General features: G+C 36.6%; 1 protein-coding gene across 1 annotated transcript; it reads left to right on the plus strand.

Annotated features, from left to right (window-relative positions):
- Window positions 1–14,028: 14,028 nt before the first annotated feature.
- Window positions 14,029–60,642, plus strand: LOC134539984 (uncharacterized). The gene is made up of 2 exons (XM_063382389.1): window positions 14,029–14,144; window positions 58,817–60,642. Exons 1-2 carry the CDS (start codon window positions 14,137–14,139, stop codon window positions 60,507–60,509), a joined length of 1,701 nt encoding a protein of 566 aa, XP_063238459.1. The 5' UTR covers window positions 14,029–14,136; the 3' UTR covers window positions 60,510–60,642.
- Window positions 60,643–68,129: the final 7,487 nt, after the last annotated feature.

A 68,129-nucleotide genomic window follows, 5' to 3' on the forward strand; every position in this document is an offset into this window, starting at 1 on the left:
ACGAAGTAGCATCCATACTTATAGAAATGAGGGAGGCTGGCTACATACAATAATGACTTGTTTAACGTTCAAGTGTATAATTAAAAAAAAATATATATATTTATATTTAAATAGTTAAATTTTTTTTGCTTCTAATCTGAATTATAACTAAGACTGAGATCTCGTAATATATCATCCTTTTTGTTGATTGTGATTCCAATTGTGCTTCCTTTTTGTCAAATGTGTTTCCGATTGTGCTTTCTTTTCGCTAATTGTGCTTCCAAATGTGCTGCCTTTTTCGTTGATAGTGCCTCCTTTTTAATGATTGTGCTTTTATTTTTGCTTCCTTTTCGTTGATTGTGCTTCCGATTGTGCTTCCTTTTCTTTGATTGTACTTCTAATGGTGCTTCCTTTTTTTGTTTTTTTATCGTTAAGCCTGTACTCAGGACATGATTGGTCTCATGGCTGGGAAATATTTGGTCTATACGACTGACATTGTTCATGGCCTGGTCTCGTGATTCTAAGACACTTGGCCTATATGTATAGCATTTTACATGACCTGGTCGGAATGTATTCTAAGTATCGAAAAATTATACTTCTTGTTAGGCAGCGCGAGAACATATTTAATTCGTTGGACATGTTTTTTGTCTAGCGTTTTTTTCTTTGAGTGAATGATTAATAAATTTCACGAAAGGTAATGGAAATCAGAATATAAAATTTATTTTAAGTTTTAGTTATCCTTATCACTGTCCAAGATAAAAAAGGGCGGAAATCTATCGCGCCAATCATTATATTAATAAGTGAATTTTTTGATGAATTTTGGAATTTTCCCGAATATATAGCTAAATAATTACGAATTTCCAAGATGGCACCCAAATGTCAAGATGGTGGGTGCCACAGTAATAATAAATGTTTACTGCATTGTAGCAGGTAAAAATTAAACTAACATGATGGTAACACACTCTAGCAGATGGCATGTGTGTTACATGATATTAGCGCTCTTTGTATCGATTACTGAAAACAAGATGTCGACAGCGCTCTCTAGCATGTGATGTGCGTTAACTAGCGCTGCTGGTAGCAAGTATTGATAATAAATATTGTGGCTCGGTCTCAAACAGGCAATGCTACTATTCCTTTGAATTAAAATATATTACAAGTTAGAATATGTATGTTAATTTTATATACATTATTTAATTCTTAGTCTGGTAACTGTTTCGATGGCCGTGTGTTCAAAGGCGTAGGTTGCCAACCTAGTGGTCATGGCTGCGTTGGTTCGAATCACAGTACTTCCAGTGTTTTTTGCATAAAAAATTAAATTTAAAATGTCGATTAGAACCCTAACAGCTCTGCTAGGTAATGGAGCATCTACCCTATGTGATAAGACGGAGTGACACTGGAATGATATAATAGCATAAACATAGACGTCGGTATCCAAGATGGCGGCCTCCAGCGGAACCAAAAATAACCAAATTGTTGGACAAGTCAAAATCCAAAAAATGACTGTGAAATAAAATCCACAATGTCGGACAAGTAATTAGAATTCAAGATGGCAGTTGTAACGAAAATTGCAATATTCTGTAGTCCAAGATTGCAGCTGTAACGAAAAATGCGTGGTGACATCATACACAACCAAGCTGGCGTGCATAACAAAATGAGCAGCATTAGTGAGTGGGGTGCCCGATTTAAATATGGCGGATCTAAAATGGTGGAAAGTTCGAGAAAACAAAATGGCAGATCCAAGAAGGCCGCCGGGGTCAAAAGGTCAAAGTCATTCAAGATGGCCGCTTTGACATCAGAGCAATCTGTCATTGTCCCTACCCTTAAACCTCAGCCTGAAGTCTGGCACAGGTGGAACTATTATAAACTACTAATATGTAAATTGTTAATAAAATGGCAAAATAGTATAAGGTTACAAAGTCGGATTTTTGAAACGGTTTCAAAAATCGTGTTACTTTGCATCAAAAATTTAATGATTCTTTCCTGAAACGAATTACTTATCCAACATTTTTAGTTACTATCACAAACACATATTAAGAATTTTTTTTTGTTTCACTTCATATAATACCTTAAGATTTGTTTGAATCTAGTATTTGTTTCTCAAAGGAAAGCATTTTTTTCTCAGAATTTTTAAAGATAAATTTATTAATATGTAGGTATATAATTAATTAATATTTATCAACCAATCGTGTTAAACCAAAAATTTTAAAGTATAGGTATTAAATTTATAATCTGTGCGAATAATTTTTCTTCAACAGGATCCACCTCATCCTTAGTCTAGAATGATTTAGAGAATTATGGAAAACAGAAATAATGTCGACAGGTCGAGAATTTCAAACTCGAATAATCAAACTGCATCGCTTCGTTCTGTTGGTGGTTATTTAATTAGTTATTATTTATTTATATGTTTCTGGTGTGTAAGCCACACCGCTGTCACTTAATATATAGAAAATACAAACAGAGAAGTACAATAAATACAACACTGTAATATCAAACAAAATATTATAAAACTAGACACAGAGACACAGTAAAAAGTCTTAAATATGTACATTTAAGTGAAAATATTTCATTAATAATTTAAGACAATCTTAAACTTCAAATTTTAAGACAATTACTTCACACACGCACACACGCATAAATATCTATCGTTCTAAATGGTTCAAATTGTACACTAGTATTTTTAGTGTTGTTACTACAGAAGCTTATTAGTTTCAAATTCTGTCTTGTTTTAAACAGATTTACTTCTCTCATTTGTGGTTTGGCAACTTCAGAAGTGTACCTATACTGTACAATTAATTTACATTTAAAAGATAAATTTTGGCATCTCAAGATTTACGTCTTAATTTTTAAGAACGGGTAGTATAGTCAATTGAAAAATTCATTGCACAGAGTCTTAGGAAACAGCTGGGCATATATTTAATGGGTGGCAGAAAATAGCAAAACAAGTGATTTTCGTTAAGGAAATAATGTTCCAAAACACAAACCTGCAAAACCGGCGTAAACACTAGCACGCAAATTGGAATTTAGCGCGCAACCAGGCAAGACTCCACTGGCTGAGAAGACGCGCGATCGCAGCGCCTTGAATGTGTGATGTTTCGTTAAATGCGCGTATTCAAATCTGTAGTATCTCTTGTGCCGGAAATTAGGCATTTCGACACTTTTTTTTCTATAATTTTATATAATTTTAAATTATTTTTGGAAATTTTATTTGCTCTATAATTTGGTTATTAATGGGCGATTTACACTTTGTTAGGCTGGTGTACTCCCCTTAGTTAAACTTTGTGCCAGTCGTCTGAAGCACCTTTCCCAGTGACGTATCTGATATTTTGCAGATCTAATACTTTGCTGGCAGCCAGTTTAAAATTTCCCTCGCTTCCAGGCATGTCCCAGTCCGGTAACGTTACTTCACTTCACCACTAAAACCGCCTACAGCAGCTCTGGACGAGCTGTTACCATTTCTCAGAGACGAGCTGACCATAGCTTTTACTGTCACGAATACGTATTAGGTTCTCCCCTCGAAAAGCACGTCATGGACGCTTGTTCTCAGCGTCGTTGCACTTTTGTTCACCCCCCTCCTCTCTCGGTTCTAAGAATTCGCCTAAGGCCAATGACAGGTCAGAAACCCCAGCAGACAGCGACCGTCTCCAAGGACGCCTTGCATAAAAAATGTGTGTGCCAAGATGGACCGCACACGATACCTAGCGGCAAACTCGCTAACCGGCCAGGCAACTTACCCTGTACGCCGCCAGAGCGCAGCACTAGACTGTGCCCTTTATTCCCTTGGTAAAGCAGACGCCTTGGGCGAGTCGATTCTTTTTTATTTCAGACGCCTCTCAACAGGTATTACTAAAGTCGGCCAGTGCTACCAACTTCGAGACATCAGTCAGAGTTTTTTTATGATTCCCACTCGGGGAACTTCGGAACCTTTCGGTCCGGACTCCCAGTCACCCCCTCCACTTTTGATAGAAGACTTACTTTTAATTACGAGACGCGGTTCTCCGCGGGACACTTCGCGTCGCGACTGCAGACGGACCATTTTGCAATTATCGGCGAGTCGACGAGACACAGCAAGACTTCCATCCGGCCGCAACCGACTATGTAGTCGCCTAAATAAGGGATGCTATCCTTATAATCTTTTTCAAGTAGTTTAGTCCGTCTGCGTAGTACTAAATGTAATAGTTATTTTTCTTTTAAATTTATTTCTTTTGAAATGAAGAAATCAACCGTAATCGCGGGATCCAGTTTCTGGCTGGCGATGCATCTGTAAACAGAAGCCAACTCCCCTGTCTGGTGAGTGAAGATCCGCGACTTTCCCCAACCTCCCCTTAACTTTTCCGGGCATTTTCTGCCCCGTATACTGTCTGTGTACAAGTTCTGATCAGTTTTTATTCGGACTGTTCCAGACAGGGTCCGAGAGCCGGACGCCAAATTGGCATTTTAATCTCCCTGCCACTACAGGACACAAGCGCCCTGGCATCATGTTCCCGCGTGATCTCCGGGAAACGAAGCCCCGACCTCCGGTGCTTCTGTATCTTTTGACCCTTTTCTGAACTTTCTTTAAATTACATCGTCAGATGCAGTTAATTAGATAAACATAATTTATGGACTTTAAGTATATTTCTTGGGATCGTTTAGACATATTTTTATTTTTTAAATTGGTTATGTATTTTTTAGTAAATAAAACTTTTGATAATTCCATGTACGGCCGGCCACCAATATTTTTTTTGAATATACCTGAGAGCTTTTTAAGAATGTAATTAATATTGTACGTTAATATTATCTTGTATCTGTTATAAGTTTCCTCAGTATGGAGTAATTATATTTCAGACGGAATCACACCTTGTTTTTGTTCATTTCTAGTAAACTGGTGAAACCTAAAGATCCACCCAGCAAGGCAAAGGTGGTAATCAGACCGTGGTTTGCTGCTACAAAAATAATAGCAGTTAGCATGGTTTGAACCTTGTTACACTCTGAATGTTTACATGTCTTTGTCATGTTAAATCATTTTTCAGGTATTCTTGGTCTTCTTGTAAGCGTAAAACATGATACATTGATTTAATTGAACATAATTAGATGACGACGAAGAAAGTCTCTAGGTTCTGAAATGACGGGTCTATATGTCTGACATTGTTCATGAGCCGGTCGCGCGGTCGGAAGATGTTTGGACTATATGAATGTATGGCTTTGTACATGCGTGTTTTAGAGGTTATTCTAAGTATAGAAAATCTAGACTTTCCTGTTAAGCTTATCGACAACATATTTAATTCGTCGGACAGGTATATTGTCTTAAATTGTTTTTTCGTAGAGTGAATGATAAATAAACTCCGTGAAAGCTAATGGAAAACAGAATATAAAATATATTTAATATTTTGCTACACTTGTTACTGGTCAAGAATCAAACCTAGTATCTACAGTAATCAATAAATACAACATATAAATTAATAAGTGATTTTTTCGGTGAATTTTAGAATTTTTCTCGAATTTATACCTAAATAATTTCGGATTTCCAAGATGGCGGTCAGAACGACTTATAGGATGGTAGCTGGCTATGAAATAAAGTTTATTTTAGGACTTTCCACCATATTTATTAAAATTAGTATTTTTACATAAAATTAAATTTTTATTCATCACCCTGGGATCGAACCAAGGACAGGAACTGATCGAGTCAATCAGTATAGGTATTGATTGAATTTTTTTTTTATGAATTTCGGAGTTTTTCGCGAATTTCTAGCTAAATAATTAAAGGGTTTCAAAATGGCACCCAAATGTCAAGATGGCAAGTGCCACAGTAATAATAAATGATTGCTGCACTATAGTGGGCAAAAATTAGACTAACATGGCATCAGCGCTTTCTAGCAGATGAAAAAAAGATGGCGGCCATGAGATCATACCAGCTGATGATTTATACAATGGTATTGGTGGTGGGAGGTCAGTCTGCAGGTGGCTTCCATGGAATAAGTATCTATCGACATTTTTTCCACATTTTTGCTCTTACCGGGTTCGAACCGAGGACTCCATGACATAAGTGAGTTTTTAAATAGTATTTTTGTAAAATATAATAAATAAAAATTTATTTTAAGTTTTAATTTTTTTTCCAATTTTCTAGCGAAAAAATATGGCTTTTCAATATAATGGCTGTAACGAAAAGTTTAACGATGACATCATATTAAACCAAGATGGCGGGCGTAACGAAGCATGCAACATTTATAGAATCCAAGATGACAGCCATAACGTTATGTGTAACTGTGTTTTTTCAAAGATTTTTATTAAAACTTAATAAATATTTTTTTTATAAAGTTCAGATTTTTTTCTTTAAAATTGGATAATAAATACAGTTTTTCAATATGGCTCTCGTAACGAAAAGTGCAACGGTTATGTCATAATCCTAGATGATGTTAGAGGCTTATCGGAGGCTGTATACACGGAAGCTTAATCCTCTTTTAGGATTTTGTGTTTATTCTAAGGCGAAAGTCTTTTAAGATTTTTCGAAATCATTTTTTTTTTAATTTTGTGGAAGAAAACAAGAATTTTTCACGCGAAAAAGATATTTTTTTTTTTAGTTTTTTGGCGAAATTTTTTTCCAAGAAACTGGAAATTTTGGGCGAATCGTTGCGAATTTTTACAAAATTTGAAGGTCAAGGTCATCCAAGATGGCCGCCATGACGTCAGAATCCAAGATGGCATCGAAAATCTTCAAATCCTCCGCCTGGCGCCTGTATACTACTCCTATTAAATACGGTTTTTGAACACTGTTAATTTTATATATAGTTGTTTCAACTCGTAACTTATTGATCTGGAAATGTTCAGCAATTGTTATAGCACAGTTATCGTTAGGTTACGTAAATTAATCTTTTCAGTAAGTGCATGTATGTAAGCAAAGACAAAATTTTATAGTGCAAAAGCAGGTCAATTTCTTAACAATATGTTGTAAGACAGATAGTAGTTTTTCTTAAGCATCGTCTAGTATACATAAATTTTCAATAATTTAAAATCCTATTTAGTTACATTTCTTTGTGATTTATGAAGAAAAATAAGTACAAAACGTACTTTTTACTTATAATACGTTAAAAAATAAAAACTATAGATATATTGATAACTATATGAAATGTGATGTGTTAAGCTAAACATCCAAAAAAAATTTAAAAATGTGTATAACTGGTAGGTCAGTGAAACACTGGTGTAACCAGTATTTAAAATGATTTTATGTCCCTCTTTGACCACAGAAAGCATACGCACACGTTTCACAACGTTACGAACGCCTAATATCAAGTTGGTCTGGCTCGAAGCTTTCTTTTTTTTTTCTCGCCCCCCTTTCTTTGAAAACTCTTCTCATGACGAGGCGTCCAGCCCGCCATTCTTGCTGGCCACCTACCTCCCACCTCCCGCGGCATTCTGGACGCCTGATACAGAGTTTCTCCGAGAGCTAATTTATTTGAAAGATTAGCTTAGCTAATATGAGAACAAATGAATTTGCTCGTTACAGAGGTTATATTATTACAAATCTCTGGCGAATACTGAAAGACTTGCTCACTTTAAAAAAAAAAAAAAAAAAAAAAAAAAAAACTTTTGACCAGCCAATGGAGGAGTGTTTACCATACATAGCCAACGACAAGAGTAAGTGACGATCCAGTAGGCTTTGATAACGGTGGAAAAGGAAGGGGGGGGGGGGGGAGCATAAGGGCTCGTGATCAGGGCAGTTCACTCCACAATTTGGTTCCTAACTTTTGCGATAGCGGCATTTTGTGAAAGGGCCGGCAGTAAGTCGACATTCCTGTTTAACTGCCGGCATTGCATTTCCGTTGGAGCCTTCCTTCGTCGCGTCTTTGTGCAGTTCATTTCGGTTATTTATAGTCGACCTATAAATAGATATGGAAATTCTCTGGTATTTAGCAGGCGAGCAGGTGGTCGTATGAAAAATAACTTCAAACGAAAGTTGTAAATAATATTTATAGGTTTCACAATAAATAAAAACGAATTTAATATCGTTTATGGTACGGAAATTGTGATATTTTATTGTCCAGTTTTTTCAACTCCTGGGAGGAGTCGTATTAAAAAATGGTTTCAGACAAAAAAAATTTAGATACAAATTATAAGACAAACAATCTGAACGAATTCGATTATGTGCCTATTAAGGGCGTTATAAATCGTTTTGTCCTCAACCCCCCCCCCCCTTTTTTTTCCACCCCTTTGCAGGTATAGTTGGTAGTATCAAATTTTGTTTCAGACAAACGTTTTATGTGATATTTATACAGTTTACAAACAATTTGAACATATTTAATAATGTGCATATTAGGAGGTTTATATATATTTTGTCATTCCTTTTTTTTTACTAATGGTTGTTTGTATAAAACATTATTAAGCACGAAATATGTAGATAATATGTTAAGAATCTATACTAATATTATAAAGCTGAAGAGTTTGTTTGTTTGTTTGAACACGATAATCTCAGGAACCACTTGTCCGATTTGAAAAATTCTTTCAGTGTTGGATAGTACATTTATCTAGGAAAGCTATATGCTATATTATATTATCAATAACATTAGGGATCCTTACTAAAAGTCCAATTTAGAATCAAATGCGTTGGAGGGGGTTAGATACAACATGCAATACACATACGAAGTGTGTGTTGACAATGCCGCAGGCGTTAGAAGTTTATTTCCTATTGCCTATTAACATTGTTGCCACGCACTAGATGCCTTATCATTCTTAATTTTTCCATACAAGTAGAAAACACCCGGTTGATATTAACAACGAAGCAATCAGTACTCTCATAAGAGTTCAATTAGTATTTAAATACTTTTTATAACTTTAAATCGCAAACCTAAACTATTGTTTTTTTTTCCTCTCTCTGTGTTCAATTTGTTTTTTATTGCCCTTTTTTTCAAGTATATATATTTTACAGACTTGAAACTTCACAGTAATGTTCCTTATGTTACGCAGGATGACAAATTCCCGAAAATTAGATCCCATGGGTGGTTAAACCAAGGCAATAGTGGGTACTTTGTCTGCATGAGAACAGGATTTTGCATTGTTCATGCCTTCTGCGTCTCCATGGTAACGGGCATCGCGCGGCAGTGGCGTACCCACAAGGAGGGGCATGTATAATGAGCGGCGCAAGAGTGATCTGCCTGTAGACTGCCGTAGCGAAGTACGGGTACATTAGTTGTACGTTGCGTGCACGAGTCGGGAAACCATCTGTGCTATTCATTTTCTCTACGGTACATTATATAGCATTGTAATAGATTTCACTGAATTTTTTTTATTTACCATTATACTGTAAATGGGAGATGTGGCTTAATTTTTTTCCATTAGTATAGCTGTGCGAAGCCGGGTCGGGCAGCTAGTTAAGAATAAATAATAACGGATTCAATAGTGTACATGGTACGAAAATTATGAATGTTTTTTTTCATTTCCACCCCTATTTTTTTTACCTCTTGAAACAATGGTTCGTCATTTCAATAATTGTTTCAGACAAAAATTTTAGATAAAAATTATGATATTTACAAACAATTCAAACGGATTATATTGTGTGCCAACAAAGGGCGTTATTAAATTTTTTGTCTCGCAACCCTTTTTTTTTTTTCATCCCTTGCAGTTATGTTTGATCGTATTAAAAATATATATTTAGCCAAAAATTGTTGGTATTACTCCTACAAGTTATAATACGTTCAAACGGAAGTTACATTCGTCGTATTATTGGAGTTATAACGATTTTTGTTTTTCAAAAAACCTCTATTTAACCTTTTTCGTAGGATTTAGCCCAATAACGAACTTGACCGAGTTTTTCAATAACTATTTTTTATGTATTAGTTTGAAAGTGATTTTTGAACATATACGGCAGTTATCATGTTCGTATATATGCATACATTTATACACGTTTAAGTAGAATATGGTTTTGGCGTCTATGATCCATGAAACGAATATCTATATAAACATTTCTTCGGAAGCTTCACGATGGTAATGGCTACAATAGTATAATAATAAGTATTTCTTCGAAATCTCCCTAAAACTGTATTTAATTAATTGGGCTTTTCTTTCAGACCTCTTTTCCCAACCGTCACAATAAATTGGTTTTGCCGTTTTGACCCTTACGATTTTTTAATCAAACTCTTTTACTATGTCCCCATTCTCTTTCTATGCTTATAATAAGGAAAATAAAGTAATTTACAGAATACCTTTTAACAAACATTAGTATTGAATTTATTATAAACCAATATTTTTGAACTTAAAATTCCATATAGGCCTACATATTATGTAAATAGTACAACTAAATTTTTAATCAGGGTGGGTAACGTTTCTTCAACATGAGGTCATAAGAGACGGAAACATCAAAATCAATCAGGAATGTTGCAAAAAATTTCGTCCTTGGCCTGCAAGTAAAAAAATACAAGCATATTCCTATGAATTTAGAGAAACATGGAGAACATAAATCAGTACGACTGGTTCGTAATTCTAAACCAGATTTATAATACTGTCACTTCGCTTAATTTTTTGCGATACATATTAGTTATTTGAACCAGTTTGACACTTCAAAACATAAAAATAATCCTAAATATACAAAAAAAAATGAAAATAAAATACAAAAACTACAGAAAAACAGCATAAAAAAACACGCAAATAATTACGTAAAAAAATATTTCACTAAAATTAAAAATATTTAATCTATATTCTTCTTAAAGCAATCATTTGAGATATTAATTGTTCAGTTTGAAAGGATTGACTTTGTCACAAATATATTTGTCATTACCACTACAACAGATTATTAATTTTCCAGTTCTTAGTGTTAGGTTATACTTCTACATTTGTGGTTTGGAATCTTTAGGGATGTATGTTCGATTATTTTTCAATAGTAAAGCAAAGAGAGAAAATTTTAAAAAGGAATCATATATATCAATCTTAGCGCCTATATATTAAATATTGTGTGTTATGGTAAAGTCATTGATTAAATAAATTTGAAAACTAATAATTTTTACAAAATATTTCAAAAATTTATGAAACAATGTTTAATTCTTTTAGTTTATATATTTCCTAAACCTTTTCAGCTTTTATTCTTAATGGAATTGTAAACCAAAGATCAGAATCCTAATTTTAAATGTAACTAATTCACAGAATAAACAATGTAGTAAGCTTTATACGCATTTTTGGTGATAATAGAGATATTAATTTGGATGTATGAGATATTTATTAATTAATTAAAATATATAATTAAAATAAACCTTGTTATCAAATAGAAGAATGATATAAAATAGTTACAAAATATCAAAGTTTTAATAAGCTGACAAAAAACTTCGGACGAAGTAAAATTGTGGGGAATAAGTACGTTTATAACTGTATAATCTCGTAACGTAACTACTACCTCTTAGTTTTCACCTAGTTTTAGCGCTGGTAGAGTCTGTGTACATTCAAAACAGTTTCATGTAAAAACCAAGTACATAAGCAAATATACATTTTACTAGTGAACGAAAACTAATAAATTGGTATAAAAAATGTGAATTACACAAAAGTATTTTTTAACACATCATAAATTTTTAAGTGTAATGCCATGGATATTATTTTAATTACAATAAATTTATCATTTCTAAAGCAATATACGTATATTAAATGCTTTGATACTTGCTCCTAAGAAATAATATCTCTATTCAAATTATTGGGAGAAAAAAAATCTCATATAAGTACCTATAGAATGTCATTTAGTAAAACTAAAATTAAAAAAATTCAGTCGTTATGTGTTGTGTTAAATACACAAAAAAAAAAATAATCTCGAGAAATGTTGATAAACGACGGGAGAGTGAATTGCTGGCTAACCAGTATCATACGTTTTTTTAAACATATCAATGCATTTGTGATGCCTCAGAAAGCTTTCCCTCACCTCCCACAAAAAATGAGCGCCTAATACCCGGGTCGCCTGAGCGCTCCCGAGTCCTTGCCACCGCGTGCGAGGTCCTCCTCACCCCTCACGGAGCTACTTGTTCCCGTGACGTAGCTAGCCACTGCCAATGGGAACCGTGGGGCGGCCAATGCTGGCAGGCGGTCTCGTGGAGGGAGGTGAAAGCAGCGCAGGGGAAGTGGCGACGTCTGTCGAGGTCGTAGAGTTGTCCAACCCTGCCATCAAGTTAAAACCATTAAAAATATAATTTATTCATGCATTTATTATTATTTTTAACTGTAACATGCGTTTACTGCTAGATTAGCATTTTGTTGTGAATACCAGCTCTTGATGTCTGGCGACTTGTTCGCGTTTCCGGTTGGCTATTCTGATTTCCACCTGTTTCCGTGTTTTCATTGATAATTTTCTAATAATGCAACTAGCAGAAATCAAAAAATGTTCGTTGTTTAAAAAAAACGCTACAATATAACTTGACTAACTTTAGAACAAAATGGCTCTTTAGTAAACTTTATTTAATTTGTCTTTTACTGAATAATTTTTTTTATCAAAACATGAAAAACTTTTAATGGCGGCCAAAATATGATGTAGCTTTTCATGACAGTTTTGATGCAGCCTACTTGCTCCGGTGAAGTGTGACTCTGTCCTTCTGTAACCTTATCCAACATTGTATTGAGATATTTGTTTAAAGGGGTAAGAGACTAATAGTACATTACTGCGAGTAAAAAAAAAATTTTTCACTTGCTTGCTGCGAATCAGGGGTAACCAACCTGTTGCTCGAACGTCACAAATTCACTCTTTGTTAAGTGAAATCAACAAGGTAATCTTTCTTGTAAAATTTTAAATCCTTTTTTGAGAGCTGTGAATATACTAAAAAATGCTCAGTTGGTTGTAGTGATGTACTATTAATCACTTAAATTTCATAACTAACTTTTTTACATAACTGTCTATACAGAATATAATTCAGATCACAAGATCCTAGGCGAAAATCTGCAGGATTTCCAGGGGGAGGGGGGATAAACTTTATCACATCTATTTCACAGTTATGTTTATGTAAGCGCAAGTGGGCCCCATCAGTAAAAGGCTTTTTGATTAAAGGTGGCCCGCTCCTCCCTGCCCACCACCCACGGGTTCCATACACTTGCACTAGTTTATTTAATTTTAATTGTTAATTTTTACGATATACCATAACAAAAATTAATAAATGAATGCCTTATTAACTGAAAACTTCCAGCAATAATTTTAAAAGTGATTTTTACTAAATATAGAAGATGATCCATTTTTGAGGAAGCTGTACATACAAAAAATAGGACTGGTAGATAGTAAAAAATTTCATTAATAAGTTTTATGCCATACAAGAAAGAATAATTAAACGTCTGTTAACTGAAAACAAACATTTATCAACGATTAGAAAATGTTCAGTTTATGTAATTTACATCTAACACCTTATACATTTTCCCAGACCATGCCATTTTGATTTTTGATAAAGGCAAACTACAAGCAGATGTGTAGTATGCCATCTTTATTCCAAACCAATTTAAACTATAATGTGTAATTTAGTTTCTTCTTTAATTTAGCAGTCTATATGTAATTTCCTGTTTGTGTGCCGTGCTACGACCTAAACTTTGGCCGACCATAGGTTGGTCATTACTGGCTTACGCAAAATTAGGCATTTTTTTCAACTATGAATCGTAAGGATTGTTTATAATAATTATTATAGCGGTTATTCATACATTTGAAAACTCAAAACCATGGGCACACCAAATTATAGTAGTAACTTATAAATCATTTCGTGGATATGTAGCTATGTAAATAAAACAGAAACTTTTACAACACATTTGGTTTAAGGATATTCCATAATAGTGTTGTTTATTTTACTTCACACATGGCAATGCTAAAATAGAAGGGACTTTTAAAAAAATGCAGGGTTTTCGGTCATCTATATAGCACTCGTGTCAAATATAATAAAATTAGGTATGTGAAATACGACGGTAACTATCTTATTGCTACTTTCTGTTAGACCTGAAAAACAACCTAGCTTTATTTTATCATCTAGAGGATTCAATGAATTTCTTGGAAACTGATAAGCGTGCACATGCATGATGATAACAGCACTATTTTGACTGCAGAAGCTTTGTGTGTTATCATTCTGCGTGTTTGCGATATCTGGGAGGCTACGCCAATGCCAGACGTGCTCCATGTTGCCCCGTGTGAAGGAATCAAGCCGCTGATGAAATGTGGATGGGGGAAGGCAAATCTTAATTAGGAGCACTGTGATGTCAATGTAAGTTATACCTTAACGCTTGTGCATACTGCCAACACTGAAAATATAATTTCGTCCCGTCCCATTGCGGGACGTCAAGTTTGTTAATATAACTGTCAAAACTCACATTATCAATTTTACGTCATATTTCAGGACATTAATTTTAAAGTGTTCATATTAAAACCAAATTAGTGTCCATGAAAAAAAAATAGTTAACTGCTCTGTATTTCCAAAGTATAATTTTGTTTAATGTTTGCTTCTGATAATTAAAAAAACAAGCAAACTGACGATTTCCGTTTATCCAGAGTAACATTAAACAAGGTCACTGAATTATACTCTACACAATCAAAACTTTCCCGGATATCTCAAAGGTATTACAAACGTAAGCTGAAATAAATTATAAAAAAGGTTTACAAAAATATGTGGCCTAATTTGAATAGAAAAAAAAATAACGCAACAATATTCACATTCTGAACTACTTCGACAATTATACTGGCAGTTCAGTAGTTAAAGTCTCATACATGCATGCGCATAAGACTAAAACATTCCTTCCTTACCCTAAGCTTAAGAGAAGAACCTGTCTCAAGGGCCATGATTTTCAAAAGGTACTCGCCAAAATTTTTTTAAGTTGTTGATGTTATACTTCTTAAGGCGCGTTATGAAAAAAATTATGATGAAAGTAAAATGTACATTGAGCGCGCACCATGCAACGAAATTTTCAGAGAAATATAGTTACTTCAGTAAATATTAGGGGACATACCAAACGCATAGGTGTGCCAAATGATATTTTAGTTCGTGAAACTACCCTGGAATTAGTGTTTGGGAAGTCTGGACAGTCTCAAAGTCATTCTCATTTCACACCATTTAACGTTTATGTACATTCTACTTTCTCTTAAAATGTTATACACAGGGAAAAATGCAACGTTTCTTAAAATGTAATATGAAAGCAGGTCCATCAGCATGATTATTTGGGGGCGACGGAAGACTACCATACTGGAAATGTACCATAATATAATGGTAGTATTTCGCCTGGCTTCGAAAAAGGCGGAAAAGTACCATAACGGAAAACTGCCATAAGTTCAAAGGGCGAGGCGGAATTTTACCATATTTTCTTATACACTCCATGGAATAAGTACAGCTGCTTTGCTCTCGAAGTAGTGTATAGAATACGTCGCTAGGTAGCGCTGTTTACCCCCTAGCTGTTTCTTAGGTTAACTTAAAAGGCTACAGATAGCGCTTCTGACGGTTACTTTCTGAGTTCCAGTCATAAATCAACTCAACAGATCGCCCACTAATAGAAACAAATGTCTCCAAAAAAGGGTTATAGGAAGCAGCACTGTATATTTGTAACTGCGATCTGTAAAAATACAAATATGGTAGTTTTCCATTAGACACATTTCCTCCAGTTTGACGGGGGGCGACGGAATACTATCATACGTAAGACTGCCATACTGGAAGACTGCCATACTGGAAGACTACCATAATGGATTAATTCCGCCGGGGGGCAACGGAAAGTGCCATAATGGATAACTACCATAAATTAAAACGTGACCATACAGTCCTAATACTCGAACGACATGAGTACATTATGTCTATTATCTTAGAACTAATTTGTACAAATATCTACCATACAATGTCTTGTGATTCTAATTAATGTTTTAACTCCATGTCACTAGTTGAAATGAAATGCAATCTAGTGACCGAAAATCACCATTACCTGACAACCGACGGTTAAGTAAATAAAATATTGCATGATTTATATCATATGTTTAAAATGCCACGGCAGATTATCACCATCAGGTGTATAGTCATCTACTGTACTGAGGTGGCAATTCAATTGAGTTTATTTTGCACCATGTCCATCAACTTAACTTAAGCATAAATTATTTTACCAAAAAAAAAGTTTACGTTACTGCATCTTTAATAATAACCACATTATGTTTCTGATGGGCTGTTGAGGTTCACTTTTCGTGGGCTGACTTCACTACGAACTTACTTCTTAATGGCTGTGGTGTTGTTTTTGTCATCTTGAGGCTGTTGCAGGATATTGTGATACCAAAATTATGTTTTAAGCATGTGATGTGAAAACCATTAGAAGAATATTTGAACATATATATGTACAGAAAAAAACTGCTATTAAGAATAGATAAAAACAATCACAACTGCGAATACGGAATAGTGAGAGCGATTCATGTTTGATGTTTAAATTTTTTCGATTAAGTATTTGTGACATTAGGCCTATATTTTAACTGCGTCAATGACTACGAAATCATTTCAGAATATTAATTTATGAAAGACTTGAAATCATTTTTATGTTTTTTCACCAGGGGAATAGTCTATTTCGGCTATTTTTTTCTTCTTATTCTGAAATGCTTGCTTGTCCGTAAACATATTAATAATAGCGAGGTCAATGCAGACGGCAAAACACGACGCCACAATGGAGCAACAATGTGAAAGGAATTATCCATGACCTACAGTAAGGAACCATCCTAAAAATATTCTAGAAAAAATCGGTGGAGCTGTATCGAGACTCACTGCCTTTGGTTTCACGTGAAACTTCTATGTCAGCGAGTCGCTTTTAGTATAATGGTTTAAAATAAAAACAATAAAAACGGGACATTGACTACGTACTAAATATTTTAATTAAAAAAAGACACTTAATGGTAACTTACTATTCATTTCAATTAATATTTGACGAAAATGTTTAACACTGGCCTGTGATATGATAAATGAGATTCCGAAGGCATAATATCAAAATTAATGTTTTTTGGTGAACGTGCAATCTGTGTTGCCCAGTGTTGTCGGTTCTCTATACACAAACACACGAATCACCGCACTATCACGTCTGAGTCGTAGGCTTCGCTGAACATAATTTTTTTTCCTAACCTAAATTAAAACTAAGTTTATTTGGGAGGTTTATGTATTAAAGACTCTTAAATGCGTCTCAGGCCGAAGCCTATGTAGTTATGAAAATGTTCAAGAAAGATGATACAGACCTTTTCGTTTGTTCTGTTACCCATATGTTTCGCTGTGATTTTTAAGACGCTTCACGTCAAACCGATATGACAATGGCCAGCCGGGATTTGAACCAGTGTTCTCTGGGATACGAATCTAGTGTCTTACGACTCGGTCCATAAACTTCGATAATGTATCTTTTCTCATCTTCAGATTGCCTTGTAGTGATGCCACATGCTACAGGCGTGAGTGTACGATCATTGCATAACATTACAAATACATAGTTTCATACTTTAGTACTCCATCTAGGCTATCCTCACATGTATTGAAAAATTATTGACATATTATATTATAAGTGCAACTACACTATCAAAAATTACAGTCACAAAAAATTTTAATTCACGTCTTTTGAGTATATCGTGTACTAGTGCGTGTAACTACATGTGATTTTGTTTACACATTTACCATGGGTGTAGACAGTATTTGTGGAAGGGGAGGTAACAAGCCAGTCCCTCCTCCGGAAACTCTTTTCCAAAGAAAATGCTTGAAAATATATTTTTTAGGCTATTTGACTATACCTTACGTACTGTTTGAAACTCCTGCATTGTAATATTTGTAAAATAAAATTTTTATGTCTAAAAAAATCTGGCAACCCTACTTCGTTCTTGACACTTATTGTTACAGAAACAGTTTCCTCTTTTGAGTAAGCTTTTCTGCACTTATACATGTGCCTTGTTTAGAAGTAGGTACACACAAAGAAATATATACATAAAACAAAACAAAAAAGAATAAATCTGTTCAAAGAAAGTTAATATATAAGTGAATTTCATTGAATAAAATTTCAACCGACAAACAACATCCTACTAATATTATAAACGCGAAAGTTTGTAAGTATGGATGGATGTTTGTTACTCTTTCACGTAAAAACTACTGAATTGATTTGAATTAAATTTGGTCTACATCTAGCTTATAACCTGGATAAACACATCGACCCCATATTAATATGAAATTCCATTCCTAAGGGAGTAAAAAAGTGATAATTTCATTTTATAACAGAAAAAATCATAGGTCATAGACATACAAATAGTGAGTGAGTGTCATTTCTCTATGTCTGACACACGATCATACACATAGTAAGGTCTGGCAAATTAATATTTTTCTCCTTGGTGACACCAGTCTGCTTAGTGGAGCTCGCAGCGGCTATCAAAATAAAGGCGCTAATAACAGTTTTGTTCTTAACTTCGTCAATAGATAGAGTTGCCTTGAATTTTAAACGCACCATCGTTTGATGTGTTTGTCATGTCTTTAATTTTCGTTTGTTGGTGCCGTACGCGTTCCTATACCATTCATCCGATTGCAATGAAATTTTGGTGATTTGTTATGCGCATGCCCATGAAGGTTAAGACGGTATAACTATTTTTCAATAGTTGGAGCACGAATCGTGTCAAAAATGTGTTTATTTTATTTTATATAGCGGCACTTCGTCTGTTTTTGTTGTATAAGTGCACACGCATGACACAATTTATTTAAATATAAAAGATAGACAGAATTAGAGCGATATATATATATATATATATAGAGTGAGATAGAGACGGAGAGATAAGTTGAGATAGAGCGAGGTATAGAGAATGAAATGGGTTAGATAAAGAGATATAGGTACTTATAGATGTATAGAGCTATGTAGAGACATATATAGAAGACTAGATGACCCGGTGATCTTCGTACTGCCTAAAATTTATTTGATTGTAACTCTTCAAAAGATATTATTAATTTTTATCACCCTTCCAACTCCAATTCATTGAGATCGACAATATAAGTCGCATCGTGTACGGCTTGAGTTTTGATTGGTTATTAAAAGTAACTCGTTTGTAATTCAAATGAATGCAATGTTTTTATTTTACATGAAAGATAAATGCAGTTAAATTCAATGCAAAGCTTTCTGGTAAACTACGTTTTTCATTTTGTTTTCCGGCGCGTAAATAAACAAAGATGTTGGCTTTCCGACACACGAACACGCAACATAAGTTGTCCATGCGCGAAACACGGAAATTCCATGTTAATTCCGCAAACTTCCAACAACTGGCCTTGAGATTTGTTTATGGTCATCGCAAAGGCCAGACGCACGGGGAATTGAAGTCGTTTAAAGTCGAATGGCATGTCCCTTGGAATCATCGGGATGCGCGGAATCAAAACATCCTCTTCTTTGTACTTTCCTGTGATAATAGTCGCCTCGATGACGTTGTTCATAAGCTTTTTAACAGTCAGTCTCGTTCCATTGCATAGTCGAGGTTGATTGATGTTACGTAACATGATGATAGTAGTATATAATAGGGGCTCCGGAAACAGGCGGCAGGCGGTGGTGTGTGTGTCGGAGCCACAAGATCTGATTCTGACGTAACGGCGGCCATCTTGGACGAGCGTAACGGGACACAGCGTAACGGGACACAGCGTAACGGGACATAACGTAACGGGACAAGTATATCACGGCAGCCATCTTGGATCCGACATCTTGGATCCGCCATTTTGGATTACGTCATTATGTTCTCGAAAATTCCGGCATTGTTTTGTCCGCCATATTGGATGATGACGTCACCGTTGCAATTTCCGTTACGGCCGCCATCATTAACTTTTTTATGTAGTATCCGATTTTAATGAAATTTTTTTTAAAAGTTATAAAAAAATTAAATAATAAAATTTTAATATATTTTTTTTAAAAAACGTACTTTTTAGACACGGAGCTCGAAGTCCTCGGTTCGAACCCGACGAGTGCAAAAAAATAAAAATGGCGACCTATCCTTCCCTCACAGTGGTCGCTGGCATACCGACTCCCACCACTTTTTTCAAAGCATATATATCGTCACCTAGTATGACGTCATGTACGCCATCTTGAAAGTTGGACGCCATCTTGAAAATCTTTATTTATTATCCGATTTTAATGAAAAAAATTCCAAAATTCATCAAAAAATTAACGTATTTGAATTCTGTTTGATTATATCGATGTACGTCCTTGGTTCGATTCCCGGCAAGAGTAAACGGTCGATCCTTCCTCCATGAAAGCTACCTAGACTGATCTACCACCAACAATACCAAGGTATATATCGTCAACTGGTATGACATCATGTCCGCCATCTTGTCTTCATCCGCTGGAGTCCACCATCTTGTTTTCGTCTGCTAGAGTGTGCCGATAACATGAAGTATAATTATCTGGTCACCATACTTTTGTCCTCAACTGTTGACATTGAACATTTACCTTGGCCTTTGACCTTGACCTTGAACTTTGACCTTGACTTTGAAATTTGACCTGGACCTTGAAATTTGACCTTGACCTTGAAATTTGACCTTTACCTTGAAATTTGACCTTGACCTTGAAATTTGACTTTATCCTTGTCGACCATCACGGACCCGACATTTTATGTTCAGTAGATGCTACCAGGAGCTACCACCTGCTGGAGTATGCCATCTTGTGTGTGTACTCGTATTATAGAGTACATTTCCATCTGGATAATTTTATTCTAACCCGCTACAGTGCAGTAATCATTTATTACTGTGACACACGCCATCTTGAAATTTGGACGTCATCTTGAAAATCCGTAATTTTAATGCTAGAGATTCGGGAAAAAGTTCAAAATTCATTAAATAATTCACTCATTAAAGTAATGATTGATTAGATCGATTCCCGTCCTTGGTTCGACCCCTGAACGATACCAAACAGCTTTAATTTTAAAAAATACCACAAAAGCGACAGGTTTGAGATAATAAAAGCACAGCAAGTTCTTTTAAAAAATACTTTTATTACATACATACTACACTACTACAAGTACATAATAAACACAGACAAAGAACCAAAGTCTTGTGGATTCCTCGATTCAAACAGTCTTCTTATTGTACGGACTAAGCCTTTTACATGACTTTAAATGTCTATCCGATCCGTTCATCACCGCAGCCAGAGACGAACTGAAGTTCATATCACCAGGGTCCCACTTATATATTCTCATTTGCTGGTACAACACACGAGTAAAAACAATAACCATGTTCATTATACTTCTCAGAGCATTTTTTATAATGAAGATGTAAGCTATCACGACGTGAAATTAGTTTTTTGCACTTATTGCACTGAAATTGTATTCTTTTAACATTATTAGAACAACTGCTTCTTTCATGTCTGCGAGCATTTGAGGTAATAGTAAATGATGCGTCACAGTATTTGCACCGACGCAATGTACGCTTTTCATTAGTGGAAGAATCCATTGCTGACGATGAAACTTCGGATGATGGTGGTATCACATCTGTTGAAATCTCCTCCAATGTTGACGTCGTCGTTGCCAACGGGATCTGCACCTTCTCCATCGTAGCTGTCGTCAAGGTTCCCGTAGACGATGGTACAACCTCCGAGTTCGACGTTAAAGACAGTAAAGATGCCAGCGAGGTCTCAAGACGGTAAAGATGCCATCAAGGTATCAAGAACAGCTAATTGACACGACTTATGCACCAGAAGAAACAAACTAGGTGATCCTTACACCGCCGACGCCAGTAACAAAATGAGCGTCCTGCTGTCTAGGACTCGCTTATATACATGCACCGTATGGAATAATACGCTAGTCAAATCAAGAACCATTTTCAATAATACTGGAGTCAAATCTACAAATTAAATAGAGGATCATTTGATCGAAAAAAAAAATTAGATCTCTCCAATATACGCCAGACTCCAAGAGCTACAATTCACGACATCAGATCCATCTACATTTTGCTCCTATGCTTCAATTGACCATTAGCTGCAAGTGCTCCAACAGCTCCATCAGCTCCAACACGTAATGTACGCAATGTACGCACAATACATGCAATTTACATGCAATAAATGTAATGATCACTCTGTACACACAGGAAACGGAACGTACACATAGTACACACAGGAAACGGATCGTTCACACAGTACACACAGGAAACGGATCGTACACACAGTACACACAGGAAACGAAATGTACACACAGTACACACAGGAAACGAAACATACACACAGTACACACAGGAAACGGAACGTATTAACACAGTACACACAGGAAACGGAACGTACACACAGTACACACAGGAATCAAAACGTACACCCAGTACACACAGGAAACGGAACGTACACACAGTACACACAGGAAACGAAACGTACACACAGTACACACAGGAAACGGAACGTACACACAGTACACACAGGAAACGGAACGTACACACAGTACACACAGGAAACAGAACGTACACACAGGAATCGAAACGTACACACAGTACACACAGGAAACGGAACGTACACACAGTACACACAGGAAACGAAACGTACACACAGTACACACAGGAAACGAAACGTATACACACAGTACACAAAAAAAAAAAGTTCGCCCTTCCTGCTAGTGCTTCTCAGATTTCTCACGGTCCGCCATCTTGGATTGTGACGTAACGGCGGCCATCTTTGATGGGTGTGACCTTGTCCTTTGACCGAAACCACAGGAATGATCGCAAGCACACGGATTAACCATCAAAATATTGATAAAAATAATCAGGAGCACACAGAGAAAACCATCATAATATTGGCAAGAATAATCAGGAGCACACGGAGAAAACCGCCACTGGTTTTCTTTGATATCATAAAAATAAAAATAAAAAAAAATTAAAAATTAAAAAAAAAAATTCAAACATTCTGCTAGCTTGTGAACTTCTCATTGTTGAGCAAAGATAGAGTTCTAGTACAAGCCAGAATGTTTGAAATTTTTTTTTTTTAATTTTTAATTTATTTTTTTTTAGTATTTTTATGATATCAAAGAAAACTTGTGGCGGTTTTCTCCATGTGCTCCTGATTATTCTTGCCAATATTATGATGGTTTTCTCCGTGTGCTCCTGATTATTCTTATCAATATTTTGATGGTTAATCCGTGTGCTTGCGATCATTCCTGTGGTTTCGGTCAAAGGACAAGGTCACACCCATCCAAGATGGCCGCCGTGACGTCACAATCCAAGATGGCGGACCGTGAGAAGTCTGAAAAGCACTAGCAGGAAGGGCGAACTTTTTTTCTTCTTGGATACTATCGAAGCCAACCTCTCTTTGCGATCGATAGTGACCGTTCCGCATCTCACATTAATGAAATAGATATTATTTACCTGCAAGCAACACGTGGCGACATCTGTTGACGACAGCCAGAACTACTTGCATCAATTTGCTTTGCATTAGATAACTTAACTCTCGCTGATGAAATATTTCAAAAACTCTATTTAAGAAATGTTTCCAATTGGAGAAAACTGACAGTTTGTATCTAACATTAGTCACAGAAGCTACCATGGATCGTGGTTTGTTATCTGCAGCTGAATCGGAAGGAAGCCGCTGTAGATACTGTGGCAAGGATTTTGCCATGAGAAGGAAAGCTAGACGTCATGAGAAGAATGATTGTGTTAGAAACTGTACCCCTTTCTCTGGGTACCGTTTTACAAGGAAATTAAAAGGAAGTTTATATTATAGTTTTCCTTTAGTATAGTTTATTTGAGTATTGGTGTTATTCGTACGGCGGTATTTTTGAAATATTGGTAACGTTTTTCAGCGCTAGTTTCGCCCGGGAGCACCTGGTAACAGTTAGTGAGAATATCATTAAATAATTGTGTTTATTAGTTATATTTATAATGTAGTTACATTTGCATGTGTATAAAACTATTTTAATTATTAATGCGACATAGCAAAGTTGGACAAGTGGTGATCGGGGTAAAATGAAACAAATCACGAGCACAGCGCGCATGCGCGCGAGGGAGACAGACTTTTTCCCCTCCCTTTTTTGAAGAAGGGGAGGGGAGGCAGGCGATCAGCTGTTCTGGACGACGGGCCGGAGTGTGAGGTGGTCCGCGCAAGCGGCCTCGCAAAAAAATGACTTTTGCGAGTGTGGGGCCGGCTTGGGCAGCAAAATAACTCGTTGGTATCTGTGTGCAAGAGTAGCTGTAAAGCTCGTCAAGAAGCTGGTCGCGGTACTATCGCGGCGGAACGAGGCTCCTTCCGGCTAGTATAGCCATCAGCACCGACTGGCCTGAGGACCAGTGGGGTTTAGCGAGGATTCGCTAATCCAACGGAGACGACGAGCCGATACGTGAGTGACTTCCCTTGTGATTCCCCTTGTGCAACGGGGTTATGCTGCAAGAGATTGGTGGCAGAAATAATTACGTCAAGCCTGAGAGTGTTATTTTACGTCGGAGGTCTGTTTTTCCCCAGCTACATTTAACAACTTTATGATATGGACACGTGAAGTAAATAATTGAAACTTATGATGAAATTCAAATGGTAGAGACTCGCGTTGAATGTTTTAAGGGTACCCGTCCCCCGAACACTTGAGCACGTCGCGTAACAAGGAAGGCGTTAACTAGCTTGAACTTGGTTTATCAGAGATTTTAAATCACTATAAGGTGTCTATTGTAACTGATGTTAAGTTTAGGGTATTTGTATATTTCCTTATCATGTGCTGGGTATGAATATATATATATATATAGTTTATAGCATCGGGCCCGATTTAGTTAATATGTACCGGCGAATGCTTATATTCTTTTAATGCTTGTAATAGTTTGATTTCAGAGGTTCAGATTAATAAATAATGTTTTGTCGTACTTGCCGCAAAAGTTGTGCTTTCTCAAGCAAATTCCTTTCTTTCGCTGTTTAATTTAAGCCCTGATTTTTTTATACCCGTGTTGAATGCCGAGAGGTTTGGTGAACTGTGTGCCGTAACCTATTTTTCTGATATGTCGGATGGCGATACACTATACCAGGTAATTCCCGGCAGTTGTTCGCGGTTTGCGACGCTCCCTTGGGGCTTACAGGGGCGTCAAATGCGCCACTCTGCTTCTGGGATTTGCTTGTGGCTAAGCATAGCGGTTGTGGTTGGTATTGGCGTAATTTCAATGATGCCTGTTAGCTGGATCTATAAGCTGACTAAGCCCGAGTTACTAAGTAACGTTCAGGCTGCGGGTTTGGCTGTAACTGACGATGTGCACCCCGACGAGCTTCGCAAATTATTTTTTGAATATTTAAAGACTGAGGGATGGGTATCGGGTAGTCGCCCGGCCGAAAGGGCGATACGTGAATTTCAGGAGAAAAGTAATCCGGAAGGCCAAGTTGAAAATAAAGTTATCATGGAAGGTATTAAAGGGGTGCCGGGGTTACACGAGTCCGCCATTTCGGAGTGGGTTCACCAATTGACGAAAGAAAATGTGGTTAGTAATTTGGAAAGTCTTGGGGTAGTGGTAGATGAGAAGGATGATTGGCCTATGTTGCAATTGCAATTGCTAGCTGAAATGTTAAAAGAAGGTAAGGAATCGCATAAACAAATTCCGCGACGTGTCGACAGAGAATTGGAAAATAAGCTGGAAAAAATGTCATGGTTGGAGAATATTAAGGCGGTTCCCAACTTGCAATGGGGGGAAATCGAAGATTGGATTTTATTTTGTAGGGAAGTGGAAAAATTCCTGGAATTAAATTATAAGGTGAATCAGGAAATTTTGATGAAAAGTCTCTCAAGTAAATGTTCGGGTGTAGCCCACACCGTTATTACCGACGGCATAAAACGCGAGAAAAATTGGAGCGAGGTGAAAGAAAATTTGTGGAGTAGTTTGTGCCCGCGTAAAAGAAAATTGGGATTAATGCAGCAATATATATTTAGGTTTCAAAAATTTGATGAAAAAACTGTGGAATATGTAAATGATATTAAGTTGTATTTGAAGGTTTTTGGATTGAAGCTGAGTGAAAGGGCGGTAGTCGATATAATCATCGAAAATATGAATCCTGATATCAGAAGGGAATGCAGTTTTGTCAAATATCCGGGGAATTTAGTGGAATTGAATTCTTGGGCTGTTGAGGTCGATAATGTTATGTTCATGCGTCGTGAGTACGATAAAAGGCGAGTGGATAATAAGACTGATGTAGTAAGTGTGGGTAGCAGTAGGGTAGGAGAGGAGGATAAGGAGGTTGAGAGTGAAGTTGTGGAGCGGGATAGAGTAATGAGTAGGAGAGGGCAAGAAAAATGTGAGTGTAGTTATTGTGGGCGGGCCGGGCATTTAGCCCGTTTTTGTTTTAAAAGAAAAAAAGTCCAATACGTCGCTGAGGTTAAGGGATTAAGGGCTTGTTATGGTTGCGGAGTGAGGGGTCACGTGTTGAAGGAGTGCAAAAAGAATAAAGCAAAAGATGTGGTATGTGGTTTTTGCGGTAAACGGGGGCATTGGGCACGGAGGTGTGGCATGAAAGCCGAGCTACGTAGACTTAGGTTCGGAAATAAACATTTTTTAGCGGTGAGGAGGAGTTCAAACACTTTCAATATTGGCATTGAAATAGAGGGAAAGGCGGTTAAAGCACTCGTGGATACGGGTGCAAATAAAAGTTTTATAAACAGAAATTATTTGGTGGAATGCCAGCGAGAAAATAAAAAATTTAAAGGGAAGAAAATTGTTCAAGAAGAAGTGATTAAGGTGCAATTAGCGGACGGGAAAGTGTATGAGTGCGCTGAACGGGTAAGGTTGCATGTAAAAATTTATAAGTTTTCCTGGGACAGGGAGTTTTTTGTCATGCCGAATTTAGTCAGCGAACTGATTTTAGGGATGGATTTCCTCACGGATACCCAGGCAGTTATTAATTGTAAAAGAAAAGAAGTGAGGTTTGGGTTTGAACCAAGTGTGAAAGTACCGTTTGGAAAAGGGAAGAAAGGTAGGGTTATTTGTGGTGGTATTGAGGGTGTGAAGGAGCGTTTAAATACGGAAGAGGTGAAGCAAATAGAGAGGATCATAGAGGATTTTAATGACGTGATATGTAAAAAGGTGGGTAAATGCGAGTTGGCTCCCTATAAAATTGAGCTGACCGATAACACCCCGGTTAATTGTGTGCCATACCAATGTGCCCCTCCCAAATTGAAAGCTTTTCGGCAAATAATTAAGGAACTTGAGAAACAAGAGATCATTGCTCCTTCCAACTCAAATTATGCTTCTCCGGCCTTTTTAGTAAAAAAGAAAAAGCCGGGAGAATACCGTTTAGTTTTGGATAATCGTTTGCTCAACCAGAAAATTAGGCTGGATCCTTTCCCATTACCAAAAATCGAAATTATTTTTCAATATTTAAGCAAAGCTAAATATTTTACGGTGTTAGATTTAAATGCTGCTTTTCACCAGTGCGTCCTGGAAAAAACCAGTCAAAAGTTTACAGGATTTGTTACACCCTGGGGGCAGTATGAATGGAAGAGGGTACCATTTGGGGTCAATTTTTGAGCGCAATGTTTATCTCGTATCTTAGGAAATATTTTGCAGGATTTTCAATATAAGTTTGTTTTAAGTTTTTTAGATGATATTTGTGTATTTTCCGAGAGTTTTGAGCAACATCTTTAGCATTTGAGAAAGGTCTTGGAAAAATTAAGAGATGCCGGATTTACAGTAAACCCTGAAAAAGTGTGTTGGGCGCAAAGTAAGATTAAGTTCCTGGGTTTTGAAGTAGGGGAGGGTGTATTACAAATGGACCGCGAAAAAATTGCCCCAATTGTTAATTTCCCTGCGCCAAAAAACGTTAAAGGAGTTATGAGGTTTTTGGGAATGATAGGTTTTTTTAGTAAATTTATCCCTGAGTATGCCGATATTTGTGTTCCCCTAAATCAGTTAAAAAAGAAAGGGCAAATTTATGTATGGGGAGATGAGCAAGAACAAGCCTTTTTGAAACTGAAAAAAGCGATCTCTGAACCCCCCATATTAATGTTACCGGACTTTGAAAAAAGATTCGTAGTGCAAGTAGACGCCTCTAGCAAAGCGTTAGGGAGTTTTGCTTCAAGAAGGTAAAGACGGGTTTCACCCAATTATGTATGTAAGTAGAACATTGAATAGGCATGAACAAAAATATGGCGTATGTGTGAAGGAGGCGTTGGCGTGTATTTATGCTATTGAGCGATTTGAAAATTTTCTAGAGCACGCGGAATTCGATCTGTGGACTGATAATGAAGCATTAACTTGGTTATTCTCCCATCCCCGCCAATTGGGAAAAATAGGAAGATGGGTTATGAGGTTAACTCGTTTTTAGGTTTAAAATTCACCATCTTAAGGGACGTGAAAACGTCATTGCCGATGCCCTCTCTCGAATGTATGATTCACAGAATTTTTGTAGCGAGCCAGACGAGGAAGAGGTAGGGAGTTGGCAGGGAGATGATAAAGGCGAAGGAAGTGAAAATGAGCACAGTGATAGTAAGGAAGAAGGCGAGAATGGCGAACCAATGGAAAATGAAGTTTGTAATGTGCTGTGGGGTTTTCCGGAAAGTTTTGAAAATATTAAAGAATATCAGGATAAGGATCAAGAAATACAAAATATTAAGACTCGTATGCGAGGATCGAAAGATGATGAATTTCAGATATTTAAAGACCAAATTTATAGAGTGCAAGGTGGAAAGAGAAGGCTGGTAATCCCTGTTTTGATGAGGCCCATGATTCTACGTTATTTTCACGACTCTGTAATAGGGGGACATGGTGGAAAACAGAAAACCCTCGATAAAATTTCTGAACATTTTTATTGGGAAAGTTTAAAAAAGGATGTGGAAGAGTATGTAAAGGGGTGCGAAGCCTGTAAATTAGCTAAGCAGCCGGTGAATAGTAAGGTCGGTTTTTATTCAGTGGAAAGCCTTTCCAGGCCCTGGGAAAGGGCCTATGTTGACGTGTTTGGGCCCCTGCCCCGATCATTGAAAGGGAACAATTGTGTTTTAATTTTATTAGATGGTTTCAGTAAATTTTGTGTACTATTACCTATGCGGGACATGAAAAGCGCCAGGGTGATTTCCGCCTTAGTTGAGAGAGTCTGGAAGCTTTTTGGGGGACCCGAGCAATTGGTTTCAGATAATGCGAGTTATTTTAATAGTCACAGTTTCCAGCAGATGTGTTTTAGCTGGGGTATTAAACACGTAAACACTAGTCCACACTATCCGCAACCGAATTTAGTGGAAAGATTGAATAAGGGGGTGAAAGCAGTGTTAACGATTTTTCACCATGAACAGCATAGGAAGTGGTATGAGTCACTGGAATTTTTAAATCTTGGATTAAATATGACGCAACATGGAAGCACAGGTTACACCCCTGCTAGTGTATTTTTGGGACGAGAACTATGTCATCCCTTGTTGAACATATGGGGAATTGAGCCAACTAACTTTACGGTGTCTAGCCCCCGCCTTCTGGAGAAGGTTTGGACCGAGGTGTCAAAAAATCTGGGTAAAGCTCGCTCAAAGTTAGCCCAGAAATATAATAAGGGGAGAATGGCAAACCCTTATAGGGAAGGTCAAGAGGTGTTATGCCGCCAATTTTTAGCCAGTGATAAGGGAAAATACCTTAGTGCTAAATTGCAATTTGTGTTTGCCGGGCCTTTTATAATTAGGAAGTTTTTAGGTCCAGTTACGGTGCTTCTAGAAGATGTGGAAAAAGGGAAGTTTGTGAAAAAAGCACATGTTAGCAACCTTTAAACCTTATTCTAGGAAATCTTAAATATGGTAATTTATAGTTTTCTAAGTTATTAGGGTTTAGTCTTGTTGGTAATTACGTTTTAGAGATTGTAAAGAGTGCTCATATAGTGGTATGGTTGTATGGTATACGCCGTACGTTTTTGTTATTAATAAGTTTTTGGTAATTTTTTTTTAGTGCATTAATTTTGGGGTAGGTTTAGTTTAGCTTTCGAAGTGAGGTTCCACTCTTTTCAGTCTGTGTTCTATCATGTCGCTTGACTCGTGTTTTTGAGAAATTTTCCGCAATCTGTTTGTGATTCTAAGGCTGTGATTTATTTCCTTCTATAAGTGTTTAAATGTTTTATTCTATGTTTTTATTGGTACCTGCCCAAAGAAATTGTTATTACCTTAGTTTTATTTTTCAATTTTTTTTTGGGGGGATATTGTACCCCTTTCTCGGGGTACCGTTTTACAAGGAAATTAAAAGGAAGTTTATATTATAGTTTTCCTTTAGTATAGTCTATTTGAGTATTGGTGTTATCCGTACGGCGGTATTTTTGAAATATTGGTAACGTTTTTCAGCGCTAGTGTCGCCCGGGAGCACCTGGTAACAGTTAGTGAGAATATCATTAAATAATTGTGTTTATTAGTTATATTTATAATGTAGTTACATTTGCATGTATATAAAACTATTTTAATTATTAATGCGACATAGCAAAGTTGGACAAGTGGTGATCGGGGTAAAATGAAACAAATCACGAGCACAGCGCGCATGCGCGCGAGGGAGACAGACTTTTTCCCCTCCCTTTTTTGAAGAAGGGGAGGGGAGGCAGGCGATCAGCTGTTCTGGACGACGGGCCGGAGTGTGAGGTGGTCCGCGCAAGCGGCCTCGCAAAAAAATGACTTTTGCGAGTGTGGGGCCGGCTTGGGCAGCAAAATAACTCGTTGGTATCTGTGTGCAAGAGTAGCTGTAAAGCTCGTCAAGAAGCTGGTCGCGGTACTATCGCGGCGGAACGAGGCTCCTTCCGGCTAGTATAGCCATCAGCACCGACTGGCCTGAGGACCAGTGGGGTTTAGCGAGGATTCGCTAATCCAACGGAGACGACGAGCCGATACGTGAGTGACTTCCCTTGTGATTCCCCTTGTGCAACTGGGTTATGCTGCAAGAGATTGGTGGCAGAAATAATTACGTCAAGCCTGAGAGTGTTATTTTACGTCGGAGGTCTGTTTTTCCCCAGCTACATTTAACAACTTTATGATATGGACACGTGAAGTAAATAATTGAAACTTATGATGAAATTCAAATGGTAGAGACTCGCGTTGAATGTTTTAAGGGTACCCGTCCCCCGAACACTTGAGCACGTCGCGTAACAAGGAAGGCGTTAACTAGCTTGAACTTGGTTTATCAGAGATTTTAAATCACTATAAGGTGTCTATTGTAACTGATGTTAAGTTTAGGGTATTTGTATATTTCCTTATCATGTGCTGGGTATGAATATATATATATATATATATATATATATATATATATATAGTTTATAGCATCGGGCCCGATTTAGTTAATATGTACCGGTGAATGCTTATATTCTTTTAATGCTTGTAATAGTTTGATTTCAGAGGTTCAGATTAATAAATAATGTTTTGTCGTACTTGCCGCAAAAGTTGTGCTTTCTCAAGCAAATTCCTTTCTTTCGCTGTTTAATTTAAGTCCTGATTTTTTTATACCCGTGTTGAATGCCGAGAGGTTTGGTGAACTGTGTGCCGTAACCTATTTTTCTGATATGTCGGATGGCGATACACTATACCAGGTAATTCCCGGCAGTTGTTCGCGGTTTGCGACGCTCCCTTGGGGCTTACGGGGGCGTCAAAACCCACTACGCAACATGTTAAGCTGTAATCGTTGTAGCAGGTTGTTAACACGAATTGACAGCTTAAAAAGCCATGGTAGAACATGTAAAGTCAAGACTACTTACGGCATAGAGGACACCGATGGATCCACTAGACTAAAGAAGAGTGATCTGCATTACGAGAATAATTTTCCTTGTCCTGAGCGTGATGTAATTAGCTCACCCGATCGTGAGGAAGAACATAAATGGAAGGATGCTAATGGCTTCGGGAAGACTGAAACTAATGGAAGTATCAACACCGTGAAAAGTGAGAATACATTCAAACCTATATTCAGTAGATCCTCCATTCTTTGCAAAAATGATGGACTCCTAAATAGGAAGCATGAAGACGATGAAGAAACTTCGACATCAACGATAGCGAATTCATACGGTAATCTGGGTGAAGAGGATGTCTTCTACAGTGATTGTTACAGTGACTCTGAGGCTGTTGACAAAGGCATAGACTGTGATGAAGCACCTAGAGCTGACAAGATCGAAGAATGTGGCGATGTCCTGATACCGAAACGATGGAAACGTCGTGTTATAATAAATAAATCTGATAATGCTTATTATGATCACTGGGACGATTGTGATATTAACAGTATTTATAATAAACAAGCAATTAAGATGGTGGTAGAAGAGATTGATTACACATCATGGAAAGATCCAAACATATTGGTTGACCGGCTAAGACTTCTACATGACTCGCTTTGTGCAGGAAACTATTCGTGCATCAAAGAAATATCCTTTATACTCAAAGAACTGAGGAAAGCTGGCTACATACAATAATGGCTTATTTTATTTGTATTTGTGTAATGTTGAGAAGTAATTAAATATTGAAAGTAAAAATTTAATGTTTTTATTTCTTGTATTCTGATTTCCAACTAAGCCTGTGTGTTTCCGCTAATGTATGTGTGATCATTCCGTTACCTGTGTGTATTGTGTGTATACGTTTCCTTTCCTGTGTGTACTGTGTGTACGTTTGGTTTCCTGTGTGTGCGTTCTGTTTCCTGTGTGTACTGTGTGTACGTTCCGTTTTCTGTGTGTACTGTGTGTATACGTTTCGTTTCCTGTGTGTACTGTGTGTACGTTTCGTTTCCTGTGTGTACTGTGTGTACGTTCCGTTTCCTGTGTGTACTGTGTGTACATTTCGATTCCTGTGTGTACGTTCTGTTTCCTGTGTGTACTGTGTGTACGTTCCGTTTTCTGTGTGTACTGTGTGTACGTTCCGTTTCCTGTATATACTGTGTGTACGTTTCGTTTCCTGTGTGTACTGTGTGTACAATCCGTTTCCTGTGTGTACTGTGTGTACGTTTCGATTCCTGTGTGTACTGTGTGTACGTTCCGTTTCCTGGGTGTACTGTGTGTATACGTTCCGTTTCCTGTGTGTATTGTGTGTACGTTTCGTTTCTTGTGTGTACTGTGTGTACGTTTCGTTTCCTGTGTGTACTGTGTGTACGATCCGTTTCCTGTGTGTACTGTTTGTACGTTCCGTTTCCTGTGTGTACAGAGTGATCATTACATTTATTGCATGTAAATTGCATGTATTGTGCGTACATTGCGTACATTACGTGTTGGAGCTGATGGAGCTGTTGGAGCACTTGCAGCTAATGGTCAATTGAAGCATAGGAGCAAAATGTAGATGGATCTGATGTCGTGAATTGTAGCTCTTGGAGCCTGGCGTATATTGGAGAGATCGAATTTTTTTTTCTCGATCAAATGATCCTCTTTTTTAATTTGTAGATTTGACTCTAGTATTATTGAAAATGGTTCTTGATTTGACTAGCGTATTATTCCATACGGTGCATGTATATAAGCGAGTCCTAGACAGCAGGACGCTCATTTTGTTACTGGCGTCGGCGGTGTAAGGATCACCTAGTTTGTTTCTTCTGGTGCATAAGTCGTGTCAATTAGCTGTTCTTGATACCTTGATGGCATCTTTACCGTCTCGAGACCTCGATGGCATCTTTACCGTCTTTAACGTCGAACTCGGAGGTTGTACCATCGTCTACGGGAACCTTGACGACAGCTACGATGGAGAAGGTGCGGATCCCGTTGGCAACGACGACGTCAACATTGGAGGAGATTTCAACAGATGTGATACCACCATCATCCGAAGTTTCATCGTCAGCAATGGATTCTTCCACTAATGAAAAGCGTACATTGCGTCGGTGCAAATACTGTGACGCATCATTTACTATTACCTCAAATGCTCGCAGACATGAAAGAAGCAGTTGTTCTAATAATGTTAAAAGAATACAATTTCAGTGCAATAAGTGCAAAAAACTAATTTCACGTCGTGATAGCTTACATCTTCATTATAAAAAATGCTCTGAGAAGTATAATGAACATGGTTATTGTTTTTACTCGTGTGTTGTACCAGCAAATGAGAATATATAAGTGGGACCCTGGTGATATGAACTTCAGTTCGTCTCTGGCTGCGGTGATGAACGGATCGGATAGACATTTAAAGTCATGTAAAAGGCTTAGTCCGTACAATAAGAAGACTGTTTGAATCGAGGAATCCACAAGACTTTGGTTCTTTGTCTGTGTTTATTATGTACTTGTAGTAGTGTAGTATGTATGTAATAAAAGTATTTTTTAAAAGAACTTGCTGTGCTTTTATTATCTCAAACCTGTCGCTTTTGTGGTATTTTTTAAAATTAAAGCTGTTTGGTATCGTTCAGGGGTCGAACCAAGGACGGGAATCGATCTAATCAATCATTACTTTAATGAGTGAATTATTTAATGAATTTTGAACTTTTTCCCGAATCTCTAGCATTAAAATTACGGATTTTCAAGATGACGTCCAAATTTCAAGATGGCGTGTGTCACAGTAATAAATGATTACTGCACTGTAGCGGGTTAGAATAAAATTATCCAGATGGAAATGTACTCTATAATACGAGTACACACACAAGATGGCATACTCCAGCAGGTGGTAGCTCCTGGTAGCATCTACTGAACATAAAATGTCGGGTCCGTGATGGTCGACAAGGATAAAGTCAAATTTCAAGGTCAAGGTCAAATTTCAAGGTAAAGGTCAAATTTCAAGGTCAAGGTCAAATTTCAAGGTCCAGGTCAAATTTCAAAGTCAAGGTCAAAGTTCAAGGTCAAGGTCAAAGGCCAAGGTAAATGTTCAATGTCAACAGTTGAGGACAAAAGTATGGTGACCAGATAATTATACTTCATGTTATCGGCACACTCTAGCAGACGAAAACAAGATGGTGGACTCCAGCGGATGAAGACAAGATGGCGGACATGATGTCATACCAGTTGACGATATATACCTTGGTATTGTTGGTGGTAGATCAGTCTAGGTAGCTTTCATGGAGGAAGGATCGACCGTTTACTCTTGCCGGGAATCGAACCAAGGACGTACATCGATATAATCAAACAGAATTCAAATACGTTAATTTTTTGATGAATTTTGGAATTTTTTTCATTAAAATCGGATAATAAATAAAGATTTTCAAGATGGCGTCCAACTTTCAAGATGGCGTACATGACGTCATACTAGGTGACGATATATATGCTTTGAAAAAAGTGGTGGAAGTCGGTATGCCAGCGACCACTGTGAGGGAAGGATAGGTCGCCATTTTTATTTTTTTTGCACTCGTCGGGTTCGAACCGAGGACTTCGAGCTCCGTGTCTAAAAAGTACGTTTTTTAAAAAAAATATATTAAAATTTTATTATTTAATTTTTTTATAACTTTTAAAAAAAATTTCATTAAAATCGGATACTACATAAAAAAGTTAATGATGGCGGCCGTAACGGAAATTGCAACGGTGACGTCATCATCCAATATGGCGGAAAAAACAATGCCGGAATTTTCGAGAACATAATGACGTAATCCAAAATGGCGGATCCAAGATGTCGGATCCAAGATGGCTGCCGTGATATACTTGTCCCGTTACGTTATGTCCCGTTAAGCTGTGTCCCGTTACGCTGTGTCCCGTTACGATGTGTCCCGTTACGCTCGTCCAAGATGGCCGCCGTGACGTCAGAATCAGATCTTGTGGCTCCGACACACACACCACCGCCTGCCGCCTGTTTCCGGAGCCCCTATTATATACTACTGATGATGACCGAGCCTACTTTTAACTGCAAATTGTGAGGTGGTAATCCAGGAAATTCTAGGGAATTCAAAAATTCTGTCGGATAGTTGACTATCTCATCCTGGTTGATATCTGTGTCAACCGATTTGAAGGAAAACAACTGTCCCGGGATGAAATTTTGAATGGACGAATTAAGATCATAGACATCTTTGTTTTTCGCTGCCAATATGGCTCGTTCGCGCAGCAAATTATGGTTTTTGAAGTTCTGTGCTACGTTCGGAAATACACGCCGAATGAGCTCCTCCTTCGATTTGGTCAACTGACAGAAATCAGTAGGAAATGTGACTAACCCAGTCGAGATGTCAACTGCAATTTTCCCATTACCAATGTCCAACAATTGTTTCGAAAACACATCTGTATTTCGATCTTGTTGCAAAAACACTCGCATGTTAGTCGTCAATCGGAGTGTCTTCACGTGCCGCCACAAATTTGATGATTTTAAGCACGTGTTTAGTTCGTCAGCTACAGTTGACCGTGGAATAACTGGAAGAGTCTGACGAAAATCACCGGACAACAGAATCATGGCTCCACCAAAAATGTTTTGATTGTCACGAAGATCTTTCAACGTTCTGTCCAGCACTTCCAGTGACCTCTTGTGGGCTATCGTGCATTCGTCTCCCAAATGATTAATTTGCATATCTGTAGAATCTTCGCCATTGCGCTGTTTTTGGCGAGGTTGCAAGCTGGTGTCTCGTTGATTTGCATGTTCAGCGACAATTTCAAGGCAGAATGTGCAGTTCGTCCACCTTCTAACAAAGTCACTGCTATTCCAGATGAAGCCAATGCTAGGACAACTTCATTCTGCGATCGAATCCTTGCCAAAAGCAATGAAATTAAGAACGTTTTCCCAGTCCCTCCGGGAACATCCAGGAAGTAAATTCCACCAGTTTCATTGTTCACAGCTTCTATCAAAGAGTCTTATACAATCTTTTGTTGTTCATTCAATTGCGAAACATTTGTACGAACCAGGCGCGGCTCCAGAGGGGGGGCTCAGGGGGCGATAGCCCCCCCCCCCCCCCGAGACCCGAGACATTATTTTTGTTTAAGAGTGTTTACTTTTATTCCCTTTCATTATAACTTTCTCAATATATTAAAACAAACCAATCTAGAAGTTGGTCTTGGAAATTTGAATTACCCTAGTAAATATAGGGTACCACTTCACTGTCAGCGTGTAGGCTAGCAAGCCTAGTAGGTAGCAGGTAGCAGGAAGTCTCAACCCACGCGGTCGCAGAGGGCACAAAGAGCCCCTGAAATGTGACAGAAAGCTGAAAATGCAGTGGAATTTTGGTCTGGAGTGGGAAGGCATTTACTACTTTGGGGGGGGGGGGGGGTCCATAAATGGCCTGAAGCTGACAGTTTTATTGCACCCGCATGGGAAGGGCCAAACCTTCGTGAAGGGGAAGTAGGGGCACTCGCTACAGTGGCACACTTTGTTCAGTTGTTGCCAGAACTTCTCAGTACTCAGTATTGTCCAAGCTGTGCCTTGCTGTGCTGCGGACCGTGACAAACTATCTAGTTTTTTTACAGAACTGGTGTGCTTGTGGTCGATCAAGAACTAACAACAATGAATTTCTCTCACTTAATCATTTGATATTTTCTACGAAATGGTGAGTACTTATTTATATATCTGCTATAAAACATTGCTGTGTTAAATTTCAGGACTATGTTTGGTGGCATCTTGTAAATGTTAAAAATCAAATATTGCCAGCAACAGCATTTGGCTTCAGTGTTAAGAGTTCAAGGATTTTGAGTGTGATCAAATGACATGCCTCTTACCCTAAATATTTAAATTTGGTTGCCACAAGGTTAAACACGTATTTTCTCAAGTTTGAAAGGTTCACATTGCCGTAAGCCAACGAGTTTTCTCGAGTTACTCCTATTTTATCACTTCTCCATCCAATCGTACTTGGTTGCCGTAATCGTTAAAGTTCACACTTATGTGGTGATGGTCATGGGATCGATTCCAACCCCCGAAATGTGTCAATTTATGAGTAAAATTTTGGCAGCCAAGTCGTGAAGACTCTCTGCATAGCTGTGCGACGTAAGTCTCTTCATTCTCATCGCTTCACACCTCATTCTTGCTTCGTGTTTTGACAATTTGACAAGTACTTTTAAATTGACTCTCATAAGACAACTTTGTCCTTTACTGCGAAGTAACGCTATACAGTTGTAAGTATTATAATCCAAAGTCAACATGAGGTGGTTAGTGTATTTTATTGTAAGCGAATTACACATGAACACAAGTAAAAAAAAAATTATTTTATTATTATTATTCGCACCATGGTAACGGCTACAAGAGGTAGTCTGTCTTCGAAATCTACCTAAAATCGTGTTATCTATTAAAGTTTACTGTTATATTTTCGTAGAATTCACTGTTTCAAACGGAAACTCTTTTTCCAGTTTGTAATACCGTTGAAAACAAAATTTATATTTGCAATTATTATGAGGTGAATATAAAGCGCAAAACAAGGTCATAAATAATAAATAAAAATATAGGTTTAAAAAAGAGTTTTTGAAACACTGAATGATTTTTTTGCTTTTTTCCCCCCACATATTAAATTCAAATTTTGCTAAATATATTCTATAAAGACTGAGAATTGTTTGAGATAAGCTCAGAAGCTGCCTTTTTTCCTTCTTTTTACATGCAAGTCTGACGAAAATGTACAACCAAAACAAGCAAGACGACAAAGATAATTTCGAGAAAATAATTTAATGGCATGATATGGATTTTAAATATTTGGTAAAAAAAATTAAAAACTCAAATAATCAAATGTAAGACGATTCACAGTTTCCTGACATTTGTGTCATTTGTATGTATGCTGAGGGACTCACAAATATTTTCCTAATTTAAGATAAGTTTTCCCACCGTGGTGTGAAAATGTTGTTTTAATATCTGACTTGATAAATTTTGGAAAAGGAAAAATTCTATTTATTAGTAGCTACCAAATTACTTGAATTGTAAAGCTTTTCTTTAGTGAAATATATAATCAATAAAATATTAGATAAAAGTAACAATTTAGACTACTTTTATTGTGTGTGGTTATAAAGCCGGCACATAAGAGAAGATCAGGAAAGAGATTGTGTTTTTTGCCATTTTAATTTCTCAAGCATTAATAACTGTGGTCTATTTAATGTAAATAAGTCCTAGTTTTAGTAGCTGTAATTTATCGTAAGTTTTTTCAAAGCCAAACCTAAATAACCAATGATTACCAGGTCTTTAGAACTATAAATAGTGATAAGAAAATAATAACGTCCAAACTGTATCGACCATGAAAGTCGTCTTTCAAATTTTATTATAAATGAGTTGTTTTATTCCTCTTGAAACTGGAAGGATCGTGACATTAATTAGCCCCTTCCCTCTCTGAGCAATTGCATTTTTATATATTTGAAAATTATATTTTCCGACTCAGACATTTGTTATTTATTGCTCTTAAAAATTGGTCATACTTATATCCATCATCACTTTTAGGAAAACACTATTGTTATTTCTTTTCTTAAGAATTAATTATATAATTTACTTATAAAAGGTAGCAAATATTTAATGACAGATCGTAAATTAAACCAAAAAAATGAAGTAGGTGGATACCCCTTAATAAACCAAAATAACTGATTACATCGTTTGTTTATAAATACTTTTAGTGACAGTCCGGCCAACTGCCGAGTTGCGACTGTGGCGCGAAGACTGTCTGCTCGAGAACATTTTAACGCACAGCACGAACATCAACTTACAGAATAAATCGAATCGTCAAAGGCATTATGTTATGCATGGTCGGGCACAAGGCACAAACGTAAAACTTAGCGCCGCTCTTAGAGTAGTAACAATAGGACCCCTTGGACGATAAAACACGTGAAAATAGCCATATTGTCACCCCTCAAAGCTCCCCTTAGAGAAAAATAAGAGTAATATATTAATTAAGAAACTACAAAAATTGGTGTATCTATTTCGAGTTCACAACTGCCATAAAACCTCAATTTTAGAAAATTTATATATTTTTTGAAAACTTATATAGCGTGTTCGGTTTATGCAGGGCACAAATTTAATGTACGTTAGGGTATGCCAAAACAAGCAGTTTTTGTTAAGTAATGTAGTAGGTTTAAACATTCGGCTTTGGGCGAAGAGCGCAGTTTTGACTGTTAGTGAATACGGTGTTGCGCTTACATATTCGGGTAACAGTAATAACATGGCGAACTTTCATTCACAGAGGTGGCTGATAATGCTAATGGGCTAGAGGTATGTAGAGGCGAAAAAAAAATATTGCAGCGCATTTACAAAGAGCGTTTTCACAAAAGAAGTATTCCGAATAGGAATACGGCTTCATTAGCGACTGTCCACACCACGAAGAGTGACCGCTGATTGCTAGTACACATGTCTAACTAACTCTAAACGTCTGCACTCCGCTTGTCGTGTGCTTCCCGCAGAGCGTGTGACGTCACTGCGCTGCGTCTGCGCTCCCTCTCAGCCAATGATGTAGATGTAGTGCCCATATTCGTATGAAAATCAAGTTTGCATTCTACTATTCGCGCTTAAAAAATTGTAAAGTTGCATTTCCTTTTTTATTCTTCTTTGAAAATTTACTTGTATTTCCATTCCCTGCTACCCATTAAATTTCTGTCCCGCAATAATTAGCAAATGTTCTGTATTTAACATGTTTTAACTTTCTTTTGAAAGCATAAAATATTTAAATTAATTTATACATTTTTTTCACAGGCATAAGTACCAAAAAGGCCTAAGCTTGGCTCATTGGGCTTTACCAAAAATATTGAGTCATATTTTTCTAGAGCCTCATCTTCAACGAGTCAACAACCACAAGAATTTTCAACACAAGCAGCAGCTAATTCAGGAAGTGAGCAAAGAGATGCCATGGATGCTCAAGAGCAACAAGGAGCCATTGCACGATTCAATGGGTCTTCAGTGGATTGTGCTGAAGCTGTTGACTGCAATGTAGGTGCGAGTGAATCAGGTTCAGTAAATTATAATTCAGTTAATCATCCTTCCCACCAAAATGATGTAGGGCTACACATAGGGGTAGGAACCCTTATAAGTGACTACACAAAATGCCAGTTGCTGGAAAATCATTGGACTCCACCTTGCGACTACTCATTTCCTTTTTCTGTTAAAAAAGAGAAATGTAGAGAATATAAGAGGTATTTGTCCAAAAAACATATTGATATGTTTCATTGGGTGGTTTTCTCACATGCAAAGAAAGGACTATTTTGTGTGTACTGTTCTCTCTTCTCTGCCCATGCTGCTGGTCACAATAACGGTATGAAACTAGGGAAGTTGGTGACGGAGCCACTTACCAAATTTTCAAAGCTGACTGGAAAAGATGGTGATTTGGAAGTTCATGATAAAACTGAATATCATAACCAGAATGTCATTGCGGGTAAACGATTCCTACAATCCTACCATAATCCTGAGTTTGAAGTCATTAACCTGATTAATTCTCAACGTCTTCAACAAGTAAATGAAAATCGAGCTAGATTGCGACCTATTATTGAAACCATAATCTTTTGTGGTCGCCAGAATATACCCCTACGAGGGCACAGAGATGATGGTGTCCTACTGGATGATTGTACACCAGCAAACAATGAGGGTAATTTCAGGGAATTATTAAGATTCAAAGTAGCATCAGGTGACAAAGAGTTGGAGAACCATCTCTCTTGTGCATCATCTAGAGCAACTTACATTGGGAAAAATACTCAGAATGAGCTGATAGAATGTTGTGGTGATGAAATTCAATCAATTATTTTAGGCAGAATAAAAAAAGCTGGGTTCTATGCAATTATATTTGATGAAACTACAGATGTAGCACACATTGAGCAACTAAGTCTTAGTGTCAGGTATTTTTATGAAATGACTATCATTGAAGACTTTATAATGTTTATTGATGCCTATAAAGCAATAGATGGAAATTGTCAACACATAGGAGAAAACAAAGAAATTGGTTCTGATTGTGAAAGTGAGGTTATACTTGAACCACGTCTAACAGGCAAATCTATAGGAAAACTTGTCGTACAGATGCTATCAGATAGCGATCTAGATCCACGTCTTTGTGTTGGTATTTCTACAGACAGTTGCAGTGTAATGGTTTCTGAAAGTTCAGGTGCAGTTACAGAAATAATGGGAGTTACGAAAAATGCCACCAGATGTTCGTGTCAAAACCATTGTCTAAACAACTCAATTTCCCAATCATCCAAAGTGTCATCAATTCGCAATACTGTTTCCATAATAAAAACATGCATTTCTTTCTTCAACCAATCTGTCAAAAGACACAAGGTTTTAAGGAAATTTTCGTCCTCAAATATTGCCAGCTTATGTGAGACCAGGTGGGTTGAAAGACACACTTCGTTACTCCAGTTTCGCGAGCATTTACCTAGTATTGTGAAGGCACTCTCTGCTATAACATCATGGCAAGACTCGAAATCGGCCTCAAAAGCATTAACTCTACTTAATTCCTTACTAACCAGTGAATTTATCCTAGCAATGCTCTCTCTCCTGGATGTTTTGAAGATTACACTTCCATTGAGTACCCTCCTTCAAGCAGAATCACTTGATATGCACGAAGCTTCAAATGCTGTTAGGGATACTTTATCTGTTCTCAAGACTAGGAGAGAAAACAGTGACAATACTTTTCATGTAGTGTTTTCTGAAGCAAAAACCTTGGCTTCAAAACTCGATGTAGAAATAAGAAAACCTCGGACAACTGCAAAACAGATACATAGAGAGAACTATGATACTGATGATGCAGAATGTTACTACAGAGCCATTTATAATTCCATGTTGGATTTTATACTCATCGATATGAAGTCCCGTTTTACAGAAGACTGTTTGAAATCATTTGACATTCGTTTGCTGGTACCACATATTCTTCTCAATAGAAGTAAAGATGTTGATTTCAGAGAGCGACTAAAAGCTATTGCTTCTCGTTTTTCTTTTATTCAGGATAATCAAGAAAGTGTTTTGTTTGCGAAGCTTGAAGGTGAAGTCTGTGTATGGGAGGCCAAGTGGTTTCGTGAGCTTAAGGCATCAGACGAAGTAGAAGTACCGAAAACTGCAATGGAAGCTATTTTGAAGTGTGAAGAGGAAATGTTTCCTACAATATTTAAGCTACTAAAAATTTTAGTGACATTACCAATTAGTGTAGCTACTGCAGAAAGGTCGTTCTCAACACTTCGAAGGTCAAAAACATGGCTGAGATCAAGAATTCTAGAAGAAAGACTTAATGGACTATGCCTTCTTCATATACACAGAGACATTTCGATAAATATTGATAATATTATTGAAAGATTTGCCAAGAAAGGTAAAAGAAGATTAGATTTTGTCGTCTAATGTAAATGAATTACTTATTCAGTTTCCTTGTTGTTTCAATGTTATCACATAGGTAGATATTTGTAAATATTTATTTGTTTGTGTCCTTTTTATATTCTTTATTTTAGAGTATGTCATATCACCAACATTTACATTCATGTGCCCTGTGTTACATTTACTTGTTTGAAAATGTGTATAAAAGTATGTTAAGTTCAATATTTGAGACTATAAATTTGTAAATATTTAATGGCCAACTGGTGGTATGTTAAAAATAATTTTTTACAACTTCATTTGTATTGCTACGATAGCCCCCACCGAAAAGCCTTCCTAGAGCCGCCCCTGGTACGAACTGCTTCGGCTAATGCTTCGGTGTCGTATTGTTGTTCTCTTTGTAACTCGTAGTTAAATACATCTTGCATTGGACGATTGGGTGATATCATCCCCAAATACGACAACATTTTACTCGCCATCAATAAACACATGTCTTTCATCATGATCAATGTCTCATTGTGAATTTCTGCAGTCATTTGCAATGTCGGATTTAATGTTTGGTGACCACACGATGCAAAACATCTTCAGACATGTCGTCCTTATATTTGACCCACAAATCGTTCGGATTTGAAGGGAAACATGTGGATATGATAATCGCAAACAATTTGCGACTTTGATGAGGTGATGTACATATGACAGAATCTTTGAGCGTATTATCCCAATGCAAATCGTTTTCAAGCAACTGTAAGAGTTGACACGCCGCACGGTAAGTTGCACACAGATGCCCATTAACAGTTCTTAGTTGTTGATACGACGTCGGACCACGAACATTCACCAACAACAATCGAAGATAGTAACATTCGTCATTATTTGGATGCACAGTATATATGTGACCCAGAGCATCTGAGGCAAATACATTTGGATGTCCTTCAACTGGTGTTCCTTGTTTCCGATGCTGAAATGATTTCGATGATGTGTTCCATGTGTAGTAGCGTGGCATTTCAGCATACAGCAAAGTGCGAGCGAAAGCATCTACTTGACAAACCGAGAAGAAGCTTGTCAATGTTGTCGACGGTGGCCATGCCGCTCTGTCCTATGCATTCTCTGGATTGAAATACACTCGTCCGTTTTCCAGATGTACTGCCAAATGTAGAACTTTGGGGTGTGCCTTTATTCACATATTTGCATATGTACTTGATCGACTTGATGGAGTAACAGTATTCCACATTGATGTGAGCCTCAAAAGCCTTGGACAATATTTGCGAATACGGCACAATCCAACGATTGTCCACTTTAAAATTTTGCCCTTTGACCTTCACAACTGCAAATCGCCCATTGTCGGCAACTTATCGCCGACGATACAGTGGGTATCCGTCATTGCCTGTGATCGTGTCAGCAATCAGGTCTCTCGGGTATCACTTAGAACACTTACCATCGATCATACAGGGCGAGTCGTTGTTGAAAACTCCGCAAGGTCCATGGATCATATTCTTAGTAACCACTGCATGCAATTTCGGATCAACAGCTTCATCCGGGATTTCGGCTGAGATGATTGAATCGATTTCATTCGGCATGATTTTTTCTACAAACCAAACCAAAATGTGCGCATGAGGCAGACCATGCTTTTGCCATTCAACGGAGTACATCCAGCAACGAACTTGACCATAAAAACGGTTCGTTATGATGAAATCTATCAGAGATTTTAATTTTTGTTTAAAAACTCTGGCAGTAATGTCATGTCTGTCAACTGAAGTTTGGCTGGGTAGCAGTTCATTCTTGATTTCGATCCACTGGGGGTTACAGGTGAATGTTATAAATAGGTCTGGGTGGCCATATTGTCTAACATACGACATCGCATCTTTTGCGTATTCGTGCATGTGGCGTGGGCTTTCAATGTAAGTGGCCGGCAAAATTGTCATTCTTCCTACGTTGTTTGCATCGCCGTCGGCATTAATCGCATCGCGCAGATGAATGTATTCTTCAGATCGGAGCTGCTTTTGGTTCAAACGAATATATGTCAATCTCTCAGTCTCAATTTTGACATACATGTCAACTGCGAACTGGTGGAAAAGACGGCGACTCTTCAAAATGTGATTTATTTCGCCTTCACGAATCATAAGTCTGTATGAATAAAAATTCATAGCACTTACTTTTTTATTGGTTTCAGCACCTGTTAGATGCTTAACCATTTTTATGTTGAAATGGTATCCGTCCTCGTCCTGCCAAAAGATCAGTGGATATTGTAGCGCATCGTAAGTCCTGTGCGTTTCGGACACGCGTTTCAATTCATTGTTCCGACGATGAAGCATGATATCTATATTGCGCATTTTCTCCGACAATAACAGCCACTTCGTCGATTGTCGGTGAATTGAACCTTCTTGCGTGTTCACCCAAAGGCATTTTGTCAGCCCTGATTACGATATTGTGGCTGTCGGACGGCATCTGATCCAATGCAGTTTTGAACAATTTGATCAATTCGTTGTTCTGATGAAGTAAAGTTTGCAATTCTCTGACAATTACTTGCTTAGTTATCGGATTGTGAGCACAACGCTGATTAACTTCCGCATCCGAATTTCCCATAAAATAATTTTGTAAGAATTGATGGTCCACATCCGGTGGTGGTAACAGAGCTCCTACTAAATGATATATTTGCCCTTGAATCTTGAAAGTGGGCATAAAATTGTCTCATACAATGTGTGTTGCGCCAAAAGACGTCATTTGAAAACAACTATTGTATTTTTGGATGTTGGCCAGAAAATGGTTAGAATCACTTCCCGTTCCAGAAACTAATTAGTGCAATGGCTCTGGTGGCGGGATCAATTGAGGCGATTTCACTTTTCCATTCACACAACATAATCCAGGAGATTCACCACTGAATTTCAACGCCTTACAATGCGGACAAACGACTGACATTACTCCAATAGTTACTGACATGTCCGCACCGTAATCGATTTCAGGATCGTAATGGAATGCCGTTCGTTCCAGGTTCACAGGAGCACCGCGTCGGCGCAATCGGTCATGTTCATTTTGTCGTGCTCGCTGGCGTTGTGTTTGATGTGTACGAATTCGTCTCATTCTGAATCTATTCGCTTGTCGTTCATTTTCAGTCGCTCTCAAACGTAATTCGGACATGCCAATACGACTATTTTCATTATCCGTCTCTCTCTTGTCATCGGTATGGTTTGCATGTGAAGTAGCTCGCTGCGCATTTGACTGACTTCGACGACCTATGTGAGCTTATCTTCTCCTTGGCATTGTAATGAGCCCTGTAAAACGACACGGAATTGTTTTCACAGTCACTCAAATCTGTCGATCTTACCTTAATTAGTGATTATGTTTAAGCGTGCAAAGTCAATTAACCTTAATAATCAAAAAACCTTATTAACCTTATTAACCAAATAAATAAAACCTTAACAACCAAATTAAACCTTAGGCCTACTAATCAAAAAATCTTAAAAAACAATAAAACGTAACTAACCAAAAAACCTTGATATAATGATTGATCAAAATGAATGTTCGCAAAATGTAATTCAATTCGCTTTACTTTTTTTTGTACAAAAAAATTTTTTTTAAATGTAATAGATTCCACACAACTGCATGAAATGAATTACAGTTATGCATGGAGCAGCGAACTTACCTTGAAAAGATCACAATATTGAAATCCTTAAACAAATTCCTCGAATCTCGTTAAAACACATTTGAATGCATTTGTGGTTATGTCTAAGCCGGCAAAGTTTATTTGCCTTAATAGAATGGCTGATCAAAATGGATGTTTTCAAATTTTAATTAAATTCGTTTTAACCAAATATATTCTTAAAATCCACTACCATGTTTACGAAGAAAAAAGAAAGATTTTAAATGTAATATATTTCACACAACCGCATGGAATGAATAACGTATATTTTACAATATTTCCACAAATTGTTACCAATGAAATATTCACAATTTATATCAAACTTCGCTAAGCGGACGGGTCTCGCCAAGGAGAAGAATAAGCATTTGACAAATCTATGGCGGCCAAGGAGAAATGACACAAACACGCCAAAAATCAACCAGCGGCTAGTTTGGTTTTCTATTAAAGTGTTTATTAATATATTTTAAACAATGACTTATTTCTGGATAAAATGTAACCTATGTCCTTTTCTGTACCTCTGACATCGTGTATGCAAAATTTCATGATGATTGGTTCTTTAGTTAAGGCGCGAGAGCGTAAATTTTTTTTTTTTTTTTTTTTAGCTTTTCTAAATTTTTTCCCCCTAAACCACCCCTGTATTAAGGCAAACAAAACAAAACAAAAATTATTAAAATCGGTCCAGCTGTTTTCGAGTTTTAGCCAGACTAACGCACAACGATTAATTTTTATATATAAGAAGAAGAAGAAGATATAGAGATAGTGGGAAGTATATATGTAGATATAAAGAGATAAATAGAGATACATAGATGTATATAGATTTAGATAGAGAAAAATATATATAGAGAGATGGATATATGATTTGTATATGTGGAAATACTTCAAACATATTACAAAACAAAACTGAATGAGGCATTGCATTGCAGGCCGAGCATTAGCTAGATAATGGAATCTTTTCAATATTAGTGATCTCTTATTTTTCAGCATTTTACTATATTGCTTTATAAACATACAGACCAGGTAAATAACTTTAAATTGACAGAACAACGTTTGTCGGGATCTGAAAGTGATATAAATTAATTTTCACACTTGACATTCAAATTAAGAAGACAGTTACTAACTACACCCTGTGTTCAGCCCGGGTAACGCCGGGTATTGTAGCTAGTTGTAAATAAAAGGTAAATTAATTTAAGATGTAGTTTCGGACATACAATATTACTCATTTAACTGGATGTCATGAGTAGGGACCGTATTATATGCAATTGCATATTTGCATATGCATATGCATGTGCATATGTTGGTTATTGCATATTTTACCTAAAATCTTGTGATAATGCATATTTTTTCTGTATTTGCAATGTTTCTGGTTAGGATAGTTAATGATTAATAATGAACGAATGAAATCTAACGTTGTTGCTGGCCATATCGATTAGCCGCACGGTCCTTTAAGCGCACTTAGTAGCCAACCGACTATTTTTTTTTTTTTGTGGGATAATACTGCTTGAGGTAAGTCGCGCCAGTCAATTGTTTTCAGAATACAAACCTCTGGGGTTTGCTTTCTTTAGTTCAACTGTTCAAAGTTTGGACTATAACTGTACACCTTTATCACTAGGCAATTAAATTACGCATGTTATTTTTGACGCGCTCTCATTGCATTTGTGTAGTGTTTTATTTGTTTGTGCAACATTTAAAGTGTACTGTGCCACCCAAAAAAAGTACTAAATCGTGGATAGCTGACTATCCTAAAATATGTACATACGACGGAAGTGTTTTGTATAGTCGAGTTTGCGAGAAAAAATATTTCGTGTGCCAAAAATTTCAAAGTGACCAGCATGTCAAGAAAAATCTTGTCGCAGGATTACAAAAGAAAGGCCTAAAACAAAAATTTATAACAGCGGCAAGTAGCAGTTATTCTACTTCAGAAGGCAAACAAAAAACCTATTTCATATGAATTTATGAAGCATTGCTTGCGATTAATATTCCTCTTCATACATTTACAAATTCTACATTGAAAAATTTTCTGCGAAAATATTGCTTGAATCAAAATATACCAGACGAATCAACTTTGCGTTAACATTACATACCAACAATTTATCTTAATGTTGTGGAAGAAATACGCAATGAACTCCAGGATAGTATTTTGGATTTCAGCTGATGAAACAACCGATAGGTGTGGCCGTTACATTGCGAATTTAATTGTTGGTTCATTCTGCTTCCTATCTGGTGGCCTGCAAATAAATTGAAAATACAAATCATGCAACAATCACCAGATTTGTGAAAGAGGGTAGTAAAAAAATATTTCCTGAAGCTTCTGCAGATGAAAGAGTGTTTATATTTCTCTCAGATGCTGCTCCCTGTATGATCAAGGCAGCCAAAGCCCTTCAAGTATTTTATCCCAATTCGATTCATATGACGTGCTTTACTCATGGACTACATCGACTCACTGAATAAGTACGATCCACGTTTGGAAACGTAAACAAACTGATTTCGTCAACAAAAAAATGTTACTAAGGCACCTGCTAGCATTAAGGCTTATAAAGAAAAACTGCCAAATATCCCTTTACCTCCTGAACCAGTGGTAACACGATGGGGTACATGGATCGAAGCTGTACTGGTTAACAACGAACATTACGAGGAAATGAAAAGTGTACTAAATGACTTCGATATTGCAGAAACTATGGCAATTTGTCAGTCTAAGGAAGCATTTAACGATTCTGGTAGTAACAAACACACAGCAGTGATTGGCACACACTTTTTCCATTTACCTGCGAGTATTAAAAAGCTTAAAACTCAAGGTTTGGCGTTGACGGAATCAATTCAGTTAACGAATAAAATCCGTCAAATGAACTCCACAATGCCGGATGTGTTCCCTTGTAAACATGAAGAAAATTTTGAAAACATTTTCAGCAAAAATCCAGGCTTTGAACCTTTGTGTCAAATTGATAGTTTTTTAATGGGACGGGTGAACTTTTGCCAGAAAAATTAAGTGCTAACATAGCACCCAAATTCAAATACTATCCAGTTACCTCAGTGGATGTGGAACGGTCTTTTGCCACTTATTAAAATATTTTGAGTGATCGAAGGCACAATTTTAGTAGCGAACATTTGGAACAGTACCTGATCGTTAAAATCTACAAGAATACAGCATGTTAAACAATTGTTAATTTACTGTCGATATCTTACTAATTATACATGATTTTGAAGTAAAAATAAAACTAAATACTTTTACTTTTTTAAATTTAATATCGTATATTTTGACAGTTTCATGCATATTTCAAGCATTATTCATGCATATTTAAATATTTTTATGTTGCATATAATCCGGTCTCTAGTCATGAGAAACCCCAGTCTGTTTGTGCCTTACGAATGGAATAGATCTCTCTCCCGAAATGTCGCAACTGTTGTCTTAGGAAAATCATACTGTGTTATTCTGTGCTATCATCGTTGTGGTTTTCAAAACATCTGTTTTGTCGCTCAACTGTGACTTACGGTATTCGTCTATGATGTCGCTGTTTTATCACATCGCTGGGTTCACCTGTGCGTCTCTGTATAGCCGCTGTTTTTTTTTAAATTTTTATCTGTTAAGTTTCATCGTTGGGTTATTATGTTTGCCGTTGTGCACCGTAAATTTTCTTTGTCAATGGAACAGAAATATTGATGTAAACTTACATATTTGTTAATTTTTACATTTAGCCTACATGAAAATAACTGTATCACTACAAAATAGTGTTACAATTTATGCTTTGTGTTGCCCCAGTAACTTCAATACTTAAAAGTTATTTGTAAACCCTTGTTTGAATAGCTTTCCAGTATTAACTGCGCATATTAAGAACGATACAAAAACCAAATTGTTTAGTATTTGAACGATTATATTTTCCATGGTTAAAAAAAAAACTATGCAAAATGTACACATCAATTGAAGTATAAAATTATTAGCCAAATTTTGTAAGAAGTACTCAGTTATACCTCGATAATCCGTATTTCAAATGTGCAAAAATAACCAAAACATTTTGGTGTACAAAGTTATTATATCTTAATTTTTGTATTGGAAACTATTCCTTGTCTACTGTTTTACAATGGAATCTTTTATAAAAGCATTGAAAAATCAATTCTGTGAGTTGTCCAAAGTATTTTTCGTCTTCATTTACTGTTCTTGTCGTTGCTAGCCCACTGTGTCCGTCTGTGCCGTAATAATGTTTTTACCAATTCTTTCTACGTAATGTTCTGTCTATGTTTTAAATGTTTTGATGATCCCTGATTTTGCCTTGTTTTCTGTGTGTTTGCACATTTGTGTAGCTGGTCTGTTATTGAGGTTTCTTATTACGTACATTGTAATCAGTAATAATGGTGTATGTCCAAAATTATATATATAAATATATTAATATATATAATATATATAATCAATCTCCCAATTGCAAGAACCATTAAAAAAAGACAAATTTAAGTTTTTATTTGGTACTAGCTGCAGTACCCGGCGTTGCCCGGGCTGAACACAGGGTGAAGGGGACCTTTTTCGAAATCAGACGTAGTAAGTGTCTTCTTAATTTGAATATCAAGTGTGCAAAATAATTTATATCACTTTCTGATCCTGATAGACGTTCTGCCAGTGTATAGCTATTTACCTGTGTGTGTGTGTGTGTGTATGTGTATATATAAAAATTGGTGGTCTGTATGTAATCTAGACTCTATAAAGCACTATAGAAAAAGGCTGAAAAATAAGAGATTACTAATATTGAAAAGATTCCATTATCTAGCTAATGCTCGGCATGCATTGCAATGCCTCATACAGTTTTGTTTTATAACATGTTTGAAGTAGTTATACATGTACAAATAATCTATCCATCCCTCTAAATATATATATTTATCTCCATCTACATCTATATATATATCTATGTATCTCTTCATCTCTATTTATCTCTTTATATCTACATAGACCTATATTCATATATACCTCCCACTATTTCTATCTCTTCTATAAATAAATCTCTATATAGCTCTATACATCTCTTTATCTAACCCATTTCATTCTCGATACCTCGCTCCATCTCAACTTATCTCACTGTCTCTCTCTATCTCACTCTATATATATATATATATATATATATATCACATTATCTCTGTCTCTCATTTATATTTAAATAAATTGTGTCATGCGTGCGCAATAATAAAACAAAAACAGACGAAGTGCCGCTATAAAATATGAAATAAACAAATTTTTTTAAACGATTCGTGCTCCAACTATTGCAAAATAGTTATACCATCTCAGAAACCTTCACGGGCATGTGCAAAACAACCCACCAAAATTTCTTCGCAATCGGTTGAATGGTATAGGAACACATACGGCACAAACAAACGAAAATTAAATATATGGTAAATGCATCAAACGATGATGCGTTTAAAATTCAAGGAAACTCTTCTTTTGCTAGCCGCTGCGAGCTTCATTAAGCGGGCTGGTCCCACCAAGGAGAAAAATATGAATTTGCCAGACCTTACTATGTGTATGATCGTGTGGTAGACAGAGAAATGACACTCACTCACTATTTGTCTGTCCATGACCTATGATTTTTTCTGTTAACAAGTGAAATTATCACCTTTTCACTCTCTTAGGGATGGAATTTCATATTAATATGGGGTCTATGTGTTAATCCAGGTTAACAGCTCGCTGTAGGCCAAATTTCATCCAGATCAGTTTAGCCGTTCTGGCGTGATTGAGTAACAAACATCCATCCCAACTTTCACATTTTTAATATTAGTGGGATTTAAAACCCGTATGTTTGGGGAAAAAATGTATTTAAAATCAAATTATATATTTTTTCGTAATCTCAAAATATCAAGTGTAGTATATATGGAGAATTCAATTTCATAGCGAAATTATTATGTCTACTTAAGTTGTTTAACTGGAGGAAATGTTCGAACATAATAATTTAAAGCAAAAAAAATATAATAAAAGTGAAATCTCTTGTTGAAGGATATTTTACTTTTTACAAAAAATTTTTGGATGGAAATAAACATACACGACCTTTCAATGAACTTTTGATACTGTAAGTTATAACATAATAAATGTTTGATACTATTAGAATTAGAAATGTTACATGGCCAAACTATTTAAAACACCGTATTCCAACTATTGTTATAATTATAACTAAAAATAATTAAATAGCAATGTCACTGCGATGTGCACAAATATTAATCAACTTAATGTGGTTGTATACTCAAAGAAGTTCATATTTAATAATCCCGATGATTTAATTAAGTTTCTGAGGGTTTCATTGTATGAAATAAAACATTTTTACTTCTGCTAAACTCTGAGGTAAGCTATTACCAAGAATTCTGTACTCGGGAGTACTGCAAGTTCCAATAAAATATAGTTGTATTCAAATAATGTGAATATTTCTAAATAAGTAAGCAAATCTTACAAAACTTGTTATCCAAGCAATCTAACAACTGATGATATCTCCACCCACCAAAAATCATTTTAACTACGCTCAATCATTTTGCATTCGAGAATGAAAATCAAAATAATATGCAGTCCAAACTGATTCTGTGATATTAGGATGTGAAACACATAATATACCTGATTTTGTTTGGCCTGTCACCTCAGAGACTAAAGGCCGAACCATAAATTGTATGTAATTATTGTATTTGTGACAGACCACGATCAAAAATTATTTTTATATTATTATTTGCAAAACTTTTAACTGTATACATATGTTCCCAAGCATAAAATGTCATAAATCTAATGCGATTTTACGGTGATTACGAACAAACACTTCATTATTCGCTCACCTAACTTCTGTAACAGTACCTATTATTACATAGGTTCTTAGTTAATTTCCAAGTGTTTTTATGCGCTAAGTGGTCTAGTGTGAAATTCAAATGATTTCTATCGCTACGTATAGTAACTGATTCGATGTAGTAGGTTTTAAGGTGGTTTACCTAGTTTTTAAAGTTTTGGAAAGGTGTTCTTCCCAAATACATGACTAAAAACAATTCATAAAGGAAACAATGTAGTCTCCCTCGCTCCCTTACACATAACCACCCCGTTCCGCTGTGGCGCATGGGATTCCCCACGACTTTGAGCTGGAACCAACAACAATATAACGGAATTTCAGGCGCCCCACTGACGTAGGGGGGGCTGAATTGTATCCCTTTGGAAAGGGTACTTTTCAGACTTATGGTGGCGGTAGTGTAGCTGGGTAGGAACTGGAAAGGTACCCTTTCCGATTTCTTAAAATGTTTTAGTTTTAATGCAAATATGTACTGGAAAGGTATCCCCTCGGAAAGGGCACCTTTCAGGATTTTCTCTACAATGACACAGCAGAAAATAAACTGGAAAGGTACCCTTTCCGATTTCTTAAAATGCATATTATTTTCTGCTTTAAAATCCTGAAAGTTATCCCCTTGGAAAGGTAACCTTTCCAGTTTGCGACATGTTTGTACTCGGAATGACAGACCTGCGACCCCGTCACACACTCGTGTTCCATCAGCTGCCCTGCCCCGCGCTCTTTGCATCTTGGATGGAGCCAGCGGCGTAGCCAGGAGGGGGTAACAAATAAACTGAGGGACATTCTTGAAAGTTATAGTAAATATTTATTGGTAAGACTATATGCTAAACTAGGTTAGTTAAGTTTAGGTTAGTTTAGTTTAGGTTAGTTTAGTTTAAGTTAGTTTAGGTTAGTTAAGGTTAGTTAAGGTTAGTTTAGGTTAGTTTAGTTTAGGTTAGTTTAGGTTAGTTTAATTAAGTTAGGTTATATTGGGTTAGGTTAGGTAAGGTTAGGTTAGAGGGGATAACTTTCACGATTTTAAAGCAGAAAATAATATGAATCTTAAGAAATCGGAACGGGTACCTTTCCAGTTTATTTTCTGCTGTGTCATTGTACAGAAAATCCTAAAAGGTACCCTTTCCGAGGGGATACCTTTCCAGTATATATTTGCATTAAAACTAAACATTTGAAGAAATCGGAAAGGGTACCTTTCTAGTTTATTTTCTGCTGTGTCATTGTACAGAAAATCCTGAAAGGTACCCTTTCCAAGGGGATACCTTTCCAGTACATATTTGCATTAAAACTAAAACATTTTAAGAAATCGGAAAGGGTACCTTTCCAGTTTATGTTCTGCTGTGTCATTGTACAGAAAATTCTGAAAGGTACCCTTTCAGAGGGGATACAATTCTGTCGTCCCCTGACGTATAACCCTGGAACACAGAAGACATGCAAACATACCACCAGGCTAGAGTGCTCAAACTAAGTGAAAAATTGGTAAGTTTCTCGCTCATTCAAGATAGGCCAATTGATTTTAAAAATACCTACTTCGACATTCCAGAATTTTTATTTCAGTAAATATTTTGGCAAATAAAAACACTATTTCGCTGAAAGGACACTGACATCACAAACACAGGGAGGCCAAGTGTGAAATTTTACCCAGGACTTTTCCGTACAACTACCACTTTTATTTCTCTAAAACTAATAAAGCATTTTGATTACAGTTCATTAAAATTTTTAAATTATATATTTTGTTTGCATCATAACTTGTTCTTCAATGTTTTTAAACACAAATCATTAAAAATAGTTTACATGAATAATTTTTTTATATTTATTTACAGACATAAAATCTATAATATTAAAATTTCAACTACTATAATTATGCTTTCATTACAGAAACTAAAATTCGCACTTTGACTTTTCACCAATTGGTTTTGGGGTTTCATATTGAAAATTATTTATAATTAATTACCACACTGATTTATATATGGAATAACGGAAAGATGTATTTACAATATGTATATTTTATAGTGTTCGATAAAATACTGAAAATGCCACCTGGTTGTGACATAAATGTTTTTATTTCTTTTTCACTGGGTGGCAGCAGCTGAGGCCTTTTCTTTAGAGAAAAGGCCGAGCTGATTACGTTAGTTAATTTTTCACTTTTATAAGATGTGTCTTGTTTTCATTATAATATTTAATTTATATGTATTTATTTTAGATTCTAATATTTTGGACTTGAATTCAGGCAGTTGTAAGCTGTGCCATAATTTTCTACGATATTACAGCTACTACTTCATTTAAATAATTGTTTTATACCAATGAATGTTGAGTGTTCAACCATTTATCGGTATATATTTTCTTGACGTATTATTGATAGTTAAAATTTAGTCACAAACTATTGACCAATATCTTTTTTATGTAGTATTTTAGAAGTTTTCGAGAACAAAAATATTTATAGGCACCTGAATTTTATTCATAAAACTATTATTTCGGAAAAACCCCATCGTTTTCAATCAGAAAGATCGTCTTTAACACACACACGTATTATATATATAACTGTATGATTTGTGTACCAGATATGAATAAAATATTCTATTTATTTCAACATGAGCAAAGCTTTATATGTATATGTGTGTGTTTTAATTATCTTACAAATGGATGCTTTTAGTCAAATTTGCAAATGCACTTTCACAGTATTCAGTGTTCGGCAAAGTAGTAGTTTATTTCCACTTATCTTTAATATTTAATCAAATATATTCCAACTGTAATCAAGCATTTACCAAGAAAAGATGCCGATGAAAAAATATATAATTGGGAAATATGTTTATAAAACTATTCAGAAAAGATATTTCAGCTGTCCAGATCTATTTTTCGAGTTAACAAAAATCTCTGAATAACGTTAGTATTTATTATATAACGTTTAGTAAATAAACTAATTCAATTAATCAGGATTATCGCATAGTAAGTAATGACATAAAACGTGGTGTCCACGTTTAATATCTTCGAGTTATATTGGATGCCGAGATTTTTTTTCACCATCATGTAGATGCATATGAAGATCTAAGGTCTTATTAAATTTATAACTTTCTCTGCATCAATACCTGATTGTATATTATAATTGTTCTTCAAATTGATTAGCTATAAAGTAGAATATTGTGTTGTTATTTGAAATTAAATAACTAATTTTGATTGTAATAGAATTGTAAGTATGCAGAAAAAATTCTGAATTTAATATGTTAAAATTTCAGGTTTTTCAATTCCTGTTAAATATGCTACATTCCTATATAAAATTAAATTTTCATTTTCTATTTATAAGACTTTAATCAGTGATGCAGTTTTTATTATATACATTTTATTACCATTTTTTATGCTTAAGACATATCTCGGTTTGGATTAAGAATTCCAAATTGCAGTTATAGAATTAGTGACACTTTTAAAACCATTAATAACTATAAAATGTGTAAAAAATTATAACTCTATATGAATCATCTAGAAACATTTATAGGTAAAAAAACTTAAGCAAAAAGTTATTTAAAACTTTTATAATCTACATATTTATTTTGTATACTCCTTTTTAGTTTCTGTTTAAGACATTTTTGAAAACCAAAGTAACCAATTATAACTAATTATTTAATATAAATTTTATCAATCTTTATGTGTGTTTTGTGTTGTTTCGTGTTTTGTCGTAAAGTTATTGTTATGTATCAGTGTATGTCTTGTGTTAATGTGTTTTTGATTGTTATTCTATGTGCTTATATGGTACCTATTTTTTTTATGTATGTGACATAATTCGTTTGTAACTGTTGTAAGGCACAAACAACAGAAAATTCAATTTGATCTGACAGTTTTAAAAAAAGCAGAATAATATGCTATGCATAGTAACATTTTTTATTTCCTAATAGAAAAAAATACTTAAATTTCAACAGAGATTATTTTTGAATGACTGCAAGCCTGTGCAAAGCCCACCAACATTCGATGTACGAGCCTTTGTCTCCCCTAGAGCGCCTGTGCTGCTTGCCCTGTGACAACAAACTACACTACACAAAAATATTTCCCTCGCATTTCAGCATCTTAAAAAAACTATTTGTAGACTTTAAATAATTTAATATGGACATTAAAAACCTTAATATCTGAGTTTTTTGTGTTCTGACACCCTAATAATGAAAACATTACATAAGAAAACCCATGGATATTTGTGTTGGATTTGCACTCATTAAATAATGATTTACAATTACTTAAATTATTCCAGTGTGCAAAAATGTACATTCTATGAAACTAGTTACGTTACGATTTTACGAGTAATGTCATTTTACTCATTCCGTAGAATGTATAAGAAATTATGGCAGAACTCTCCTTCGTCCATGGAAAACTAGCATATGTTTTTTTTTAAATCGTCTTAATAAGAATACAGTGCTGCTACCTATAATAAATTTTTGGAAACATTTATTTCTTTTCGCTTGCGATCTGGACGTATTTGTAATTGCAACTGTCACCGTCAGAAGCTCTATCTGTAAGCTTTAAAGTTAACCTGAGAAACAGCTACCTACCTACCTAGTTACCTACCGAATATTCTATACGCTACTTCGAGGGCAATGCCGCTGTACTCTTTCCATATAGTGTATAAAAAAATATGGCAGAATTCCATCTCGTCCTATGAAAGTATGGTAGATTTCCGTTATGGTACTTTTCCGCCTTTTTCGAAGAGGCCAGGCGGAATACTATCATTATGGTAGTCTTCCAGTATGGTAGTCTTCCGCGCCCCCATTAACTGTAGTTATCCAATGACGGACAGATTTCAAAAGTTTTAATGTACATGCCCTTAAGGGGCCCGCCTCGTTAGGGCTGTATGTGTGTTAGTGAGGCGGAATGATAAGCGCGATGCTTGCTGGTATTTCCAGCACGGTATAGCCTCTAAGTGCTAGACTCTAAAATGGCACCCAGTCTTCTCGTCGTCACAGGATAACTAAGCATTGTATGGCAGAGAAATGAATATAAAGGTGCAATGCAAATCCCTTAATTGCTTTCAAGAATCTGTACCGGCGGTTTTACGCCTAAAAGTTACTCTAAAAACACGCCTTTTAGCCAATTGATCTCTATAAAAATACAGTTTGAAAACCAAATCCTAAATTAAAAGTACTTTTCGGCCCTCAGCAAACTCTTAAAGGCTTTACACGAGCAGACTCCACTCTGATATCTTGAGTAGTTTTAAAATCGCGTTGTTTCTCCTGAAGCTATGCCTACAGTATATGTGTCCGGGTGCCCTTAAACATGCAAAACTTTCAGAAAACAATTACTTGATATAGAACCACTCCACTCTCCAGACTCCACTCTGATATCTTGAGTAGTTTTAAAATCGCGTTGTTTCTCCTGAAGCTATGCCTACAGTATATGTGTCCGGGTGCCCTTAAACATGCAAAACTTTCAGAAAACAATTCACTTGATACAGAACCACCAAATATTAATGATACTGTGATGTGGCCAGCAGCAATAAATTTTAGCTTTGCATTGTTTATGTTTGTTTATAGACCTGTAACTGACTTAAAGCACGATTAATAATTTTTAATCGATTTTTTGGTGTGTTTGCAGGGACATGGCATACATACTTCTGCAGAAGAAGCCTGAGACAGAATGCTCTCAAGATTTGAGAAACCCTGTGGCTCTTTTTGTCCGCGATTTGCATTATAAATATTTTAATATTTCGCAGACAGGGACATTTAGTCTCCTTCGTGATGGTGCAGAAGCTCCCTGTGTGAGTAACACATGGAGTTCAATCAACAAAGCCCACTTCAGTGATTATTCAGATGGGAAATTATTGCTGAGACTGCTACGGGAAGGAATTTTGCTTAGTGGGTGTGTAGTTTTTGACAGCGGCAGCACATACTTGGTCAGTAAAGGATTGCAAGCCGGGTTCTGCATTGCACGTTGCTTACAGGAGGTGGGAAGTTCACTCACAGACACTGCAGGAGTTGATATTAGCAGTACTGTGATCGACAGCGACTTGAGCGCTAATGAGAGTGCGTTTAAGAATATGGCAGAGGGTGCAGGGATACAGTTAGACACGAACATGTCGGAGGCTCTATATTCCAAGTTATTCATTGGTGCAGTTTTTGGGAGCCTCCTTTTGAAGAATGCAGCTCAGTACTCCAGAGCATGTCAAATGTCTATGTCACGCCTCCAACAATCTCTGCGCGGTTTCAAGGTTTCTACCAGTGCAGAGACTTTCTCTATGAACAAGACTATTGGAGCTGCAAATAAAGACAAATGGATTTTTAAAGAGGTGATAAGTTCGAATGATATTGATCCTTCGAAAAGTCTGACTTTGCCTGACGTGAAGAGCCAAGCTAGGGATGTCAAAAATACTCATTGTTCTCTAGATAAAAAAATTTCCTCTAAAATTGTTGGTCACCCCCAGTTTTATAATTTTTTAGTTCGTCATAAAAGTTTGAATGAGAATGAATATGTGTTTAATAATATGGAATATGTTAAAAACACATTTCATTCAAATGTAGTGCATAGTCTAGAAATTCTGAGAAAAACCACAGCTAAAACAAAAGATAAAGTAAATTTGCTTAAAAGCACCATCGGTAAAAATCCTATGGTCGGGATAACATTGGACCATTTAAGAAATACCTCTTTGATGTTAGCTCCAGTCATTATTGAATTGGTGGACGGTTCTAAAGTTGTACTTTTTACGAGAAAAAGTGGCACTAAAAATAGCTTTTCATTGCGAAAGACAGTAGAAAATATCAGAAATGGCACACCTTATGTAGTACCACAAGTCAAAGAAACATTGGAAAAATCAAAAAAGGTGCTATCATCAGTATTAAATGACAATAAAATAAATTACGCAACTCGTAAGGTGGTCCGAAAAATTAAAAAGAGCACAGCTAAAGCAGAGCCAAGAATGAAAGAAGCAGTGAGTAATTCAAAAGTCATCCTGTTCTCATTAGCAGAGAAGATGAAAAGCAAAGCCAAAGATAGTCCTCTAGGTGAGGCAGTTTCTGCAGTGGCGGGAAATCCGTGGGTCGAGAAGGCCACTAATGAGGCAGCCTTACATATATTTAGGAATGCCATTCGCTATGGGTTCCTGTTAGCAATGGACATGGACACAAACACAAACCTCTCCAGTGACGACCCTCCAACTGACGCTTCGACTGATGCTTCGACTGATGCTTCGACTGATGCTTCGACTGATCTGGAAAGCAGCGAATCTTCCAATGGCATGGAACAGAGTGAAAATCACAAGACAGTAAATGATCAAAGTGATAACAAAGGATAATAGATATTTAAAAAAATGGATGTAGTGTTTGTTTACTCTGCCAGAATTTATTCCAATAATACAAGTATTGACCAAAATTGTATATGGAATTGACTAAACTTTGTCTCTAGGTTAGATACTTTACATTTTTTAAACCCACAAGCTGTTATGACGAGCAGAAAATTTTGTAAATTAACAAGTTTTTAGTTAATATTTTATTTTGGCATTTTGACAACCAACACATCTGATGGATACTCAATTGCTCTTTTAAAAAATATGTTTATGCTAAAAAGAAATTACTTGAAAAAATACGTTTTACATCAGTTAATAAATTAAGTTAGTCATTTCATAATAATATGGAAAATACTTTGAAAAACAATTGTTGCATCCAACCTGCCATTTAAAACAGAAAAAGAGCTGAAGAAGAACCGAGGATGTTCAGAAATTAAAATGAAATTATATTTATGAATTTCAGGTAAAAAATATTTATTATAATAAATCTCAATCTCAACTTATAAATGCAGAATGAAAGTATTGTCTAAAAATTGAAAAATATTATTATTAAGTACACAAACATATGTTTCCAACTGATATGAGTTAAAAATAAACTTAGTAATTCGCTACCATTCGTAGAGAAAGGGTCGGGGGGTACGATCCCTAATCCTGGAATGGCACCAAGCAGTGGCGTTGCCAGGATTTGTGTATGGGGGGTGTTAAGAAGCATGGCCCCCCCCCCCCCCGTTTTAATGCGGTGGGTCTGGGGGGTCCTTCCCGGGAAAATTTGGATTTTAAGGTGTAAAATAGTGCTATTTTAGCATTTTTCGGTACTTAAATTTAAATATTGTAATGATAAAAATTTTATTAATTTGAATATGAAATTTGTTTGAGAGATGAATAAGAAATTTAATTAAATGTTTGTGCTAAGGGGGGGGGGGGGGGTTGAAACCCTATCCCCCCCCCTCCCTGGTTACGCCCCTGGCACCAAGTACCCAATTATTTAGAGTCCGTTAAACCTTTGTGAACTCGTCGCCTTAATCTTCTGCTTTTTATTGGCTCTCTTTGTCTATATATGTGTTGGTTGATAAAGAAATTACTGAACGTCTCTTATGGATGGTGATAAGAAAACTCCTTCCATTTTACAAATTTAGTGGTGAGAGGAATGGCTACAATTTTGAAAAGTTTATTTGAAATAACATTATTACAACAATTTCTTAAATAAGTTCGTTTGGAACCTCAAGGATTGGATTTTCTCGAATTATACTTGAACTAAATGAACAAACAAATTATTTAAAAATGGTTCTGTTCTATAAGGTTTGAAGTTAACATATTTGGGGGTGAAGTATACAGGGCTCAAGCTGTACACGCGGACTGCAGAGGGCGATGTGTGGTCGGCCAGCTCCCAGGACAACGCTCGGAGCCACCAGGTGAATGACCGCGGGAGCAATGACCCGCAGCACGGGCCACGGTTGATAAATACGGGGAACGCACTTACAAACGAGGACTACGCCTTCGTCCTGACGAAGCGAGCAGGGGCCACCGAGGCCTAGCAGGATGACACCAAGGAGTCGTCCAAGAAGATGACACAGCCTGAGGTCGCACCCCAGGAGTAAGACGTGCGATCCTAGGTCGATACATCGTATCTCAGTCACCGCGAGATTCATACTGTTATTGCACCATAGAGGATAAGCCTGGTTCAGATAGGGAAGTATTAAATTATTTAATCAATGTAAATGACATTTCCCTTGTACTTTAAACTCATTAATGTAAAGTGTCAGCTGTAATTGTTGTACTTGTTAACCTATCTGTTTTATATAAAACTATTATTGCTAACTATTTGACACTTTATTCACCTTTTTGTATACCTTAAAATACCTTTTAATAAAATAATACCACTAATTGATAAATAAATGTAACACCGGCGGAGGCACTGAACATTTAATTTCTCCTAAGCAAGTGAAGTGAACTGCCATCGCTCCTAAAAACCTTGCCTAAATATTTGGTTTTAATAAATTAAATCATAAACTTAAACGATATAAATATATTGCATAAGTCAGAGAATTTCTGAGAAGCAAAGGATTACCAGGAAGAGCAGTGGTTGTGTTAGATAATTTCACCGCTCACCAAAATGCAGCCGTACTGAAATCAGGTAATGGTGGAATATTCGTCGAATATTTGCCACAAACTTTCACACACTAATCCAGCCAGTTGATCAAGGTGTTATTTCTACCTTGAAATTTCATTTTTGCTCCAGAAACACACTGATGAAGGAAATGATTTAACATAATTTTGGAAAAAACTACAGTGTTCTGGATGATATTTACAAAATTGCTGCAGCATGGAATCTAGTAATGTCATTACCACTAGTAAAATCCTGGAAATTATTTAAAGATATATTGTCATAAATAAAGTACAACTTGCTTATTATTTATCAGGCGGCAAGCAAGTAATTGAGCAAGATGTGGCATGGTTTGAATGCGATGTAAACAAGCCTGGTTTTACTGTATTAACTGATGATGACGTTCTGAAAATAAAAAGGGGAGAGAATGAGGCAGAAACTGGAAGCTAGAGTGAAGGTGAACAGCCTGTAAAAGTGTCGCACAATGTTGCACGCAGTTATGCTGAAGGTCTTATCGTCTATTTGGACACAGAAAAAAAGAGCATTCTTACGGACAAAATGGTTTATGGAGAATTATTTCTAATATTTGTAAGAAGGAAAGAAGGAGACATCTTGAAAGATGTTTTACTGCTGTGTAACTGTGATGGCAGTGTAAAATAGATTATGTTTTAGTGATATGCACTGATAATATTTCTGTAAATTACACGTAACACTCTTGTACCTATTACTTAATATGTATCGGGGTGGCAGGAGTAAGCCTGACCCTGTGGGGTAGGTGATTATCACTTCAAGTGTTGGTGCTGTTGCCAGCTCTAGTTATCCGAGACATGACCCATCAGATCCATGGAATGGGTGCATGGAAGTTAATTCATAGCGTCTAAGCACCTATGGAAATCCTCTGCTTCCACATGGCACCGATGATATTGAGCATCAGTGGTGGCTATGCTGTGATGGGTATTCTCCACCTCTGATCATATCCGCAACTCTCACTTAAGATGACACTGTCGGGTGTAACCCCGCTTCATGGCATCCTCAGTTGCATTGATTGGGCAGTTGTGATTGAAATCTATCTGGGGATCCGACTGACAAGCCCTGGTTTCTGGTCCCAAAGGCCTCACATAGTAAATGAGGACAAGGCCCATGTTAATGATAAGGACTGAAAATGCCTTCGACATAGTCAGGGGCACTCATGCCTAAAAGGACGTAAAGGTCTGGGGAGGCAATACTAGGCCCTACAGCTTCCATACATTGCTTAAATGGTTATTCAAGCAAAGGCTTTCGTGGTCGCCCGGGCATTTCCGGGCCTTGATCGACTGTAAGCCTGCTGAGCCGAGGTACGGCGGGTCGGAGGAAAATCCGAGGAGACGAGACATATCCAATGAAGTGGGTCCGAAAAATGGCTGTTCGGCTAGCTTTTGGCGAACAGTCTATGCCCAGTACAGACACCAAAGTTGGTGGTAGTATGGGAAGGATCCTTGAAAGAGAAAGGTCCCCCATTGTGGTTTCGTCTAGAAAACACCCACCCCTCGAAGTAACACAAGGTTTTGAAGTAATGGCACCAATAATATACCTACAGCATGATTTGGAGTAGAGTGGTCATAGATTGAAATAACACTTTTTTTTTCTTTTTTCTGAATATTTTTTCTGTGTATGCATAATGGAAATGGCACTATTCAGCATTTCTTAAAATGTAACGAATTAATAATTTTATGAATGAACAAAAATATTTTGCCCTTTTCTTATACAATGCATGAGTTTTTTAATTTCAGTAAAATAATTATAATTAGAATTGTCATTAATATGCTAACATAAGAAAAATATTAAAAATATATATTTTTTTCATATTTAGGTTATATTTAAATAAATAATGGCTTTGATGCATTTATGAATCATCATGGACAAAGTGCAAGTAAGTATTTATGATCATGTAATGCATACATTTAATTATACATGCCAAATGCCAATTTACATATCAGATATAAAATATTTTGATACAAACACTATTTGAAGCTATTTAATATAAAAATTATGTACATGAATATTTAAAAATTGTAATTTAACCAAAATAAATCATTATATTAGAAAGACAATATTGTACTATTTCCTCTTTAAAAATTGTCCTGACATTGTTAACTAATACTTTATTCATTTTTAGTAATTCTAGTTTTTACTTGGACACATTGGTACATCACCTAATGCTATATTCGTTTATGTTGTATGAAATAATTTGTAGCAGTTCTTACCTTTGTTTAGACATAATCTACACCACATTTTTCACACATGATGTATGTCTGAGCTTTGCAGCTTGGTAACTTACATCTTACTCTTGTTTATTTCCAAATAGGAAGTTGGCTTGCTTGATCGAATCGAACATCTGCTGGAGGAATTGCAGCTGCTGGTCCTCTCATTCTGTTCTCAGCATGCTCCAGAGTTACAACAGATGGTCTTCCTCGTTTCGGCGTGGTTTTTATGCCAATTGTGCAGAGAGTTCTTGCAAGCTCTAGACGAAAATCCAATAATTTCATAGAGTCTTTGCTTACCATTAAACGGTGTAGCAGCCCCACATTAATAACAGCCATATCAACAAGATGGTAGAAGATTCTCATGTACCATTTCTTTGTTCTCATTGAAATCCTGTATTGTGCAACAAGACTATCAAGTAGGTCCACCCCACCCATGTGTTTTAGTCTGTAATCACTGCTGGGCAGTTTATAGCTACATGTTTCTTCTACTTTGTATCATACCACTTCACTTCATGTACTGGTTCTTTTCCGATGTACGACGAAAGTAACATAACACATTTGTTATCCTTCCACAGTGTGTTATAAACATCTACACCTTCCACCTGAGCTACATATTCAAATGCAGCTCCTCTTTTTTCTTTCTTCATGATCTCATCAGTTGGGAGTTTGCAGTTTGGTACCCTATTTCTCCTAACTGTACCAAGTGATTTTATGCCATGTTTTGCAAGGAAAGTAACCAAAGGCACAGATATGTAGAAGTTATCAAAATACACTTTGCAGTTGCAGCCTCGAGGGATTTCCCTACAGAGTCTTACAACAGTGTTGCTGCTTGCTCCAAGATCATCTTCAGTACTTAACCTTTTCTCACTAAGATTCTCTTTTCCTGTATAGATATAAAATTTATAGGCAAATCCAGATACTCCACATGAAACAAAAAGTTTATAGTCCCATTTGTGGGGTTTTAGTGGCATATACTGTTTGAGGTGATGCCTAGCTTTTGTTGAACAAATCTGTTCATCCACAGACAATCTCTCTTCAAAAGGGATTGAAATTAATGTTTTCTCTAGTGCTGAAATTACAGGGCGTAACTTATGTAACTTATCATATTCAGCTGCAGCTTCATCAAAAACCTGTTTAGTATTATCATTGAAGTGCAGGAACGAACGAAATTTCTCAAACATTTTGACTGGCATACAGTTCATAACTATCTCGAGTCTAACAATGAAACTCCATACAACCTTGTATTTGAAACCTTCGAGACAGAGGTGAGAATGCAAATCCCTAAAAACCTATGAAGATCTGAATCACTAAAATCAAGAGGGTTGTTGGGATTTTTCTGTACACTGTACTTAATTGTTTCTGAAACTCAATGAGAAAAAAGATCATCGTTGAAAAAATACTTGAATAACTGATATGGTGTCTGTAGATTTGAGACAACACTAGGAAGAACTGTTTTCCCTGAAAATTTTACCTGTTATTCTGAAATTTTATTGCTTTTCTTTTTCCAAACAAGTACTGTTTTGGTTTTACGAAGTGGTCCAGTTTCTTTTGGCAATTCCATGGAATAATTTTCTTCAGATGTAACCTTGTTTTCATCTGATCCTTCTTGTGACACTTCATTACTAGTATTCTTTGGGCTCTCATCTTCAGTATTCACTGCTGATGATACAGCACACACTATTTATATTCCACTGTTGTCACCCAGCAAAGCATCCAGATCATTTTATGAAAGTGGCATAATTTCACCTACAGTTGCAATTTCTCTGCCAGTTATAAGGGAAAACTGTTCTGCAATGTAATTTTTACTTTCAGTATTACCAAATATCTCTTCACTTCTTGAATCACTATCATTTTCTAAGTTATCTTCACTGTCGCTTGGAATACTTGCTAACACTAAACATATTTCTTCATCACCGTCTATTTTCCGATGCCTACCCTGGTGACAGTAAATTATTGACATCTGGAAAGAAAAGTAAATAAATTTTAATAGCTTTTCAATATTATTAACATTAATTTTATGCCAAAAATAGGTAATTGAAGATGATCCTGGAACACTTGAGATTCATAATTACTAAAATAAAATATGAGCTAACCTACATATTCACAATCTCAGTAGTATCCATAGTGTCCCATATATGAATCAAACAATTTTCAGCTCACCACAAATGCAAATGAATCAGTACACTTGTTCTGTATTAATGTAGAATATATTTAAGTAACATACAAAAATAAAATAATTTTTTCAATAACCTACCTTTAATACATTTTCTTTAAAAAACACACAAAATACTGTAATGAAACTCACAAGCATCACATGCCTCACTCGTTTATAACTGAAATGAAATGCCATCCATAGATAATATAATGATCTATGCTGCAATAGTGCACGGAGGTATGTCTCAGAAATGAACTGCCATGCAGGAAATGCTTGGAACAGAACATTAGAATTTATATAGCCCTAAACATAAACTGATTCATATTTGAATCATCATGCACAGTAGGAATAACCTTTTGATGTATCTGTATTTCAGTTATAACTTTTTACATGCTGCAGTACGATAAATGTTGACGTGTCCCGGCAGCAGCGTCGGGTGATGGAGTGGCATGAGGTGGGGCGACAGGCCCCAATGGTAGGTTGGCAGCTGCTCCTTGACGCACAGATATTGGTCTAACCTGCCCTCTTGCTTGGCATGAGCGAAGATAGGGGAGAAGGGGGTAGTAACAGGAGCCTAGAGCGAAATCCCCGAAGGGCCGCTCCAAGGGGGGGAAAGGAGTCTAGAGCGTAATCCCGAAGGCCGCTCCAGGGGAAGAAGGATGCTAGAGCGTAATCCCGAAGGCCGCTCCAGCAAAGGATTCCAGAGCGTAATCCCGAAGGCCGCTCCGGAGGAAGAGGAGAGAGAGAGAGTAGGGAGAGGAGAGGAGAGGAGAGCAGTAAATAAACACCAATTCAATAATACTGCTATATTTCCCCAGATTTCTCTGGGGTAAGGATCTCTGGCTAGGCACATTTCGACCTAGCTTAAATACAGCTCCTTCAGACATTGGTCACTGACAAAGCGACAATCTTTCCCCAATACAGAAAAACAGGCCATCCTGTGCCCTCCCCAGTAATTCACACACTAGGATATTATTTACTTATAACATATATAGCACTGACACACATTTTATATTATACAGTCATTAATAAATCTATATGCACTGCTATAACCGTTCAAAAGATGCGTGCTGCCATCTATGATATGTTCGCGGCACCACTCGTAGCCTATATCCCACGGCTGGTGT

This window comes from Bacillus rossius, chromosome 16 (assembly GCF_032445375.1).
Source record: "Bacillus rossius redtenbacheri isolate Brsri chromosome 16, Brsri_v3, whole genome shotgun sequence".
NCBI lineage: Eukaryota > Metazoa > Arthropoda > Insecta > Phasmatodea > Bacillidae > Bacillus > Bacillus rossius.